The sequence below is a fragment of the Urtica dioica genome, chromosome 6 (genome assembly GCF_054948205.1).
Source record: "Urtica dioica subsp. dioica isolate 48M chromosome 6, U.dioica_male_clone48M_v1_H2, whole genome shotgun sequence".
NCBI lineage: Eukaryota > Viridiplantae > Streptophyta > Magnoliopsida > Rosales > Urticaceae > Urtica > Urtica dioica.
In genome coordinates, this window is record NC_142761.1 from 37,863,498 (window position 1) to 37,935,586 (window position 72,089).

Consider the following 72,089-nt stretch of genomic DNA (forward strand, 5'->3'; position numbering starts at 1 on the left):
AAACGGTGTGTTAAATGGTTGTAATAGCCTACGTTTAATGCCTTTAAGGCTGGACGTTTTTGAACTTCAAACCGACGTAGCCTTGGCCTATATAAAGAGGCTTCAGCTCTCATTCAGAAGACACGAATTCCATTGTTTCCCCACTGTTCCCGAGCTCTCTCTTCCCCAGAAATTCTTTTCTTTTGCTTTGTCGTGGTGATAGTTTCGCACAGGTCCTAGTTCGCCGAGAGTCAAGTGTATTGGTGCTAAGCTTGCCTCTGCTAGTCGTTGTATCCTGGGAGGCTTTCGCTCAAGTATTCCAGCATCCGTGGGAGGGCGATAAAAAGCTTCAAGGAGACCGTCCAACGGGCCTCGACTAATTTTCCGATTTGTTTTTTCCGGTTCTAAGGTTTAGCCGGTTTATATGTAATTGTTTTTACATGAATTTTTCGTTCCATGCAATTTGTCTTTTTCCATCAATATTAATACAATATTGCTACCAGTCTAACATGGACTTCAAATAAAAAATAATAATCTAGTGGTTTCATTATAATCTAGTTTTTTTTTTTTATCAGAAACATAATCTAGTTTTTACTCTACGTTGTTTGTATTTTTGGTCATAAAACGAGTCGCACTGATACTTTTTGATCCTTTTTTTTCTTTTTGAGTTTGCAATGGTGGTGGTTTTGTGTATGGATTTTAGACTTGCTGTCTTTTATGACTTCTACAATTTTTTGCGTTTTTTTAGGTTTTACATTTTTATTTTTTTTTTTGGCTTTTTATTTTATAACCATCTCCAAGTAATTATTGATCTTTCACAAAATTTTGATTTTCGTCTTCAAGTAATTAATGATCTTTCACAAAAAATTTATTTTCACTTTATTTTCTCAAAAACTTTTCTTTTCCTTGGCTCAAAACTCAAATTATTAATTTTTTTTATTTATCTAAAATCTATCCACACCATCACCAACAATCATTAACATTAAATATGCACCTCTACTTTCTTAAAATTACAAATGAGTTTATGTATTCGAATATATTTCCCTTAAAAAAAAGTTTAAATCTTCTTATATGGAAATTATTGTCTTCTTTAATAGGAGTTATTGTCTCTGTTAATGGGAGTTATTGTCTCTCTAAATGGGAGTTTAGCTTCCTTGGTGGTTTCATCATATGATTGTCCACATCTTTGGCACCGAAAAGGTAACTAATATTTTGTTTCATTTCCTTATTTGAGTTTTTTTTTTTTTTTTTTTTTAAACTACTAGACTATAATCTTATGTTGTTTGTATTTTTTTTCCTTTTAAGATGAGTTTTATTTATTGATAAAATTTCAATCTTTATTTTATTATGTGAGTATGCAATGGTGTTGATTTTGGATGTGGATTTTAGACATGCCATTGATGGCATCTTAAAAAACTATATTGATGTTAGTTTTCAGGTTTTTATTTTTATTTGGACTATTTTTTTTATTGTCTTTTAAATAATATATATTCTTGTCACAACATAACCACCAAAAAAAAGAAGAAGAAAACAGCTCATTGGTGGAAATCTTTGTTTATTTGAAAATTACAGATTTTTGGAAACTCACTCCAAATCACAAAACACTCATATTTTAAGCAATTTCCCAAAAAAAAATTATTATTTTGATGAATTTCTTACTTTTTGCATTTTGTACTCAAAACAGTCCTATTCAGGTCCAATTCTAACTTATCTGTTTGGAGATATTCCACATATATCTTATTTGAAGATTGTGATTCTCTAAATACCTCACATTTTAAAGATGTTATACATACTTGTTTTATTATATATATATATATATATATATATATATATATATAATCAAATGATTTTTCCACTGTTATAAATTATGACAAAGTTCATGAAACGGTAAGCAGAAAATAAGTAATGTAAAATGGTAAACAAGAAGGGAAAAAATTATAAAATAAAGTATTCTTGAAATTAAATAAAATGTTATAAGAATAAGATAGAGAAGAAATATATTCTCAGAAAGAGTATCTAAAATGAAGTAGCCTAGGTAATTTTCATAAAACCTCTTCCGCAGCTCTAGATCAAGGCCCAAGTAGCTCTCGGGTTGATAGGAATTAGGAATTACATTATAACCAATAGTTTTTTTTTAATACCGAAATTCATTAATTGCATTTTATGCCAAAACTATGACTATAAGAGATAGAAAATATTTAATTACCAAAATACCATTTATGAATAATAATTTTATTTTCTTTCATTTACTTTTATAATCATTTAATTTTAAATTTTTTATTTGATATTTTAATTAACACATTTAATATTTTAGCCAATACATTTAACCATTTCCTCTTTTTTTTTTCTTTTTTTTTTCCATCATCTATTTCCTTCCATGACAGATTTTTTTTCTCAACAAATGTTAGATTTTTTTGTCCTTTTTTTAGTATTAATTTAGGGTTTTCATTAAATATATATTTTTTATGTTAAATAAAAGGGTATTTTAAGTTAAAATATAATTTTTAGGGGATTGTTTAAGTTTTTTGGAATATGAAAAAAAAATAATTTTTTGAAGATTTATTGACATGTTTGACAATAAATATCTGGATGTTAATATATTTTCTAAGGATTTGAGAATTTATTTGAAGATTTATTGACATCCATAATTTATCGACATACATTTTAATATATCTTCAAAAAAAATTCAGATCGTTTAATTTTTTGATATATTTGTCAATAAATTTTTGGATGTTATTCTCATTTTTTTTTTTAAGATTTATTGATATTTAAATATCTATTGACAAATATGTCAACCAAAAAAATGATCGAGATGAGGATTCGGCCACTAGCTCGCCTCTTCGAAGACGTCTCCACATAGAAGCTGAATAACAACACACAAAAAACAAAAGAAACAAAAAGAAATCGTATTCATACTATATAACATCAATTAATTAGCTAAATAGCCAATTTCATCGTTGAGAATTGTTAAATAGCCAACGTTTTGTAAATCTTAGGTAAGTAGCCACTGCTTTTTATTTACAGACATAAATAGATGAATATACCCAAAAAAATCTCCCGCCCAAAACTTATTACGTTCTGATTTTAATTTTAAAAAAATTACAATAAATCGGGCAATTTATATTCCGCATATAAAGGAACTAAAGAGGAATAAATCAATAATCACACACAAGATTCACATAGACTTCATTTGCATTTCCTGTAGAAAAAATGTTCTTCTCTCTCGCAAGGAGAAGAAGTAGCGGAGCTTTGGGGATCTTCGAGAGACTCCGCCACTGGACCCACCGAGGCTGCTCCGTCGCCTCCGATTCCGCCGTTGCCGGTGGCGGTGATGCAGATGGCGGCGGTGGAAGAAGAGAAGATTAAAAGACACGTCGCGAAAGCTATCGGTCGCGATCAGGACCGTTACCGCCGCGGAGGCAGCAGCTGTTTCGGAGGAGGACCCTGCGACGGTTATGATTCAATCCGTGTTCAGACAATCGTCCTTGCCCCGCTCATCCAGACCGCCGACTACCTGCTCGCCACCCACGCCGTCCTCCGCCGCCGCAATTGTTGGAATCATCACCGCCCTCGTCAACTACCTCTAGCGTGGTCCGGCGCCTCACGTCGTCCACGACGGTGACGATCATCGCGTCGTAATTCGTCTTCACGATAGCGTTCGCGCTCCTCCTCGTCCGCTACCGTCTCACGCTCTTCTCCAACGTCATCGTCGGCGCCTCAGTAACGTTCTTAAAAAGCTAACTCAGAAGCAAAATCTCGTCGATCGCGAACACCGCCATCGGGATCTTTATTTGAGATTTGTAAATTAATTACTTGAAAATAACTGTTAATGTGTGTAAATAATTTTGAATGTTTTGTAAACATATGTTAATATATATGTAAATTTGAACTACGATTGTATCAGCACAAAATAATAAAAATAACTGTTGCGTTTATTTTTGGGCATTAATATGATTCAGCAATTCACATAGTTATGTAGAAAATAATTATTTACTATATTTTTTAAAATAATGACTCTTAACATGATTAAATCAACTAAATAATTAATTTCTAAATTTAAACACATAACACAATTCAAATTTAAATAAATAACTGCAAAAAATATTCAAATAAAAAAGTAGAATAAATGTGTTAATATCTGTTAATATGTGTCAATATCTGTAAATGTTTGTAAATACGTATAAATGTGAACTACGATTTTAAAGAACACAAAATCAGAAAAATAATTGTTGCGTATATTTTGGGCATTGTTATATTATCAGGAATCCACGAAATAATGTAGACATAACTAATGCTATTTTTTTTTTGAAATATAAGAGATAATTTAAAATTCAAATTTAAAAAAATTTGCCTTACATAAACTGCCGAATTAATAATCAAAATTTAGATGAAAATTAATAAATAAAAAGAAGGGACAAACCTGGAAAACATAAAATTTTCTGATAGGGCCACGTCATCTTTGATGTATTTATCTAAGATTTACGAAATGTTGATTATTTAGCAATGTCAAACGTTTAAATTAGCTATTTTTCTAATTGACCCATATAATATGTTGTTCAACTGATATCTCATATATTGAATCAGTATATCTATGTCTCCAAAAAACTAATACTAAACTTTTTTCATCTAAGAAAAAAGGAGTTGGAAGAAATTTCTAAGTGAATGTTGACTTGCGTGTCGACATTTTTTAAAAATGACATATTTGAAATATTTTGAGCGCGAGAGGTTTGAAACCGTGATAAAAAAAATTAGTTTTATTAAATTATTGGGCATATTTTTTCCATAGAAGTGTACCTAACATTCTCGTCATTTATTAGCGGGGCACATCTTTCAGTTTCATTGTGTGATTCACATATATAAGGGAAATGGAAATTGCCCCATACAGCTTGGAGCTATATATGTACACATTGCGCTTCCTAGTTAATGTCCTCTCAATTTTTATTTTATTTTTTTTCTACTAACCTTAAATTATCTTAAAAGTTGTAAAATTGGTGGTTATTTTTAGTTAAAGCCAAGAAAGAAATCAATCACACTTCACATATATTGATTGTAACATAAACTGTTCCATACAATTGACACTTGTCATAAATGATACTTATCATAAATTGGGGTTTATTTTATGAAATTTGAATTAAAATGGTGTTTGTTAATAATATATATATATAACTCGTCAAATCATTTTCTAAAGATTAACTCACATCAAATTGAAATTTTATAATATAGAAAACTAGTTTTACATATGATTTAATTATTTTTTAGCATAAAGTTACATATATATATATATATTATACTTATTGTTAAAACGAGTTTGAGACTTGGAAAAATATTGTAGTTTCTAAAGTTAAACTCATTTCTTTATTACTATTCGAATATATGAGAATATTTAGCTAATTCCAACAGTGAATAACCCTTTTTTTTATTTTCTTTTTTTTTTTTTATTGATTTGTCCTTTAGATAACACTATATCTTTTTTAATAAGAAAACGATCTATATTTCGGTTGATAAGCTCTCTTTGCTTGAGCTCTTTTCTTATGGATTTTATTCCGTCAGATATCTTCTTCTCTTCTCATTCATTACTAGCATGTAATATCTCGCCACGCTTGATGCTATGTGTTCCTATCGTATTGATTTATCGTATCGAGGACTTGGCCGTTAGTAGATCATGGCTCATTAAACTTATTGAATTTTTTTATTTCAACTCAAATTAAATTTTATCTTATAAGAAATCATGCTCTGATATTTTACCATTTAATTTCACACATCGAAAATCTCAATTCAGACATGAGCCAGCAAATTGATCCCTAACAGAATCAGAGATTGAGAGAGAGAGAGAGAGAGAGAGAGAGAGAGAGAGAGAGAGAGAGAGAGAGAGAGAGAGAGAGAGAGAGAGAGAGAGAGAGATTGACTGAATGATTGATTTGATTCAACAACTGACTGAACGATTTACAACTGTTTGTATAAATACCTAAGACAAGACTAGATCACCACCGCATAACAGACTTAATCTAACGGTGTGAACTAATTCTTGCTTAACCAACTTTAACTATCTACATTCTAATACACCCGCTCAAACTAAGCCAGGTTCACTAGGCCTAGCTTGCAAGTAAACAAACTGTGGAATATGCAGAGCTTTTGTGAAGACATCTGCGATCTGATCTGCACTGGGCACATGACGGACTTCAACTTCCTTGGCAGCTACTTTTTCCCGGATGAAATGCACATCAACTTCAGCATGTTTGGTTCTGGCATGAAAGACTGGGTTGTAAGCCAGTGCTGTAGCACCAATGTTGTCGCACCAGATGACTGAGGGATGAGACTCAAGTGTAATGCCAAGTTCGACAAATAGGGACTTGAGCCAAACGAGTTCCACAGTGGCTAAGGCCAGAGCTCTGTACTCAGACTCAGTGGAGCTTCGCGACACGACATTCTGCTTCTTCGAGGACCAGGTGATCAAACTGTTGCCGAGGTAGACACAAAGTCATATAGTTGACCGTCTAGTGTCAGGATTCCCAGCCCAATCTGCATCCGCATAGGCTATTAGAGTCATATGCTTTGCCACCGAGAAGAGAGCACCTTGAGTTGTCGTGCCCGCCAAGTATCCCAGAATGCGTTTGCACGCTCCCCAGTGATTAACTGTGGGTTCTTGGACAAACTGACTAAGCTTGTTGACGGAGTAGGCAATGTCAGGACATGACATTGTGAGATATTGAAGCGAGCCGATCGTGCTTCGATAGAGCGTTGGGTTGTCGAAGCTTTCACTGTCATCTTTGGAGAGCTTGGAGTTGGGACACATTGGAGTTGGTGCTGCTTTTGCTCCACTCATGTTGGTTTTGAGGAGTAGCTCACGCAAGAATTTCTGTTGAGTGAGTTTGATGCCGGACTCATCACGTGTAGCTTCAAAACCCAGAAAGTAGGTGATTGACCCCAGGCTTTTTAGTGAAAAGGCTTTGTTGAGGTCCTCGATGGCCTTAGAGATAAGCTCATGTCATTCCCCGTTACCAAGATGCCATCCACATAGACAAGAAGAAACAAGCAGCTGCCATTCTTCTTGTAGATGAACAGTGAAGAGTCTGAGATTGAGTTGACAAAACCCCAGGTTAGCAGTGCTTTGCTCAGTTCCTCATACCATGCCCTAGGAGCTTGTTTGAGGCCATACATGCCCTTGTGAAGTTTACAAACATGGGTTGGCTTTGACTTGCCAACATGACCCTTCGGTTGTGCCATATAAACGAGCTCATTTAGCGTGCCATTCAAGAAGACATTATTGATGTCTATCTGCTGAATATCCCACTTGTAAGTCACTGCAATGGTGAAGATGACCTTGATAGTTGATGGTTTGATGACCGGACTGAAGGTTTCAAAGAAGTCAACACCGGCTGTTTGTTGAAACCCTTTGGCCACCAACCTTGCTTTGTACTTGTCAAGTGAGCCATCTGCCTTGAGATTCGTTCGAAAAACCCATTTGTTCTGCACCACAGGCATATCATCTTCATATGGCACTAGAGACCAGGTGCCATTTTTGGTTAGTGCCTCTATTTCTGCTGCCATGGCACTCCTCCACTCTGTCTTTGCTAAAGCTGCATCAACTGTTAGTGGCTCTTCCAAACATATAGGCAAAGATTCAACATTAAAGAGCTTAGGCTTGGTGATACTAGCCTTGGCTCGAGTAACCATGGGGTGAGCATTAGTTGGAAACAAATGTGAGTGTGGAGGGATATATGGGACAATTTGAGTACATGTGACATTTGTACGGTCAATTTATGGAGCATTGAATCATAAAGAGAGACTTCATAAGGATGAGTTTGGTTTGTGTGTGGACTATCATGTAAAAGACTAGCCGGTTCACTTGGGGGACTGTGCACAGTAGAGGTACATGGTGTGTTTGGTATGCTTTGTGAAGTGACAAGACAAGGCAAAGGTAGGATAGGGGGACCACATTGAGGTGTAGTAGCTGGAGGTTGAAAGAGCCTTGTGTAACGAAAGGTATCCTCATCAAACAGGACAGATCGAGCAATAAAGATTCTACCAGATTTTGAGAGGCACCTATATCCTTTGTGTGCTAGGCTGTACCCTAGGAAGACACATGGCTCTGATTTGAATTGAAACTTTTGTGTGTTGTATGGTCTCGGATGAGGGAAACACAAGCAACCAAAGACCTTGAAGAACTTGTAATCTGGGGTTCTGTTGAAGAGAAGTTGATATGGTGACTTGTGATTTAAGGTACTAGAAGGCAACCTATTTATAGTAAAGATGGCTGACACAAAGGCATCCCACCAATAGGTGTGTGGCAACTTTGACTGAGCTAACAAGGTGAGGCCAAGGTCAGTAATATGTTGATGTTTCCTTTCAGCCCTACCATGTTGTTGGTGTGTGTGAGGGCAGGGATGTCTAAACACTATTCCAAGGTTGGCCAAGATTGGTTTTAAAGGTTTGTACTCGCCCCCCCAGTCTGATTGGATGCATTTGATTTTTGTGGTGAATTGTCTTTCAACATAGCTATTGAACCTATGAAAAACAGATGAGGTTTCAGCTTTTGTCCTAAGAGGAAACACCCAAGTGAACCGTGTAAAGTCATCTACAAAGTGTACATAATACCGATAACCATCCAAAGAGAGACTAGGAGCAGGACCCCACAAGTCAGAACAATATCAAAAGGAGCTGACGTGTGAGTGACAGTTTTAGGAAAGTTAAAGGCATGCATTTTACCTTGAGCACAATCAGAACAGAATTTCAATTTCTTCACAGAAATGGGAATTTTTATTGATTTCAAGACAGAATCAAGCACCTCTTTTGAAGGGTGACCAAGGCGTTTATGTCACACATTTACATCACAAGTACCTGAATTGTTTGAGGTGACTTTACATGCAAAAACTTTTGACTCATTTGAGAAGAAAGGAGAAATAGACTCTAACTCAATTTGTTTACACACAGACAAATTACAAGAACTATTTTGTGACTCAGTTTTTCTAGTTTTACAAACAGAAAACAATTGACCATTGAGAGTGGCTAACAAGGCCTGAAATTTTGTCTTGAAGTGACATGCTAGCTTGGAGAGGTCTAATTGGTATAGTCCATCTTTAAGAGCTGCTACCAGCAATACCCTCCGAGTAGCCGTGTCCTTGATAAGGCATTGGTCATGAAAAAATTCTATCAAAACATTGTTGTCTTTTGTAAAACTGAGAAATACTAACAAGATTTTTCGTGATTGAAGGCACATGAAGGATGTTTTTAAGTATCAAACTTCCATGGTTACAATTTAGTGATGAATTGCCTATATGAAGGATAGGGAGATATGAGCCATTACCAACAGTCAATTTGTCATTTCCTTTGTAGTCAGACTGGATGGACATGTTCTGCAAGTCAGAGGTAACGTGATTCGGTTCTCCGCTGTCAAGATACCACTCCTGGTTGTCCTGTTGATCACCGTTGCTGGCGATGTAGGCATGAGCAGAGTGTTGTGCTCGAGGCTGACCTTGACTTGGACTTGCAGCAGAATTGGTTTGATCTGCACTGGCTCCATGATATGTTACATCAAATCGATGGAAATATTTCATCGCAACGTGACCAGGTCGGCCACAGAGTTGACAAATTGGACGACTGCTTCCATTTCTTCCACCGGAGCGACCACCGCGACCACGTCCTCGAGAAGATCCACGGCTGCCATTGTGACGACCCCCTCTGGTTGCTACATTTTCCATTGGAGTGGAGTGACTGTCATTGTTGATGGAGTTCTGCGTTTCGATGCGCATTTCTTGAGACTGGAGTGCAAATTACACTTCCTGAAGCGAGAGAGGATCAGATCTGCTTGTGAGATTGACCACGACGGACTCAAATTCTGGTCCGAGTCCTCCATGCACATACATGATAAGATCATCATCAGAGATCTCAGATCCTGCAAAGCTAAGGCTTTCAGCGATGCTCTTCATCTTCAGTATGAACTCATCCACGCTCAAGTTTCCTTTCTTCATTGTTTGCAAGGAGAATCGGAGTTGAAGCACTCGAGCTTTTGATGTGGTGGTGAAGATTTGACCTAGAATTTTCAGGCCTCGGCAGAGCTCGCACAACGATTCACATGTCCTAACATGGAATCCGAGATGGAGGAGAAAAGCCAGCTCAATAAGAACTGATCATGGAGAATCCATAGGACATACTTAGGATTCGGAACTTGACTGGTTGTGCCATCACTGTTCGCAGACTGGATTGACATCGACGGTGCCAGAATTGTGCCAAGAAGAAAGCCTTCAAGGCTGTGAGCTCGTGCGGTAGCAAGAACTTGAGAGCTCCAAAATATGTAGTTGTAGCGATCCAAACGAAGACTCAGGGGATTCAGATGAGGAGAAAAATTCTGATAGAGCTGTGTTTGTGCGGAAGTGTATCGTGTGGTTGGATCGGAAGTGATCGGAGAAGAAATGTTTGAACTCGCCATTGATGAGTTGAGAAATCAATCTAGGTTTTAGGAAATGAGCTCTGATACCATAACAGAATCAGAGATTGAAAGGGAAGAGAGAGAGAGAGAGAGAGAGAGAGAGATTGACTGAATGATTGATTTGATTCAACAACTGACTGAACGATTTACAACTGTTTGTATAAATACCTAAGACAAGATTAGATCACCACCGTTGACATATAACAGACTTAATCTAACGGTGTGAACTAATTCTTGCTTAACCAACTTTAACTGTCTACATTCTAATACTAATCAATTTCGTAACTTATTATGCCAACAACACTGTTTGCTTTATTAATCAAGCTTTTAAAGTGCAAGATATATGGACATAATCTTAGACGACTTTTTTTTTTGGGGGACAAGTAATCTCAGACGATTTAAAAGATTATACGTTGTATATATATTATATGTATATTATATTCAAGTGTAGCGAAGTAATAGACAGTTGGGCTCCAGATCATTAAATAAAAAACTTCTTCTATTTCTTCTCTCTCCGTCTTTATTTCTATCCCATCACTATAGTGCAACACGGCTTAAAAAGAGAAATTCGACCGTTTGATCATCTTGGAGGTTGATTTGAGACTGTTGATCAAACCTTGGTTGAACTTGGACTCAATAATTGTGAAATGAACATTCCAGCAGCTTTTTTTCTTAAGTTTGTAATATATAAATTGCAGTTTGCATGGAAATAAACCAAAAATAAAATAAAATGAATGGACACTATTCACTCAATCTTGCCCACATGATTGATTACAACTTCAAACCAATCTTTGAAATTTCGAAAGTCACATTGAATTTTTTTTTCTTTCATTAAGCTTGCTTATATACTATAATTCAGTGTATTTCATTAACACATATTATCTAAGTAAAGTTTAAGTTCCATGTTTCTTTATGAACAGATATACGTTTTTATAATTAGATATTCTATTATTGGTGTAAATGCAAATAATAATAATGAAGAAGAGTTAGACATATGGGTTATTAAGACCATGGCGTTAAAATTAATGAATTCTAGCATAGTTATTATATATATATATATATATATATATATATATATATATATATTATTATTAGCTTTTATTGAGCATTGCTATATGGACCATTAGAAGAATTTTAATACGAAGTGAGAGTTGGACATAGAAGAATCAAAATCATTAATATTGGTGTGACTCTAATTAAGACTAGTTTGCCACACTTATTCGATCAACAAAGCAACAATAAGGGCATGCGCCAGTGTCTCCACCATGGCCCCGTAGATTATAGATTCTCGTGCGTCATAATAATATCATCAGGGCCGGCCCAAACTCACCGGGGACTCTACGTGATTCAATATTTTGGGACCCTATAATACTAATAGAAATTTAAATTTTCAGGATATAAAATGTAAATTTTTTTAGAAAATGTGCCAAAAGTGTAAATTTTTAAGGTAAAAAAATGTAAATTTTCTTAAAAATAAACAAAAAGTGTAAAATAATTTTTTTTTGGGCCCAACCTAATTGGAGGCCCAAGGCACAAGCCTTGCCCGCTTTAGATCAGGGCCGGCCCTGAATATCATTATAAGAGCTCTCCGAATAAAATACGGATCTTTGGAGAAAATATTATAAGATTCCTGATTTTACTTCACTTGTCTTGGTTAATACTCATGTTTGAACTTCCGGGTAAAAATGAGTTTTGTATTGTCAAAAGATATATACTCTTCACCATACACATGCCTTTAAATCGTCGTTCCGAACCCACCCCCAATCCCATGCTCCCTAAACCCTATTGACTCCTCTTTTTTTCTCCGAACCCGCACTCAAACCTCCTCAAAGCTATATTATATAATCTCTCTCACTCTATTTACAATTTATGTTAAATCAAACAACGTTTGATCTCCAATCAAAAACTTTATTATCTTTAACACACACAAAAAAAAAAAAATCTTCCTTATTTATCTATTATTTTAATACTTTTTCAAACATCATATTCTAACCACAAATACTCAACATATAACCAATCATATTGTTTTATTTCTTATTCCTTCTACATAAATTAAATTTTTTTTTGTAGAATCACAAATAAATGTAAACTCGCATAAAAAACATATGAGGTAAACACACATTAAATACAACATTTAAACATTACATATCCAACTAATAAAAAATAAAAAAATTAAAATAAAAATCGGACAACCAAGGTAAGACATACCTGAATATTGTATGTTGTTCATCCATATTATATATTTTGCATTTTAACTTATTTGTATGATTTTATATGCAAGACCATTTATGTTTTTGGTTTTATATACATACATATATATATATATATATATATATGTGTGTGTGTGTGTGTGTATATTTATTTCATGGATTTTTTTTTGGATTTTATATATGTGTATATATATATATATATATATATATATATATTAATTTCATGGATTTTTATTTTGTGTGTAATGGAGATTCATATATTTTTTTAAATTTATTTTGTGTTATTGTCAAAATCATATTGAAATAAATTTTTTTTTCCAGAAATTCTAACTATAATAATATTAAAAAAAAAGTGTTTACGAGTGTTAAATTTTTTTTTATTTTTATAAATAGTATAATTATAGATAAAATATATAAATTATAATAATTGTGAAGTTGTGTTAATATTAATATAAATAATTATATCCACTTTATTGTAAAGAGAATGAATTAGTAAAACTCTAAACATAGAGTTTTACTATTTAAAATTTTAGAATAAATTAGTAAATAGAGCTGAATTGAAATAACATAATTCTATTTTGTCCTCTGAAGCAACAAAGAGTGTATTGTTTCTGTCACAATTCAGTCATATAATTTGGACGTCGAACATAAATAAGAAAGTGTGAACAAAGTACAAATTGCAAACTTTATACAACCAACTGATGAGTTAGTAAGATCTGTGTTTGCCAGTATAGCAATTTAATACCAATATAAATAAAAACAAAAACTCAAATGACCATAAAGAATTTGGGCAATTTAGCAAAATAATCAAAATGAAACTATGAAATTTGTTTTTAACCTACGTTTCACAACTTTTAAGGAAATAATCAACAGATTTATGTGGCAATAATTAAGATCTAGTTTGCTTTTATTTGTTAACAAATTCGTCATTTTCTCTCTCCTACTTTTTTCCTAAATTTTTTTTTTTACATAAAAACTTCAAAAAACCATATCTATCTCATATGAATTCGAAATTGAGTGATTCCAAATCCTACGGATTCGTGACGCCGAGATCTTCAAAAATAGATCCATTGTGTATGATGAAAAATCATGTTTAATACCATAGATATAGAAAAATTACGTTATTACCTTAAATATGAAAATAACTGAATTTTTTTGAAATTATCAAAAAAATAAATGGAAACGTAAATATGATATATTAAACATAATTTTTCATCAAACACAATGGGTCTATTTTTGAAGATCTCGACGTCACGAATTTGTAGGATCTGAAATCACTCAATTTCAAGTCCGTATGAGAAAAATACGAATTTTTGAAGTTTTGATGCAAAAAAAATTATTTGAAAAAAAATAGGAGAGAGAAAGTGACTAATTATTTCAGACCTTAATTATTGACACAAAAGTCATTTGGCTATATCCCTAAAAATTATCAAACGTAGGCTAGATCCAAAATCACATGTTTAAAATGACTTAATTAGTTACAAATCCCAAAGAATTTTTATATTAATAAAACAAAGACTTTACAGCACAATATTAATAAATTCCCGCGTCTTCTCCCTTATTTTTTGGATAGAGAAATAAGCAAGACATATATATCTTTCCTTTTTAAGCTGTCAAAGACTCCAAGCTTTATAAAATTCATCATTGTCTCCGATGATAGTTTTTTTAAAATAATTTGTCATCCGGGGCCAGAATTTAAGATGATTCCATTTTGTGGCCAATTGTGTCCGGCTTGATTTTTATTTATTTTCTCTAGGAAATATATACGTGTGTAGATTTGAAAGTGTGTAGCATTATTTAATTTTTAAGGACACGAGTCAATGTCTAATAAGCTAGAATATTATATTTAATGAAAAACTTATTCACCAAGTTTTTCTTTTTCTCTCTCTCTTTTCTCTTATTTTCTTTGTCAAATCTTTCATATTACTTCAACCGTTCTTCTCATATAAATATTGGGCCTCAAACGCCAAATCACATTAATTTGCTCTCTCTCTCTCTCTCTCTCTCTCTCTCACATACAAATTACAAACCAGTTCTCTTAGCTTTGATATCTCATAACAAAACTAAAGCGTGAAAATATGGGAGTTTTGGACAGACTTTCAGATTACTTGACGATCGATAGGCCCAGGAAAAAGAAGAAAGCAATGCAGGTATGTTTTTATTTCTATACTTTTTTCATTTTCTGTTCAAGTACTCACTCTTATTTAATTTGTACATAAATTATGTCTTGTTTTGGACTCGCAGACCGTCGAAATAAAGGTAAAAATGGACTGCGATGGCTGTGAAAGGAGAGTTCGACATGCTGTTACCTCCATGAAAGGTTCTTTTCTCAGACTGATCATCATATATATAAATATTTATTTTATATGTATATATATATATATATCATATATGGTTACTCAAATACACACATATATATATATATATATATATATATATATATATACACACACTACAAATAAATACAGGTGTGAGACTACTAGTTTCACGGTCATTTTAATACTTGAATTTATTAAATCATATTTAAGAAAGACGAAGAGGCCGTTAAAGGAGTTTCGTAGTTATTGAAGATAATGAAAATATTCAAATGAATATATTTGAATCAGTTATGGAATTGAAGTCAAAGTAGAAGGGAGTTTCCCGGCCATCAGGGCAGGGAAAATGGTTTCATAATAAATATATGTCAGAAGCAAATTGACTGACTTTGGTTTTATGTATGAATTTAATGCATAAAAAATGTTCTTTTTGTTTTGTATACAATTCAAGTTATTATTTTCATCCATATGTGAGATTACTTAGCACTTTACCCGCACGACATCAAATTTCCTATGAAACTTCTGTCTTGTATACCTTTTCACGCTTTCTTTTTTAATAACAATAATAATAATAATAACCGAATAAAGCTGCGCACGCTAAAATCAAAACAAACAACTTTAGGTTTGATGTAGTAACTACAACAAAATTACCATTGTTATTGAACTGCACAGCAGTACCATGCATAATATATTATATATTATATATTATATATACATATATATATATATATATATATATATATATATATATTAAAGCAATTAATATGTCACAAATCACAATAAATGAATAACTTTCTCAATCTGCCATTATTCCTATACATATTTACTATTTTAAATTTTCTTTTAGGACATCAAAGTACGTATTTTACTCATTTGAAAATTAATTTTTTAGAAAAAAGAAGCATAACATCAAATTTGACTATTCAATCAACATTTAATGACTTACTATGGAATAATTAATTTGAAATTTAAAAAAAAAAATTGTCCAACACAAATATTTTACAATACTTATCCATATGCGCGATTTTCATAATGCGTGATTAATTTCAGGAGCAAGAACGGTGGATGTGAACAGGAAGCAGAGCAAGGTGACAGTGACGGGGTTTGTGGAGCCGGCGAAAGTTCTGAAGAAGGTGAAGAGCACGGGAAAGAAGGCAGAGATGTGGCCGTACGTGCCTTACAACTTGGTCGCATATCCGTACGTTTCTCAAGCTTACGACAAGAAAGCTCCGTCTGGTTATGTCAAGAACGTCATTCAAGCCCGTCCCGACCCTAATGCCACTGACGAGAAACTAGCTCATATGTTCAGCGACGACAACCCCAACGCTTGTTCCATCATGTGATTAATTAGTTATATAAATAATATACACTTAGTATATATGCTTACTTAATTATTACTTACTTGTACTTGTGGTATATATATGTGTGTGCGTGTATAATATATGGTACTTTTGAGAGGATTATATGAATATTTATGTTATCTTTTGAGCTTAAGCCAGAATTTCACTAATTAAATTGTTGAACTTTTGATTTCCCTTATGATTTTTAAAAGGATAAGGATGTGGATGACCTACAATTTGAGCAGTAGACTTTTGTAGCCTATTTCTAGTTTGCTTTCAGAACTATACTCCTTTTAGAGCTAAATTACATGTAAATATATATATATATATATATATATATATATATATATATATATATATATATATATATATGAGATATTGCTAGGAAAAAAAATGCAAGGGGTATAAAATCTACCATCATAAAATAAATGGAAATTAACGCTATTTTTCTATAAAATAATAATAAAGGTAATAGTTTTCTCAAATAATTTTAACAATTATCTTGAGTTATCCAGAGAAGACAAGCTTATACCGGTTTTTTTTTTTATCATCATTTATTTATTTTTATGTTACTTCTAATACAATTTTTGTATGATTTTGCGCATGAGTGATCACTGAATTTTTTTTTTTTTTTTTAAAATTTAAAAACTACTAAGAAGATTCATTTATTAATTTTTACGCTTTGCTAAAGTTATCGGCTCATTTTCATTGCCTACTTGGACGTTTAAGTTATTTTAAGTAGAAACAAATACTCAAATCTGGTCCCAACGAAATACATACAAAAAGCCATCAATAGGGGATATAAAATAAAATAAATTCAACAAGTAAATGACAAGGACAATAAACATGCATCAATAATTGATGCAAAAGTAAAGGCACGTAATATATCTTATGGTCTTCTTTCCAGTAATTAAGGGAAAAGTAACAATTTATTAGCGGGGAAATTTAATAATGATTTTTTTAGTTTTACACACACATAGTGAATTATTGGCCTCCACTTAAGTTTTTTGCGGCTGTAATTGGTTAATCCATCAAATCAATGTTTCAAGATTCAACAATTTAGGGATTATATTGTACGAAGGAAAATAAAAAGTTAGTGATGCCAAAGACTCAGAACATGGAGAATAGTTGTAGTTTAAAAGACAAATTAGAGATTTTATTGGATAGAAGCTTCTTCCACTATAGTAAATATGATTATTCTCTTATCCTTCTATTAATTTGTTTTATGTATTTTTTTTTTTTTGTTCTTTCTAATTTCATAAAAACGACACTCATATTATTATGTCTTTTTTTTTAAGTGTGTCTCGTAAATTTTACGGGCGTGTGACGTACGTGACATTAATTTTCTTAGAATAAAATTGTCTGTTTATTTGCAATAAATAACTTGAATATTCAGTAAAATAAGTTGATGAAGGAAAAAAGATCATGGGTGTCAAATTTTCAAAGGTTGATGTCTAGTGATGCTAGAGTTTTAAAAAAAAAAAAAAGACTAAATACAAATTTACCACAATCTTGTAAAGTTAAAACCATGTTGAAAAAAGCCATTAATTTAAGAGAATGTAACACCATTTATTTTCACTACATCTAGGCTTCAGTAATAGACTTGAGGAAAAAACCTTCTTTATCTTTTTTTTTTCTTCTTTTCTTTAATCGACAAACCATCTATGATTGAATATACTCAATGAATTAGCTATATATTGACTATGTCATAGGGAGGGATTCCAAAGGTGTATATATGGAATTCGAATTGTCATAAAATCAGTATATGGTTCATGCACATTTGATGAATTATGTACTAAAATAATGCAAAGTTCCTTCTTTGAGTGATTTTTGTCTTATGGTCACGATTGTGGGGACCGTTATAATTTTCACCCAATTATTTTAGAGATCAATTTTCCAATTGTTCTACTTTCCTTAAAATAATCTAAATTTTACTACTACTTAATAACCACAATAGCTAGATCTTTTCATCCTAGAGTTTTTTTTAATCTGTTTTTATTCATACAAAATATATAAAAACATTAGTTGATTGAATCAATAATGGAATTGGATTCGGAGATAAGCTTCGTGTAGCTCTCTCTCTCTCTCTCTCTCTCTCTCTCTCTCTCTCACACACACACACACACACACACACACACACACACACAAATGGCTGCCAAATATGTAGGCACTATAATAAGGTATAGCAATGACCCCACACACTAGGTATTGTCACATATTTGATACATATCTTCAAAATGGTGACGATTATTAATTCCATATATTAGTACTAAAGATATACATATGAATATTAAATAAGTATTCTAGTCCGAAATGGTAAGCTCAGAAAAGCCTTACTTGTCAAGAAACTACATGCTTTAGCCATTTGTGTGAGTTCATCAATTTGGAAGATCTAACAGATTCGTAACCCAAATAAATATTATTATGTTCCTAAATTATTCGTATTCCTATGGTTAGGTTAGGTGTGATTGTTTCATTTAAGAAGTATAAACGTGGCTTGTTTATTTGGCAACTGAGAATTCAAATTATAGAAAGATACAATAGTACATATACTTGTGGACAATTTGTGATATATATGACAATACTTCGTGTTTATATTAGGTTAATATAACTGCTCTATGCACTACTTGTTACATATATATTGCAGATTTGCATATAAAATAACTAAGGTAGATTCAAAGGTTGAATATTATTTAAGTTATCAACATAATGGTCAAACTTTACGTCAATCACATATTGCCATTTGATGATCTTCATGAACACGGCAAGTTTGATAACGGTCTAATTATTTTATAAGCAGACCATGAGGTCACAATATCATTCTAATTGTATCATCAAAAGATTCATTCGACACTTTTCCTTCAAGAGATTTGTTAAAAAAAAAAATCTATATCCTTGGACTATAAGATATAAGTTTGTTTCTCCTTCCATTATCTGTTTGGGCCTTTTTTATAACCGCGTCGAATTTTTTCTTTGTGTTCACTAGATAACCCGATTATAATCTATTTAAGTTTGTATGTGTGAACTACATAAAATTTAACAAGTCTGTGTTAAATGATAAAAATTTAAAAATTATATGATGTTTACATAAACATATAAAATAAGAATTATCATCAACTCATAACAGACCACTAAAATAAAAATTAATGAACTCCTTATTAGATGAAAGCACACCGGCGAGCACGTGGGTCAAACTTCGTCCTTCCAGCCTTTAGCGTAGAAGCATATGCCAGGCAACCAAAAACCCTGAGCATGGAGTAATCCACTGACTACTGAAACAAGCATTCAAACGGTGACTTGCCACCCAAGACATGTGACGGGGTGCGATTGATGAGGAACGTTGCAGTCAAGACACACGCTGACCAGAACTTGATTGGCACACGGGATTGGAAGTACAATGCTCTAGCTACATTGAGAAGATGTTGATTGCATTGTCAGTGAAGAACAAGTTAGGATTCGTTGATAGATCCATTGTGAAACCTGATGGATCTGATCCTCAACTGTTGAACGCATGGCGACGCAACAACCACATTGTCATTTCGTGGCTGATGAACTCAGTTTCGAAAGAAATTTCCTCGAGCATTCTGTTTGGCGAATCAGCAGCTGAGATCTGGACAGATCTAAATGAGAGGTTCCAGCAATCGAATGGCCCAAAGATTTTCCAACTGAAGCGCGAGTTGACTAATCTGACTCAAGATCAGAGGTCTGTTGGTATGTACTTCACCAGATTGAAGACGATCTGGGAGGAGCTGAACAATTTCCAGCCAAATTGCACATGTGGAACGTGCAAATGTGGAGGAGTAAAGAAGCTCAACGACTTCTTCCAGAATGAGTATGTTATGAGCGTGAGGAGTCAGGTTCTGTTGATGGATCCAATTCCACCTATCAACACGGTGTTTGCCTTAATTACGCAAGAAGAAAAGCAAAGAAGTGTTGGAAATGAGCACGGAACAGTGGAGCAAACCAGCACCATGGCGATGGCGGTGAAGGATGACGTGCAGAAGAAGACATTCAGGAAGGACAAGGACAAGCCTGTATGTGCACACTGCAAAATTCCAGGACACACCATTGACAAGTGCTACAAACTTCATGGATATCCGCCGGGGCACAAGAAGCCTAAGGCACAAGCTAACTGCACTGAAGCCAAAGAGCAGCCTCCGAAGTCAGATGAGCACAACCAGATGACAACCTCTCAGCTCTTTGATCAGTGCAACCAGTTGATGACCATGCTCTCTACTCATATGAGTACTCTCACCGCCTCAAGCTCCAACTCCGACGCCAACATAGCCACCACATATGTCTCAGGTGCTTGTTACTATGCTAATTCTTGCAGTTTTACTTCGAATGTTCATACAGTGTGGCTTCTAGATTCTGGAGCTTCAAAGCACATATGTGCTCGTAGCTCTCAGTTCAAGAACCTTAAGCCCATTTCTGGAGCTACTGTGACACTGCCGAATCACACAGTGATTACTGTGAGTCTGTTTGGTGATGTGGCTATCAGTGATGAATTGATCTTGAGGGATGTCTTGTATGTCCCTGGATTCAAGTTCAATTTACTATCAGTGAGTGCCATCACAGAAAAGAGTGGTGTGAAGGTCACTTTTACAGACAATGGTTTCGTGATTCAGGATACTCGGCGAAGGACAACGATTGGCAAGGGTGATAAACGAAACGATCTCTACATCATTGAAGGACCGAAGTGCTCAGACGTGCAAGTGAATCAAACATCTTCTCAGATTTGGCATGACAGGTTGGGACATCTATCCTTCAAGAAACTGGAGCCATTGAAGAAGATTTTGAATTTCTTGCCCTTGTAATGTTTGTCCGTTGGCCAAGCAAAGACGATTGCTGTTTGTATCTTCTAATAGACAGTCTGAGAACACTTTTGATTTAGTCCACTGTGATGTATGGGGTCCTTATCATATCCAAGACTATTCTGGCTATCGATTTTTTCTCACACTGGTTGATGATTGCTCTCGATTCTGTTGGGTTTTTCTGATGAGATCGAAGTCGGATGTGCATGCTTTAATTCCCAGATTTTGTGCTTTAATTCTCACCCAGTTTGGCAAAGTAATTAAGCAGTTCAGGTCCGATAATGCCAGGGAACTGGTATTCGCTGATTTCTTTTCCAAGCAGGGAATAATGCATCAGTTTTCGTGTGTCGAAACGCCTCAACAGAATTTTGTGGTCGAAAGGAAACATCAACATCTTCTCAGTGTAGCTAGAGCATTGTACTTCCAATCCCGTGTGCCAATCACGTTCTGGTCAGCGTGTGTCTTGACTGCAACGTTCCTCATCAATCGCACCCCGTCACATGTCTTGGGTGGCAAGTCACCGTTTGAATGCTTGTTTCAGCAGTCAGTGGATTACTCCATGCTCAGGGTTTTTGGTTGCCTGGCATATGCTTCTACGCTAAAGGCTGGAAGGACGAAGTTTGACCCACGTGCTCGCCGGTGTGCTTTCATCGGATACCCGCCGGAATCAAAGGATATCGTTTGTTTGATCTAGACAAGCAGGAGTTTTTTATTTCTCGAGATGTGGTGTTTCACGAGCAAGTTTTTCCATTTGCCACCATGATGAATCTTGATGATCCTGTTGATCCTTTTGCGGATTTAGCACTCCCTTCACCACAACCAGTTCAGGTTGCAGTCTATGACGAGCCATTGAGAGGCTGTGTTGAGCCACTCGACCCTGTCCCTGCTCCTGACTTTATTGAATATACTCCGGCACCTTCAGCGGCTAGTGATTCTGTCCCAGCTGCTTCATCAACCGAGATACTTGAACCTGTTGTTGATGAGACACAGATCGTTTCTCCCACTGTCACTGCTCCGACATTCAGATGCTCCACACGTCATGTCTCTGCGCCATTACGCTTGAGAGATTACCACTGCTACTTAGCTGACGTGGATGCTCATTCCACGACAGTTTCTCCTACCCCACATGGCTTGGATTCTGTGCTTGGCTACACTCATTTGTCCCATGCATACAGGACATTTTCCTTGGTTGTATCTATTCATTCAGAACCTCAGTTTTATCATCAGGCTGCTCGCCATGAGCATTGGCGGCTTGCAATGGCTGAGGAAATAGATGCCATGCTTCAGAATCACACCTGGTCTGTGGTTGAATTACCAGCTCATAAGTCTGCGATTGGTTGTCGCTGGCTCTTCAAAAACAAGTTTGGCGCGGATGGCCAATTGACTCGGCACAAGGCTCGTTTAGTGGCCAAGGGATACAGTCAACTTGAAGGGATTGACTATGTGGAGACGTTCTCTCCTGTGGCTAAGCTGGTTAGTGTTAAGCTGCTACTTGCCATTGCCGCCACACAACAGTGGCATCTCGTCCAACTAGATGTCAATAATGCGTTTCTTAATGGAGATTTGTTTGAAGAGGTTTACATGGATTTGCCTCCCGGGTATTTGACTCATGCCGAGCGATCCAAGTTCAATGGAAAACCAGTTTGTAAGCTTCACAAGTCCATTTATGGCTTGAAACAGGCCTCTCGGCAATGGAACATTAAGTTCACCACTGCTGTTTGTGAGCTTGGGTTTGTGCAGTCACAGGCTGATCATTCGCTATTCACACGTGGCACTGGCTCTCAGTTTGTGGCCGTGCTTCTTTATGTGGATGACATTATCCTCTCTGGTCCCTGCATGACAGCCATTCAGTCAGTTAAGTTGGCCCTCAGTTCCCAATTCAAGCTCAAAGACCTTGGTGATCTGAAATACTTCCTTGGTTTGGAGATTGCTCCATCTTCTGAAGGTATTGTGGTTTCGCAGCGCCAATACGCTCTGCAGTTGCTTGAGGATTTTGATTTCTTGTCAGCGCGACCGGTTCACACTCCTATGGCAGCCAGGGTCACCCTGAAAAATTCTGATGGGGCACTACTCAGTGATCCTGGTCACTACAGGACGTTGGTCGGGAAACTTCTTTACCTGACCATCACACGCAGTGACATTGCGTTCAGTGTTTACACGCTCAGCCAGTTCATCTCTGCTCCTCGCGAGCCCCACCTGCGAGCTGCTCATCATTTACTGCGCTATATCAAGTCTCAACCAGGCTTGGGTCTTCTGTATCCTTCGTCTTCAGCCATGCAACTCAAAGCCTTCTCTGACGCGGACTGGGCTACCTGCTCCGACTCGCGGCGATCTGTCACTGGCTTCTGTGTCTTTCTGGGAGATTCTCTCATTTCCTGAAAATCTAAGAAGCAAACAGCAGTCTCAAGATCGTCAGCTGAGTCCGAGTATCGTGCTATTGCTGCTGCGAAGAGTGAAATCCTTTGGCTGCAACAGCTCCTGGTTGACTTCGGCATCACGCAATCTTCTAGAGCGGTTCTGTTTTGTGACAATAGGGCGGCTATTCACATTGCTTCCCATCCAGCATTCCACGAGCGCACGAAGCACATCGAGGTTGACTGCCATTTTGTCAGACATCACCTCCAACGAGGCGCGTTGAAACTTCTTCCGGTTAGATCTCGTCAACAAATTGCTGACTTGTTCACGAAGCCACTTCCCGCGCTCAGCCTGCGTTTTCTCATGGGCAAGATGTCCTTTTACAATATGTATCGTCCACCTTGAGGGGGCGTATTAGATAGATAAAACGTGGTCGTTTTAGATTAGTGATAGATCATTCTTTATTCTTTGTACAACACATGTGTCGAGCCATCATAGGCTTGGACCGTTACGTCTGTTACTCGATGTATATATATCAGATACTGTACAGATTCACGTTTAATGAGAATTCTTCAATCTCTCTCTAATTGAGTAGAGATCCAATTCTCCCAAACACTCTCTATTGATCGTAATACTCCTTCTTATACAAAATAAAACTATTTTTATGGAGACAAACTTGGAAAATGGGTTCAATCAGTGACATATATCTTTGGTGGAAGAGAGATGTAGTGATGGATATTTGGAAGATGTCTAGAAATTTTATTTTGGCTATCGCTCAAGGATATACGAGAGATATAGAGATTATGAACTTTTCAGAGTCTATGGACCTCCTTTCAAGAGAGAATATCAAGCATTTTGATTATCTATGCATTTTGAGTATCTATCCTTTCAAGATGCAACTTAAGGAATGACAATCAAGGCATTAGAGATGAGTTCAAAATCATGTTAAGAAGTGCGAAGTGGAATTCATCATGGTAAAAAAAAAGCGATGAATTAAGATGAGAATCTCTCGCGGGAAGTAGAGCTTAGTACCAAGATTTTGGAGGGGCATGATAAGGTCGAGAGAGTGTGGTAACAAAAATTAAGGAAAGCTTGGCTACGTGAAAGAGATGCCTATATTAGTTTCTTTTGCACGACCACAGTGGTTGTAAAAAAAAATTATTGGTGCTTAAAAGGCGGAGAATGAGTCGTGGATAGAGTACGGGATTCGGATTAGGTCGTATTTGGAGGAGTGAACCTTTTCAAATCCATCCATCCAAAGTCCTTGAATGATCTCAAGGGGTTAATTTCTTTGAGTTTTGTGGATGGTAACAATGTGGAGTTGGAGTCTATTCCTACAACAGAGTGCATCAAGAAAATGTGTGAGAGATGCATGACTTTAACACTCCGGGAAGGGCCTCACCGCATTGGCTAAATCACCCCCACGTCGGGGGTTAGAACAATCTTGATCCCCTACTACGGATGGTTCGACTTGGGTTAGGCATCATAAAATTACCTACTGCCCCCTCGACAGTAAGGAAGCCCTTTACCAAACATGACTTTAAAACTCCGGGACCAAATGAGTTGCAAGATTTAGCTTACAAGAAATATTGAGAGGTTATGAAAATGTCTCTCATTAAGTGCATCCAAGGTTTTTGTTGCGACTTGAAAGCTTGATCTGGGTCTTAGCTTCGCACATGTGGTCCTTATCTCAAAGACCGATGGAGCAAATTTTTCTAATAAATTCCGTTCGATTAATCTTTCTAACTTTAGATTCAAGGTGATCATTCGAATTATCACGGGGTGAGTTCAGAGGTTATTCTTTAGAATAATTATCGCCCTATCAATTAATGTTTTTCCTAAGAAGATGGATCACTGAAAATTCCATTCTAGTTCGGGAAGTGCTGTATTTTCCACCTTGATGTTTGTGGATGACACATGAGCCAACGCGAGGGAGGTGACCACGGTTTCAAAAGCGTGTGGCTAAGTATCTTGCTTGGTCCGACCTAGTGGTGAATCTTCAAATATTTGGTGTGACTTTCTGAAAAAGTTGTTTCGTGGACGGAGCCAGAAATGTAAATTAGGTGGGGCTAAAGTGTAAGAAAAATTTCAGGAGGGTTAATTTGTAAAATTTTAAGGTAAAATAAAAAGGGAAAATTTTAAAAATGGTAAAAAAGAATTAAAAAAAAAAAATTGAGACATTGTTTAAAAATGAAAAAAAAAAAAAAAAAGAAGCGCGAGACTTGATGCTACACTAGTAACGACTTGTCGTTTTGCGTTCTCCTCCTACTTCACTCGGATAGACTCAGAGCCAAAGCTCTGGCGGGGAAAATGGCGGTCAATCTCAGCCGTCCAGTCCTGGTAAGCAATCCGGTCATCCAGAAATGCAGGCCGTCGATTCGCAATACCAGCGCAAACCTCTGTTTGAACGCTCGGTTTAGGAGAGACTACACGAGCGTGATGATAGTCCCCACCGGCGTCGGAGCTTCCATCGGCGGCTTCGCCGGCGACGCCCTTCCGGTGGCTCGCGCCATCTCCTCCGTCGTTGATTGCCTTATTTCCCACCCAAACGTGATTTTCCCTCTCTCTGTCTCTACAATTTCTCGCTGCACCTAGGGTTAGGGTCACGTTTTCACCGGAGAATCGGAAACCGCGCAGGTTTTGAACGCCGCGATGCTGTATTGGCCGATTCCGAACGCGCTGTACGTCGAAGGTTATGCTCTGGATCGATTCGCCGAAGGCTTGTGGGCTCTTCAACCTGTTCATCAAAATCGGGTCAGTGTTGTGATTTTTCTTTTTCTTTTTATACATTTTTACTTCATAGCTGTGTTTGTTTAAGGGTTGAATTGTTTCCTCAATCAGGTTGGACTGGTTTTCGATGCCGGAATAGAGGACGAGCTTCTGATTCGCCATCTGCAAGTGGCCGATGCCACTAGGGCTTCCCTCGGCTTGCCCGTCCTGGATTACGTCGTCACCGATTCTCCATTACAGGTGAGCTGAGTCGGTTCTTCGAGCTCAGTCAGTACTGTTTGTTTTGTTACAAATCAACCAAAAAAAAAAAACCGAATCTTGGAATGGTAATGCAGGTGGAAATGTGGGCGGACCCGATGAGCGGGAAATCGAGCGGGCGGATCAAAAGGCCCGATTCGTTACTGAGAGCCGTGGCGGACATGGTGGCTCGATCACAAGTCGATGCCGTGGCAGTTGTCTGTCGTTTTCCTGATGAGGATCTCCAAGAAACGGACGATTATCGACAAGGCTTGGTATGTCGAGCAACTCTTTACATAATCGAAAAACATTGACCTGATTTCGACTAAATAAATATGCTTATACACACCAGCGCTCGCTTAAGTAACATAGGGTTTTATTGGACAACAAAACGAGTAATGCACGACATTATGAACCTTGTTAAGTCCATCATTGATCATCGAGATAATTCTCGAGCCACTTTAGTTTTTTTTTTTTCTTGGTTTAAGGGAGTTGATATTTTGGCGGGAGTGGAGGCAGTTATAAGCCATCTTGTGGTGAAAGAGTTCCGAATCCCATGTGCACACGCGCCCGCTCTATCACCTCCTCCTCTATGCCGCTCTCTTTCCCCGAAATCGGCCGCCGAAGAGGTCGGTGATCTTTGAACGCAATAATATATAATAATGAGTGTTTATTCGTACCCGGTTTGTTCAACTCTCTCGCCTCATTTTTTTTTAAACAGTTAGGGTACACATTCTTACCGTGCGTGCTTGCTGGGCTAAGTAACGCGCCTCAGTACGTCGACATGAGATCTTCGTCATCGAAATCGGGTTGTATTTTGGGTAGTGACGTCGATAGTGTCATTCTACCGGTAGACGCTTGTGGTGGAGAAGGTACTCTTGCTTTTGCACGAAGCGGAAGTAAAAAAAAGGTAAGAAATTACATTTTTTTTTTTATCAGTATGTAGATTTTGTTTTCTAACAGTATCATTAACTGGTCATTTTCATTGCAGCCGTTGATTATTGTGGTGGAGGAAAACGAAACGGTTCTCGACGATACACCCGATAAGCTTGGGATTGAAGCGGTATGAATGTACTCTTCATATTCTATATATCTCCATGCTCAACCATCTCGAAGAAGAGTTTAACTGTCGAATTATAATGAGGGTCCAGTGACTATCTAACCATATGAAACGTTATAAATTTTGAAATAGCCAACGTTTCGTTAATTTTTTGTATATAGCCACGTAAATCTATTTATGCTATCAAAATAATAAAAAATGCGGAGTAAATATATAATAAATATAACTATTTACGAAATATTTACAATAGTTTTTTGCTATTTACGAAAAATTTACAAAACGTTGGCTAAAACGCAAACGTTTATGTTTATGTGGCTTATATCGCTAAATTTTTGTTATATTGCTGATCATGGACCAATCACCTCTTGCCGGAACACCCTTTTCGTTTTTTTTTTTTCGTTTTTTTGTCTGTCTAAAAAGCTAGCAGTGTTTTGCAACTTGAAAATGAGTCAGAGACTGAGAGGTCTTGATTCAGTCAATATGCCCTACAGTTCACCTTTTTTATCTTTGCTTACATAATATAGTTGATATTTCCCCTTTTTTAGTATTTATTATATGTATATTTTGTTATTAATAAAAAAAAAAAATAGAAATTGATCTTTCTAAATACATATAAAAGATATTTTTTAAATCATTTTAATTTCAATTATTTCCCTACTGAATTTTACGTTGTAATTTTGTTCATCAAATTTTAGATTTGAACATATTTTTGTCTGTAGAGGCTATTTTTAGTTGGTTTTTGCAAGCAATTAAGTAATGAAATCTTATAGAAAGTGCGTTTTAAAGAGTTAAAATTAGTTTTCGATTTCATCTCAGTACTATCCTTGTATATAGTTTTTTGAGGTCATGAGTTCCAGGATTTGAAAATTTCATCGTAGCGTACATAAATTAGAATACACATTTGATTAATCAATTTAACATTCCATGCAGATTAAAGTTTCTAATTATTGGGAAGCGATCGGCGTTATTGCGTCTCACAAGGCTGGCGTGGACCCATATTCACTCCGACGAGACAGGATTGCTAATCTGCAGGGTCATAATACCTTCATCCCCGCTAATAATGGTTATGCTGTCTCATTGTTGCAGAATTGAGGACATGTGATATTGTTTTATTCTTCTCGGTATATAACTCAAAATCATGAACTCATTTATCCTCCAATTTATCAAACACCAAGTCAATAATTTCAGGATGATATTGGTAATTTTTCACTCTGGTTGAAAGAAGATATTGTGATGATGATTTTTAAACGGATCGGTTGACTTTTGAGCGTGTGTACTTACTCCTTTGAGTAAAAAAAAATATACGAGAGATTGGAATACAAGCATCAATCAGGGCTTCAAATGCATCTATCAGGTTTGTCTAATTCTTATATTTTATCTATTTAGTTTATGAGTTTCAGTTTGGTGTATAAATGGATGATGAAAGTTTGATGGAACATAAACCAACTAGTCAAGGCAGTAAAATAACAAGGTTGGTTATTTAATTCTTTCTCTTTGTCCTCATCTCTTTTTTACCTCTTCTTTTAAAATGGGCTAGTTTGAGCTTTTATTCTACTTTGCATTTTCTTAGTAGTAAGAAAAAAGAAAGGTAAATTTTTTGTTGAAAGAAACTTAATGAGTTGAATATGAATTCAGTTTAGTCATATTTTTCCTTGATTCGATTAGGTCCGTTTCCTACCAACTTTGTGTTTAAAAAATAGGAAAAAGGGTGCCTGAGTTTTCGGACACAAAATATTCCAATATTAGGAAGGATTTCTTGTGCAAAAAAAAAAAAACACTAAATTAGAGATTAAATATTTTATGCTTGAATATATATAATATTTTAGAGAAATATATTACAAGTGGGGGACTGTATCTACGTAAATGCATGCAATATTAAATTGCAATATTGCTAGTTACTAAAGGTATTGTTCTACTACAAAGATTGTTGAGTAGTACCACGGTAACAAAAGTATTGACGATCGTATTTAGCAAGTAAAATCGATTATGTGAGAAAGTATTACAGGAATTGGGTGTTTGATTTTCAAAGTGACTTTTTTTAATTATAATAATTAGTATTATTTATCATAGAAGAAATGAGTAATTTTTCCTATTCACCACTCAATTACACCCTTTTTGTAATCGCTGATCTGTTTCGATTTTCGATTTTTTTTTTCTTTTCTAAACTGGGATGAGCGTTGTATTGAACAGAAGAAAACTGGTCCAGACCAAGTTACAACCTCATTGAAGTGTTAAGCATTTTACATTCTCTGGTGACAGTGATTGGATGATGACTTTCAGCGCTAATCAGACCCCTCATATGATCGCAGTGGCTTCGGCGATCTGAAGTTCAAGATTTCGGTTGACCGCTAATATTTGCCGTGACAATCGTACCTTCACTTTGCCTGAAATGTCCCAAAACTATTTTGATTTCCGGTTAAGTTCCGCAGAAGGGACACATCGGGCAATCAGCTGCTCTAAATGGACCATTAAGTAAGTTAATTGGCGAGTTAATCTACTATTCCACGGAGTAAAAAGAAAGAAGTAAAAGAAGTTATGATATGAAATCAGTTGATGATTTAGCCTATGAATTTGTTTGGATGTAGTTGGTAGAATCCTATACAAAGTGTTTTAGAACACATATGAGAGACAAACAGGATTGCAATGTGAAAAATACACTAAACCATCTTTCCTTTCTCTCTTTATATATCATTAAAAAAAATCATGGTGATGTATTATCTTTCTCGGACTCTCACAATCACTCCAGTTTATCGTTACGAATTTTATATTAAATAAGTGAATAATTAGGGTCTTATTATATAACTTTATGTATGGTTTTCGGGATCGGTCTATTAGATTGTAAACCTTAATCTATTTAAGATAGATTAAGTTAATGAGAAAAATAATCTCCAACGAAATAACTTAATCTCTCTTTTAGGTAGAACTTTTTCTTATTATGAATTATTGTTTACCGAAATTAGATTTACAAAACTACCATCATGGGATCTAAATCCCGAGCCTATGACTCTTCAATTTTTAAAAATCAAGTCTCCATGTAAAATAATGATATTAACGTGACACCAAATACTGGAAAATTTTATGAATGCTAGTTTTGATTTGGTCTCAAACTGATATAAATGTTCCACATCCGCAAATTTGGGTTCTTTTTAAATCAACTATAACGGGGAACAAAATATTTAGGAAGATTTATGCCACGTGATGGTGTACTATTTATGCATTAATGGAATTTTAGTGCTCAGTGCTGGTAAAGTGTGGTGCAAGCAAAATTAGTCCCGAGTGCAGGATCTTATTGTGCCGTTAATCATGTATTTCTTTATTAATATTTTTAATTGGAATATACACTTTGCGTCAAAAGCTATATTGGCATCTCCACTTTGGCATCTTAGTTCTCTCTCTCTCTTTCTTTCCTTCCCAAGTTCTCTCTAGTCTTTCCATGGCCTTCTCTCATATCCACAAGAAAAAATAAAAGAGCTAGTTTCACCATGAAGTCCTTCACCGGTGAGTCTAATCTCTGCTCTCTCCTTTTTTTTATACGTATATACAAAAAAGATTGTTAATTCGAACTAGGGTTTTAAGTGAATCCATGACTTCTTGTATCTGTGTGTTCGTCTTTCAATTTTTTTGTTTTGGTAAATTGTAATACATTTTGATTGTATAAGCCCTTGAATAACAGCTGAGACATTTCTGGAGTTATATGGGTTCAAACCTCAAAAGGCTTTTAATGGCCTAACAAGAACTAGTTTAAAGAAATTGAAAAACTTTTATTTGGGCATTAGGTTTTAGCATTTTGTGTAATAGGAAACAATTTTCAATCTTTGAGACGTGGCTTTGATTTTGAATAAAAGGCTCGGCGGCGTCTCTGAAATCGCTGTCGAACAGAGTGGGAGAAATGTTCTGCGTTTGTGGGTCTGCGACAAAGTACAAGAAACTCGACACGAAGCTCGAGAGGAAACTAATCGAAGTGAAGAAGAAAGGCTCGCAAGGGCTCGCCAACAACATCAAGTCCATCGACAGCATAATTTTGAGGTTCCCTCGCTTCAAAACCGAGCTCAAAAAGATCAGAAGCGTGTTTGATCATTACGGTAAAAAAAAAACCTAAACAACCAAATCTTTGGAAGTTAGACAAATTTTGAGTCACCGTGTTTGAAGCTTTGTTTGGATTTTTAGTAAATTGAAATGACAGCTTTAGTTATACGCTTTTTAAACTCGAATTTTTCGTTAATTTTCTCTCTTTTTCCTCAATCCAAGCAAGAAAAAAGATTCTAGCTTTTTCCCTCTCAGAATTTCTAGGCTTCAAATACATCCATTTGAGTTTCTTCGACAGCATTTCCGAGTTTTTATGTCTTTTTGTTGCTGTTGCAGACGAAGATTCGAACGGGACGATCGATCTGGACGAGCTGAGGAACAGCCTGCAACAGCTTCAGCTCTGTCTCACGGAGGACGAGATCGAGGATCTCTTCAGCTCGTGCGATATCGATGGCATCGAGGGAATTCAGTTCAACGAGTTCATCGTTCTTCTCTGCCTCATCCATCTCCTCAACGACCAGCATTCTCAGCCCCACAACGTCTGTTGCTCTTTTTTTTTATATAAAAAAAAAAACTAAAAAAATCTGGTTTCATTCCGTGTTCTGTTTCTCATTTTGCTTTTTGATGCTCGCTCCGTCTCAGGCGGCGAAGATGGGTCCGCCGGAGCTCAAAGCCACATTCGACACTATAATCCAAGTGTTCTTGTTCCTTGACAAGAACGGCGATGGGAAGCTCAACAAGAAAGATATGGTCGACGCGCTGAACAACGACTCCGCTGCTTCGGAGCGATCTCCGTCCCATATCACCAGAACCCGATTCAGTAATCTCTCTTTGCCACTTAATTGCTCTGATACCATGTTAGAAATCACAAGAACACATTGATGTTTATTACAAAATTCTCAAGGATGATATGGTTTTTTTTTTACAGGAGAAATGGATTGGGATCGGAACGGCCACGTCAGCTTCAGAGAGTTCCTATTTGCGTTCGTCCACTGGGTCGGAATCGACGCCGAAGAAGACATTCCTATAGCCTAGATTTTTCAAATGCGTGTAACTGTAGTAATCGCGACAATAAATTCCGGTGTGTGACACGACATTCGGTCGGAAATAAAAAAAAAAGTAAAAATATCTAAAGCAACCATGAAAACACTCTTTTTTTTTCCCTTTCTCATTGAAGCCCGAGGGCTTGTACTCGGTTGACGATCGAGAGAGAAGAGGCGTTGGCTTGCTTCCACTGCTCCACGCTCTCCTTCTTCCTCTCCTTGTCGACGAACCACGCTTCGTTCCCGTCCAGAATTCGGATTATCTCCAACATGGTCGGCCTCGACCCGGGATCGGACGCCGTGCAAGCGACCCCGAGCCTCACCAGCCTTGCCGCCTCCTTCGGGTCCCACTCGCCCTCCAACCTCGCGTCCGCAAGCCCTTCCACCGACCGCTTCCGCGCCAGAAACCCCCGCACCCTCGCCGGAAGCAGCGCCTCCGGCCGCCGGAAATCCACCGCCGACTCCCCCGTCACCACCTCGAGCACCACGACTCCGAACCCGTAAACGTCCGCCGCCGCCGTGGCCTCGCCGGAGTCGAGATACTCCGGCGCCATGTACCCGAAAATCCCCCTCGCGGGCTTGGCGTCCTCGGCCACGTGATGGCCGTGCGCGGCGTTCCGCGTGAGAAACTCGGCGAGCGCGAACGAGCCGAGCCGCGGGGAATCGGAGCCCGGGTCGAGGACCACCGCGGAGGACGTTATGTTCCGGTGGACCACCGTCTCTTCCCACTCCTCGTGGAGGTACCGGACCGCCGAGGCGAGGGATTTCGCCACCTCGTAGCGGGCCCGCCAGCTCAGCGTCGGGAGCGCTATGGCGAGGATGCGGCTCGGGGAGTAGTCGTAGACGACGAGCATCTCGCCGCGCTCGGTGCACCACCCGCGAAGCTGCACGAGGTTCCGGTGCCGGAGCCGGCCGAGGTTCTGAAGCTCGGCGGAGAATCGGACGCGGAGAGCCGGGCACGTCTTCATCCCGAGCCGCTTGATTAGGACCTCGGGTCCGGATCCCCCGGCGAGGACTCCGCGGTAAGCCGACCCGAAGTCGAGCTCGGCGACTCTCCGCGAGTCGGAGAATCCGTTCGTGGCTTCCTCGATTTCGGCGTAGGAGATTTCCCTCGGCGTCTGGACCGTCGGAAAGATCCGCCGGACGCTCCCCATCCGGGAAGATCCGGCGGCGGCGGAGGAGGAATCGTCGACCGCGGTGGCGTAAAGAGTCTCTTCCACGGCGGTGACGTAACCCGACGATGTCACCGACGAGAAAGTCGCGGCGGTGGTCGCGGCGGAGGAGACGGCGATGTATTTCGGGTAGGGCTTGAATGACGGGAGCGGAGGAAGGCCGCCGGAGAGGCTCCCGGAGAGAGCCTCGGCCGCCCATTTCATGGTCGGGCGGGAAACCGGGGAGTGTAGCGTGCAGAGCAAGGCAACGTGGATGAGCCTCTCGATCTCGTCCCGCGGGACCGCCGTCCCGACGAGCCTCGGATCGGCGGCTCGGAGGACATTCCCGTTGTCGGAAAGATTTCGGAGCCAGTCGAGCAAAACGATCTCGTCGTCGGGGCAAGAAAGCTCGACGGCTCGCCGCCCCGCCGCCACCTCCAACGCCACGATCCCGAAGCTGAACACGTCGGACTTCGCCGTCGCCGCCGTGGCACTACTATTCTTCCGCCGGAAAGCTTCCGGCGGAAGGTACCCGATAGTCCCTCCGACCCGGCTCGTCTCGGACAGCCGAAAAGTAGTGCTTCCGCTGCTCATCTCGGACTCGCTCATCGTGGCCGTCGAGTCCGGGTCGTGCTCGAGCCACCTGGCGAGCCCGAAATCCCCGAGGCGAGCGTTGTACCCAGAATCGAGCATGACATTGCTGGCCTTGACGTCCCGGTGGACGATCTGAGTCTCGAGGTTGTCGTGGAGGTAGTGCAACGCGGCGGCTAAACCCTCGACGATTCTCTTCCTCCGCCGCCAGCCCATGGGAGGCTCGGCGCGACGGAAGAGCGCGCGATCGAGGCTCCGATTCGGCATGTAGTCGTAGACGAGCAAGAGGTTGGACTGGTCGGCGCACCAGCCTCGGAGGCGGACGAGGTTCCGGTGCCTCAGGTGGGCCACGGCGAGAAGCTCGGCGGCGAAGGACTTTTCGAACCTCTCGCCTTCCTCGGCCACGCATTTCACGGCCACGGTGGTTCCGTCGCTCGGGAGGATCGCTTTGTAGACTCGGCCGAATCCGCCGCTGCCGAGGAGCTCGGTCTCGCTGAAGCCGTTCGTGCCGATATAGAGCTCCGAGTACGTGAAGATCCGAGCGTTCTCCGAACCCGTCACTTCTTTTTCCCTCAGACCCGTCCCGTCCGTGTCGTGGAACGAAGCGCCGCCGCGTTTTCTTCGCTGTCGCTGTCGCTGCTGATGATGATTCTTCGGTCGCCTTTGGCCGCAGAAATCAGAGAGAGACGACTTTATGAAGTCGACGATCTGAGCTCCGCAGCCTCTTTCGTGATGAGCCCGGCTCGGTTTCTCGGCTTTCTTGACGGATTCGTTGCAGTCGAAATCGGCGGGAACGATTAGGCGAAGCTTGTTCAGCTCCATGGCTGAGTCTATGAAGAGCTCAGCCCAGAAAGAAGAAGAAGAAGAAAAAAAAACAAAGCTTTGTTTATTTGTGTGTCAACATGTGTTATGTGTTGTTTATATAGTGGTTGCGTATCTTTGATTTGTATTCCGGTATAAAATGAAATGTGTTCCTTTGTTTGTTTTTTGTTTTGTTTTTGGTTTTTGGTTACTTTGTTCAACGCGGTTAGGTTTTTGCATGGGTTGAATAATACAAGTTCAAATTGTAACTAATTTTCTAATAATAATTATCAGGAGTACGAATTATTAAAGAAAAGAACAGTTGAACTTCTTTGGAATAATCCTGAAATTACCTGTTGTTTCTTACTAATCTTTCTCTGTCTCTTCAGAATTTCAATACAAAATATCTTTGAGAAACCCTGTATTTTAGTGAAATAGCGAGTTTAACTTCTGATTTTCAAAAATATCGTGTTCATACTCTCTGTTTAATTAAAATGACGAAATTATACATTAAAATAGATAACAGTGTCACAAATCTCCCTTTAATTGATATTAATTCTTATATAAGAAAAAATGAATCAAATCCAAACCAGTATCCAAACTTCTAAATTCTCAATTTTGAAATAAAAATAGTCTTAAATTAAAATTAAATAATAAATTCATATTTCACAATAGATGATTTCATTCCGTGTTCGAATAACAACTTTGAATCCTGAATTATCTATTCGAATATGTGATTTTAATGACTACTGTCGATTTTTATCTATTTGCCTCTTTGTGTATTTTTCACGATAGATCTCTGTTTATTTTTTAGTTTTCAAATAAATTACATATAGCGAATGAATATTGGTATTTGCATATAAATATTACAGTCAACGTCAATGAAAATTCAATAAAGATTCAATAAAAAGAAGATTTGTAGCACTGTTGTCTATTTCAGAATATAATTTGATCATTTTAATTAAACAGAGTGTATGAACTCGATACTTTTGAAAATCAAATATTAAACTCGATATTTTACTAAAAATACAAAGTATATAATTATATATATGTCATTTTCCCAATATGTTTTTTGTGTTGTAATCTCTTTTTGTTCTCATGTTTATTATTATTATTATTTTTTTAGTTACCAGTTCTCATTGCACACCAAAAAAGAAAATATAAAGGTCATTGACCTCGCCAGCCGACCTGTCACATTTCTTCGTCTCTTGAGAATATCATAAATACCCCTATATTTTCCTTTATTTTCATGAATAGTTAGTAAAACCTTTTCTTGATCTTTAAATCTCAAAATGGTGTTCTCATAAGAGAGGACCAACGCAATATATCCTTTGGTTCCTTGACTCAGCAGAATTAGGGAAGAAAAAAAATCAAAATAATACCACATCACTAACACGCATAGAAAACAAAATTGTAGATATATATTTTATTTCTTCTATTCTTTTCAGCCCCAAGCTACTATACAGCTGGCATATTATCCACAGCTACACATATATAGTGCCCAAATCTACAAAATCATTTAATGCAGATCCATTCTTTCACACAACGCTCAACAAATTCAGTTGTGTAATTATTGTAATTGTTATGGAAAACAGTTGGTCAAGCGTGACTAATATTAGAAGCAAAAATACTCAGAAATAGAGATGTGGAAGATGATCGAACTGTTGGTCAAAGTGTGACTAATATTAGTAAAGAGAATAGAGTTCTTATCTCTCTATCTATACATAGAGACCCACCTTTGAAAAGTTATGTGTGTGTTTGTAGTCTTTATTACACAGCATCAAAGTTTAAATTTAGAGAGTTATGCACCTTTATGTCGCGTGACATTTTCTAATATATTTTTAATGCATTTTATTATTATTTTAACAAGCTAATTTCGGAGATATCCGTGTGAGAGATGTGTGGGGTTTTGATAATAATTGGGATAATTACGTACTTTTCACTGAAGTCTTTATTTGACTCAACGATGAAAATAATAGTTGCAGAAATATTGTCATAAGATAGGTGGAAAAAAGAAGAAGAAAAAATAGATGTGAAATGGAAATTCAGTTGAGATTGGGAAACATGTGTGAGAAAAAAAAATGTGGAAAAGCATAAATAAAGGCACAAATCAATGTGGATTTACACGCATGCCATTATCTTCCAAAAGTTAGGACAAGTTCGGTGAGTCCCCCGGAACCAAAAATTAAAAATATTGATACATATATTGATATTAATATGGGTAATTTAGCAAAATAGTCAATTTAAACGTTGAGAATTGTTAAAGAGTCAAAGTTTGATAAATATTAAGTAAATAGTTAATTTTATATATTTACAAACGTAAAAATTAAGTAAATAGCCACTGCCATATTAAGCTACGTCATCATTTATGACTATTTATCTAATATTTATCAAATATTGACTATTTAACAATATCAACGTTTAAGTTGGTTATTTTCTAATTTTTTGTATTAATATTGAGATTAAGGCTCTTATAAATTAACGACGACGATGAATGTATCGATTAGTATCTTATAAACATATTAGTACTAATTGTCAATTTTATTAATAGTATTTTATTAATGTATCACTTACGGATGAATATAGTGATGAGCAATGCTATTCGGCACGGCTCACGACATCTGACGATCCACTCAGAAGTCGACACGTGGATGTTTAATACTTTTGGGTGGCCACGTGTCAACTTCTGAGTGGATCGTCAGAAGTCGTGAGCCGTGCCAAAAATCATTCCCGATATAGTGATTGATATTTTAAAACAAAATACAATTTAAAAAAAAAAATCTAATATATATCTCCAAGTTAAATGATATGCAAATAATAAACACGTCAATTGACATAACTCTTTTGGTATTTAAACATTGGTAATTATTGGATATTTTGAACATTGGTTGCAACGAGTGAATATTTTGATGCTTGAAAAAAAAAGTTTTACGCAAATATCAAGTACACATTGTCCAATAAATTAGTGAAAATACTCAATCTCACATAAATTTCTTACATCAAATTTACAAGATCAGAACACTATGTAAAGGTGAGAGTGAAATCATTTTTCTTCCACAAACATACATGCAGGGTCGGCTCAAGCTCTAATAGCTTTTATGTGACCTTAAACAAGAGTAAAAAAATTAGGATTTTTTAAAGATATAATAAAAAAATTAAATATAGTAGTTTATTTTTAAAAAAATTAAGGCTTTTTTTCTTAAATTGTGAAGCTTTTTTTAGGTTTTTTTCACAAAAAAATTTAGGGACTTAAACCATTGTTTAAGTGGCTTAAACCTCGGATCCACCATGCCTTATATTTTTGTGGGTTTGGTGTATTGGAGACCATAAAACAAAAAAATAACGATAGTAACTGGTAAATAGGAGGTTATATTGGTTGTTTATCGACCGTTGGTATTTTAATAAAAAATTCTCGGAACATAGAATGTCTTATGATTAGTTAAAAAAAAGTTCGAAAAATATCTTATAATTATTTAAATTTTGCATTTATATCATGAGAGACATAGTAGTGCATAGATGGGGTAGTTTGGGTTTGGTGATTGGGTGGCCTACTTCTATTTTTTTCTTTCGCTTCTCCAATCGTATCATATATATTTTAATGACTTTTGTTTTGCTTCATCTTAATTAAAAAAATATGATATATCATAGTAATTAGAATAAAATACTTGGACTTTCTTTCTTAATGTCACCTTTCTGTTGAATTTGCACACCAACTCCACCAGTTATATATATATATCAAGTATTTCAATCCTCTTCAAAACTAATATGTCATCATAAGCTACGCAACTTTATTATATTTTTACTTAACATGTTAGAGGATCAAATAAACAACTCTTAATGCGCATACATACTAAACATATATATATATATATACACACTCGCGGTCTCTCTCAACGAGGTCAAATGTAAGGCGTTTTAGGTTGCACCAAACAAGCACTAATTGCATTTTAACTTTTAGTATCATTCTTTGTCAGGACAGATTAAGTAGAAAATAAGGTATCAGTGAGACATCAACTCAGTGTGAAAAATACGTTTTTCCTATACTTAACATATCTTCTTCTTTACATAGACACTGAAGTGTAGTAAACCAATCTATTCCAATCCAATAGATTCCGCTCCGAAATAGACGGATATGATCCGCAAGCCGGGTTTTTTTTTTTTTTTTTTTATAAAATTATTAAGAAAATGGCCATTGTCTTAGAAAAAATATATGAGAAGCTTTCTTAATTTGAGCTGTTGTATCTAAAAAAAGTCAGGTAATCCAAGAACTAAAATTAAGAACAGAAAATAAAAATTTGGATTTAGATGGATAATGGACGGAGCAAAGAATCAGATATATTCCCTTCCTCTGCAAAACTGTACGGAATAAACCTTGGAGTTTATTTTTATTTTTATTTTTATTTTTAAATTTAAGGTACTTTGATAAAAGGTCGCTGACCACCTTGGTGTTTTTTTTTTCTTAATTAATGTACACAAATTCAAAGAGGAAATGAGCCATTTATTTATGTACCTTTATTGACCTTTTTAAAATGATTTCATGTCTTTACATAAGCTAAATTATTAACACGTTGAATTAGTGAATGACTCACCAAGCTTGCACAATTCCTTGAACTGAATACGAAACCCATATATAATATTTGGCCTAGTTTGGTGATTTCTGACGAACTCAGAAGAATTGTGCAAAACTGTTTGAAAACGGAGAACTTTATTAAGTTGAGATTTTTTGAGTTTTTTTTCTTTAAGTGTGAATTGATTGCCTTCTTGGGAACAAAGGTCAAATAATTCCAATACTCCACCAGTGTATATGTATAGTCTCGTAATTCAAAAGTGATTTAAGTTTATAGTTTATTTATGCTGCGCAATAGAGATATAGAAAGAAGTTGCTAAGTTGTCCCTATCTAAGTTGAAAATTATGTTATCTAAATTAAGTTTTCTTCCATGTCATGTCACTGCCAAAAATTTTCTTTTGACGGCATTTTTGGTGACAGATCATTAACAAGAAATATAGTATTCGTGTAATTTTTGTTTGGTTATCCGTAATCTATGCATTTTGTTCTCCAGCCAATAATACACATTGGGGCATTTTCAATGGATCTCTAAATTTTATCTAAACATCACATCTTTCATTAGCTAATAATGTTTTTTTAAAAGGACAAATGCATTAGAACACCATTTCTATAGGCATTGGAGAACACTATTAATTTATTATGCAAATAATGGCTGCGTTTGGTTTGGTTGAGATTAAAAAGCTATGTTTTTGTTTTTAGAATAAACTAAACTGTTTATCTGGTATTTGGCAAAAAAAAATTTATAAAAAACTTCAAAAGCGATTTTAGATTTTGTACATGATTTAGAAAAGCTACGATTCCTAGCTTTTAGAAAAAGTGTTTTTAATTTTACTACACAAATTACTGTAATATCTTCGTACATGAGACAGAAGAGAGTTTTTTTTAAGAACATGTTTATTTTAGTCTTTTTACTATAATATATTTATTTTACCAAACGTTAAATCAATTTTTGTTACCCGCAACAACTGTTTTATAATGAGTTTATCAAACACCTGTCAGTATTAAAAGCACTTAAAAAAAACAAAACTATGTCAAACGATGCCTATATAGAGAATATATTTTCTAATGGAGAAGTATTGGAGCACCGTCTTTATATGCATCATATCTATTTAATACTTAGAAGTCACAATGACAGTTTACTGTTCATTTACTGTTCATAAGAGAAGCCAATTATAATCTTCCATGTCATTATTTTGTCCAATCAAAATGATTCACCTAGGCCCAGCTCCCTGGCCCACACGCAAAAAATCCCTGAAGCCTTAGCTCTAACACGCGCGTAATTCCTCTTCTGCGCGCGTATGAGACGAGCTGACGAACTGAGACGAGCTGACGAACTGAGGGTGAGACGAGCTGACGAACTGGAGGTCGAGCTCGCCTGGGGGGTCGAGACTGGCTGGGGGGCGAGCCTCGCATGGAGGTCGAGCTCGCCCCGGGGGTCGAGATCGCCCAGGGGTCGAGATCGCTTGGGGGTCGAGATCGTCGGGGGGTCGAGATCGCTCGGAAGTCGAGATCGCCTGGAGGTCGAGCTCGCCCGGGGGTTGAGCTCGCCTGGGGGGTCGAGCCTGGCTGGAGGGCGAGCCTGGCCTGGAGGTCGAGATCGCTTGGAGGTCGAGCTCGCCTTGGGGGTCGAGTTCGCCTGGGGGTCGAGCTTGCCTGGGGGGGTCGAGCTCCCTGGAGGTCGAGCTCGCCTGGAGGTTAACCCTGCCTGGGAGGTCGAGCTCGCCTGGGGGGTCGATCTCGGGTCGAGCCTGGCCTGGAAGGCGAGCCTGGCTGGAGATCGAGCCTTTCTGGAGGTCGAGCTCGCCTGGAGGTCGAGATCGCCTGGAGGTCGAGCTCGCCTGGGGGGTCGAGTTCGCCTGGGGGTCGAGCTCGCCTCGGGGGTCGAGTTCGCCTGGGGGGTCGAGCTTGCCTGGGGGGGTCGAGCTCCCTGGAGGTTGAGCTCGCCTGGAGGTCGGGCCTTCATGGAGGTCGAGCTCGCCTGGAGGTCGAGCTTGCGACGTGTCTCACCTGGTTTTTATGATTTGGCGGAGTATATTGGTCTCGAGCCTGCCTGGAGGTCGAGCTCGCCTGGGGGTAGAGCTCCCTGGAGGTCGAGTTCGCCTGGAGGCCGAGCCTGCATGGAGGTCAAGCTCGCCTAGGGGGTCGAGCTCCCTGGAGGTCGAGCTTGTCTAGGAGGTTGAGCTCGTCGGGGGGTAGAGCTCCCTGGAGGTCGAGCTCGCCTGGGGGTCGAGCTTGCGACGTGTCTCGCCTGGATTTTATGATTTGGCGGAGTATATTGGTCTCGAGCCTGCCTGGAGGGTCGAGCTCGCCTGGAGGTTAACCCTGCCTGGGGGTCAAGCTTGCCTGGGGGGGTCGAGCTCCCTGGAGGTCGAGCTCGCCTGGAGGTTAACCTTGCCTGGGGGTCGAGCTTGCCTGGGGGGGTCGAGCTCCCTGGAGGTCGAGCTCGCCTGGCCTGGAAGGCGAGCCTGGCTGGAGATCGAGTCTTCCTGGAAGTCGAGCTCGCCTGGAGGTCGAGCTCGCCTGGGGGGTCGAGTTCGCCTGGGGGTAGAGCTCCCTGGAGGTCGAGCTCGTTTAGGGGGGTCGAGCTCGCTGCCTGGAGGGTCGAGCTCCCCAGGAGGTCGAGCTCGCCTGGAGGTTAACCCTGCCTGGGGGTCAAGCTTGCCTGGGGGGGTCGAGCTCCCTGGAGGTCGAGCTCGCCTGGAGGTTAACCTTGCCTGGGGGTCGAGCTTGCCTGGGGGGGTCGAGCTCCCTGGAGGTCGAGCTCGCCTGGCCTGGAAGGCGAGCCTGGCTGGAGATCGAGTCTTCCTGGAAGTCGAGCTCGCCTGGAGGTCGAGCTCACCTGGGGGGTCGAGTTCGCCTGGGGGTAGAGCTCCCTGGAGGTCGAGCTCGTTTAGGGGGGTCGAGCTCGCCTGAGGGGGTCGAGCTCGCCTGGAGGTTAACCCTGCCTGGGAGGTCGAGATCGCCTGGAGGTCGAGCTCGCCTGGGGGTCGATCTCGGGTCGAGCCTGGCCTGGAGGGCGAGCCTGGGCTGAGATCGAGCCTTCCTGGAAGTCGACCTCGCCTGGAGGTTGAGCTCGCCTGGGGGTAGAGCTCCCTGGAGGTCGAGCTCGCCTGCGGGGTCGAGCTTGCGACGTGTCTCGCATGGTTTTTATGATTTGGCGGAGTATATTGGTCTCGAGCCTGCCTGGAGGTCGAGCTGGCCTGGAGGGTCGAGCTCGCCTAGGGGGGTCGAGCTCGCCTGGAGGGTCGAGCTGGCCTGGAGGTCGAGCTCGCCTGAGGTCGAGCTCGCCTGGAGGTTAACCCTGCCTGGGAGGTCGAGATCGCTTTGAGGTCGATCTCGGGTCTAGCCTAGCCTGGAGGGCGAGCCTGGCTGGAGATCGAGCCTTCTTGGAAGTCGAGATCGCCTGGAGGTCGAGTTCGCCTGGGGGGTCGAGCTTGCCTGGGGGGTCGATCTTGCCTAGGGGGTCGAGCATGCCTGGGGGGTCGAGTTCGCCTGGGGGGTCATGCTTTCCTGGGGGGTCGATCTCGCCTGAGGTCGAGCTCGCCTGGAGGGTCGAGCTCGCCTGAGGGGTCGATCTCGCCTGGGAGGTCGAGCTCGCCTGGGGGGTCGATCTCGGGTCGAGCCTGGCCTGGAAGGCGAGCTTGGTTGGAGATCGAGCCTTCCTGGAAGTCGAGCCTTCCTGGAAGTCGAGATCGCCTGGAGGTCGAGTTCGCCAGGGGGGTCGAGCTTGCCTGGGGGGTCGAGTTCGCCTGGAGGCCGAGCCTGCCTGGAGGTCGAGCTCGCCTAAGGGGTCGAGCTCCTTGGAGGTCGAGCTTGCCTAGGAGGTTGAGCTCGCCGGGGGGTAGAGCTCCCTGGAGGTCGAGCTCGCCTGGGGGGTCGAGCTTGCGATGTGTCTCTCCTGGTTTTTATGATTTGGCGGAGTATATTGGTCTCGAGCCTGCCTGGAAGGTCGAGCTCGCCTGGGGGGTCGAGCTCGCCTGGGGGGACGAGCTTGCCTGGGGGGTCGAACTCCTTGGAGGTCGAGCTCGCCTGGAGGTTAACCCTGCTTGGGAGGTCGAGCTCGCCTGGGGGGTCGATCTCAGGTCGAGCCTGGCCTGGAAGGCGAGCCTGGCTGGAGATCGAGCCTTCCTGGAGGTCGAGATCGCCTGGGGGGGTCGAGCTCGCCTGGGGGTCGAGCCGAGCTCCCAGGAGGTCGAGCTTGCCTGGAGGTCGAGCTCGCCTGGAGGTTGAGCTTGCCTGGGGGTAGAGCTCCCTGGAGGTCGAGCTCGCCTGGGGGGTCGAACTTGCGACGTGTCTCGCCTGGTTTTTATGATTTGGCGGAGTATATTGGTCTCGAGCTTGCCTGGAGGTCGAGCTGGCCTGGAGGGTCGAGCTCGCCTGGGGGTAGTGCTCCCTGGAGGTCGAGCTTGCCTGGAGGTCGAGCTCGCCTGGAGGTTGAGCTCGCCTGGGGGTAGAGCTCCCTGGAGGTTGAGCTCGCCTGGGGGGTCGAGCTTGCGACGTGTCTCGCCTGGTTTTTATGATTTTGCGGAGTATATTGGTGTCGAGCCTGCCTGGAGGTCGAGCTCGCCTGGAGGTCGAGCTCTCCCGGGGGGTCGAGCTCGCCTGGAGGTCGAGCTCGCCCCGGGGGGTCGAGGTCGCCTGGAGGTCGAGCTCGCCCCGGGGGGTCGAGCTCGCCTGTCGAGGTCGCCTGGAGGTTAACCCTGCCTGGGAGGTCTAGCTCGCCTGGAGGGTCGAGCTCGCCTGGACTTCGAGCACGCCTGGGGGGGTCGAGCTCGCCTGGGGGGTCGAGCTCGCCTGGGGGGTCGAGCTCGCGTGGAGGTCGAGCTCGCCTGGGGGTCGATCTCGGGTCGAGCCTGGGCTCGAAGGCGAGCCTGGCTGGAGATCGAGCCTTCCTGGAGGTCGAGATCGCCTGGGTGGTCGAGCTCGCCTGGGGGTCGAGCTTGCCTGGGGGGTCGAGCTCCCTGGAGGTTGAGCTCGCCTGGAGGTCGAGCTCCCTGGAAGTTGAGCTCGCCTGGAGGTCGAACCTTGATGGAGGTCGAGCTCGCCTGGAGGTTGAGCTCGCCTGGGGGTCGAGCTTGTCTGGAGGTCGAGCTCGCCTGGAGATTGAGCTCGCCTGGGGGTAGAGCTACCTGGAGGTCGAGCTCGCCTGGGGGGTCGAGCTTGCGACGTGTCTCGCCTGGTTTTTATGATTTGGCGGAGTATATTGGTCTCGAGCTCGCCTGGAGGTTAACCTTGCCTGGGAGGTCGAGATCGGGTCGAGCCTGGCCTGGAGGGCGAGTCTGGCTGGAAATCGAGCCTTCCTGGAAGTCGAGCTCGCCTAGGGGGTCGAGTTCTCCTGGGGGGTCGAGCTCCCTGGAGGTCGAGCTCGCCTGGAGGTTAACCCTGCCTGGGAGGTCGAGCTCGCCTGGGGGTCGATCTCGGGTCGAGCCTGGCCTGGAAGGCGAGCCTGGCTTGAGATCTAGCCTTCCTGTAGGTCGAGATCGCCTGGGGGGGGTCGAGTTCGCCTAGGGGGTCGAGCTCCCTGGAGGTTGAGCTCGCCTAGAGGTCGAGCCTTCATGGAGGTCGAGCTCGCCTGTAGGTTGAGCTCGCCTGGGGGTAGAGCTCCCTGGAGGTCGAGCTCGCCTGGAGGCCGAGCCTGCCTGGAGGTCGAGCTCGCCTAGGGGGTCGAGCTCCCTAGAGGTCGAGCTTGCTTGGAGGTCGAGCTCGCCTGGAGGTTGAGCTCGCCTGGGGGTAGAGCTCCCTGGAGGTCGAGCTCGCCTGGGGGGCGAGCTTGCGACGTGTCTCGCCTGGTGTTTATGATTTGGCGGAGTATATTGGTGTCGAGCCTGCCTGGAGGTCGAGCTCGCCCGGGGGAGTCGAGCTCGCCTGGAGGGTCGAGATCGCCCGGAGGGTCGAGCTTGCCTGCCGAGCTCGTCTGGAGATTAACCCTGCCTGGGAGGTTGAGCTCGCCTAGAGGTCGAGCTCGCCTGAAGGGTCGAGCTCGCCTGGAGGGTCGAGATCGCCTGGAGGTCGAGCTGGACTGGAGGTCGATCTCGGATCGAGCCTGGCCTAGAGGTCGATCTCGGGTCGAGCCTGCCCTGGAGGTTAACCATTAATACTTAGTTAAACACGTGCGTTAGCACGTGGTACAATCTAGTATATATATATATATATATATATATATATATATAGAGAGAGAGAGAGAGAGAGAGAGAGAGAGAAACTTTTTGTTTGAAATGGATGCTATTGATGAATAAAATGTATATTTATAAATATTATTGCAAAGAATAAATAAGCATAAATAATAAAGTTTAATAATATGGAAAATGATTTCACAATAGTAATGGCCAAATTATTAGAATATAACCTTTGATATTTAGTTCCAAAATTAGAAATAATCTTGAATAAATACAACGAAAACAAGCTTTATTTGTCGTATCTTGTGTATAGTTTTTTGGTTTCTTTTAAGCTTTATTTGTCGTATCTTGAAATATGAGCTTGATCCCTTTGCCGAATGTGTCAAATTTTTAATACATGGAAGAGAAGCCAAGAGATTCTTATTGGGTGTATGTATTTGGACCTTGTGTTAATGACTAAAAAAATCCATTTCTACTCAAAAACAGTCTGCGAATATTGATGATTAAGATCGATCAAACCGCGTCTGTCTGATGATTATAAAGCACTCTATCCAGATTCGTTTCGGGGCTCTATCACTCAAGGGCAAAATCCCATGAATTTTCTCGCTCAAATTGAGCAATACTTTGATTTTTATGAGGTATAAAAGGCAATGTGAACATAAAGTATTGCTCCATGAAGATTTGTAATTTCTCTGGAAAAGCGAAGGCACTAAACCTTGAGATAAATGCAAATTTGGTCGTGCATATGATCTTAATTGTCTTCCTGTACATTTCATTCAAATTAAGATATAATGTATTGAGAAGGAAAATGGGTTGTTGATGAGCTTAGATCTCAGTGTGTGTGCAATAGAGAGCTATAATCCTATCTTGCTCTTGCACACACTGAGAGACAAGCTCGCAAATACTTCATTTTTTTTTCTTTTGAATATTATAGCTTATTTTAAACTGAATATCGTGCATGAAGTGAGATAAGAACAAAAAATACAAGTAAATTTGCGTTTATCTCATGGTATGAGCTTTTGAGTGATCTGATTACTCGAGGCCCATGTCTTATATATTTAGCATGGGCTTAATGAGTAGAAACTCAATACTAGTTAATTAGGATCTAATGGGAGCCCTAATCAGATTAGTAGATATATACAAGACGGATTATGGTCTCCAATGCACCAAAACCACAAACACACTGTTGTTACATGGAGTTTGACATTTTGGTTCAGGCAATCCTCTTGTCCCTCTTGTTGTTCATCACATCACACATGACATCTTTTATTTATCTATGTCAAGATGCGACGTGGCTTCGTTGACAACTTTTTATCTGGCCACAATGGATGTGCGTCATCTGTCTCTGTTTCGGACAATAGGAGATTCTCCTTGGTTGTCTCTTATATAAGAGAATGTTTCTCTGGTGTGTAGGGTTATACATTCTTATTACGCCGAAACCTAAGACAAAGAAAATGTGTGTCTTTTGTCATCTACTGTTTGTGTCTTTCCGACGAGAACAAACCTAGCCTTTTATAGTGGTGACTGTTGGTTCATATACATTGATACACTGAGAGAGTGTTAGAGTGAAAAGTGAGGGAAACTCAAGTCTAGGGAACCTAGATTAGTGACTATCTAGAATAGTTTGGAGTTAGAAATAGTGAAAGATTATCATCCATGTGTATTCTGGTTCTGTACTTATACTATTGACTAGTGAAGTTCCCTTTTCACTGAGATTCATATCCCCCCAGAGTAGGCAGTTGAAGCCGAACTGGGTTACCATTCTTGTTGTCTCTTACTTTATTTGTTTAATTGCTTTTGTTGCTTATTGTCTTTGTTGTTGTTATTACACCTCTTAACAACACTTAACATGTTAACTCTTCAGATAGATTTAGACTTTCACACACAATCTCCGTCAATCTCATCTTAAGTGTGAGACTCATTGCGTGTATCCGGAGATTTGGTTGAGGAATACCATCGCACACCGTATAACCTCTCGTTGAAGACGAAATATTATACTTGGATCTCGGTATAATTATTCAGTCTTAATAATCTAGTATGAATGATCTTGGTGTTAAACTATTATACATAGATTTAAGATTTTATAGCTTACACTTTTACATACGTGGTAAGCCTAGATACAAGATATCTAGCACAAGTTAGTTTCTAGCTTTTGGTAGAAACACTAATTCTAAATGATACTCTCAACGTAGTAATAATTACAGTATTGACAATAAACTCTAACAAATAATAGCATTTTCTAACCGACTATTATTTACAGCAGAATACCTTATAATTGTCACACACTCGTTACTACACGTATATTTATTCCTCGGCCAAATAGTTACCTTTCTTTCGGCCGATAGTTATCCGTGTGATTCAATAAACACACCTCTTATATAAGAAATGGAATTAATCTAGATTAGCTACATTGTAATTTGTAACATTTTATTTAAATTAGTTTAGCCTAATACACAAGACACAACATTATAATAAAATATAGAATCTTAAATATTAATCATATTTTTGTGACTACGAGTATGGAAGGAGAACAATCAAAATTTAATTTGTTAAAGTCAATAAAAAAAAATTCCAGAAATTTTGAAACATTTATATGCCTCTATGAATTTGGTCAATATTGAATCCACCTAAAAAGCTAACCGAAGTCTGATATACACATTTATTTTCATTTCAAAGAGTTTCCAATAAACTGAATTCGTTATTTGTCTTAATGAAATTAATGTGTACTATATAAGTTAAAACACTTTCCCAGAACATTATCATTGAAATTAAAAAAAAAAAAAAAAAAAATCAATATTAATGACATGAATCGTGCAATAATCACCAACAGAGGCAATTATGACACTGATTTGCTAAGAAACATGTGAACATTCACAATACGCATAGACACTAGATGAATATTAACTATTCACAACGATGATTCAAACAAGATTATAGAACAATCGGACGGGACAATTGTAATGGACTAACGCTGATCCATAATCCAAAAAAGTGGCCCCAAATTCCAAAATAATAAGAGTTAATTTCACTATTACCCCTGAACTATGACATCTTTAACAATTTGCCCATGATATTTTGATTTGTGGCAGCTGTTTACCTTGAACTATTATTTTGTATCAAAAGTACTCATTCCGTCTATTTTTGCCCCTTTCTGTTAGGAACTCGACCTACTGTTTTAAGCAAACCATGAGGAGTTTGTTCATGCAAATCTATATTTGACTCTTCATTTGTTGTTAGGTTTGTTTAAGGAGTAAAGACTATAGTTTATCATAAAGCTTCAAACAGACAAGGAAGAATGAATGAACGTTTCAACTTTTATTAATTATTCACAAGTTACAAGCAAGAGTCTTCGTGAGACTTTGTTACATCAGATGTACATAAGTAATGACTACTACTCTTCTTGTGGGCACCATTGACAACAATATAGGGTCCCTCACAAATTCTCAATATCACTGGAGTTCGATGGTTTCTCCTATTGGTTGACGACCACGCTAGACTAAGTTGATATACTTGATGAAATAAAAATTAGAAATAGCCGAACTATTCAAAATTTTCCACAAAATGGTCCAAACACAGTTCAACACCTCTATCCAAATCGTCCATACTGACAATGCTCGAGATTACTACAACTCTGAGCTCAGCAGTTTCTTTAAAAACCATGAAATAATGCACTCCAGCTTATGCGTTCACACCTCGCAACAAAATGAGATAGCCGAGCGGAAAAATCGGCATATTCTCGAGGTTGCCCGAGCAATCATGTTCTCCTCCAATGTCCTATCCCACTTCTGGGGAGAAGCAGTCCTCACAGCCATCTACCTCATAAACAGAATGCCATCTCGCATCCTTGGTTACAAAATCCCAACTCAAGTTCTTCTCGAGACATACCATCATTCTCGTCTCATTTCAACATTATCTGCAAAGGTATTCAGATGCTCCGTCTTCACCCATTCATATAACCAAGATAAACTAGAACCGAAGTCCCTTAAGTGTATCTTCCTTGGTTATTCAGCAACTCAGAAAGGCTATAAATGTTATGAACACCCCGGTTACGAAAGTTCATAGTCTCTGTAGATGTCTCATTTCATGAGCTGAGTCCTTACTTCGCGAATTCAACTCGTCAGGGGGAGAATGCTGAGAATGACTTCCCAAATTGGCTCATCATAAATCCAGAAATCAACTCACCTCAAATTCCTCCCAGCTCGATACTTCTCCCAAACATAGTCACCTTGCCACCCATCCCAAATTCGACATCGTCTCCGAGTCCGACCTCGACTTTGAGCTCGCCACTTATCCCAACTTTGACCTCGTCTCCGAGTCCGAGCCCACCACGCAGTTCGACCTCGACAAGTTCACTCTCTATACCCAGCGTCACAAACTCCCATCACTAGTTCGCCAAATACTGAACCATAAGACTCCGGCCCACTGCGCCCTTACGAACTGACCCAGAGTCCGATACAAGCTCGCGACCATTAAATCCCTCCAGACCTGAATCTCGACACCAATGAGCAAGGTAACACCTCATTTCCTGACTTACCCATTGCCTTGAGAAAAGGATCTCTTTCTTGTCGACCATACAGGATTGAGGATTTTGTGTACTATGGGAATCTCTCCACGAGCTATCAAGCCTATGTCGCGAAGTTGGATGAGGAAAAGGTACCGCAGTCAATCGAGGAAGCTCTCCAGATCCCAGCATGGCGAGATGCTATTCATGCCGAGATTCAAGCCCTCTAATAGAATGAAACGTTGGACATCACCGAACTACCACCAAGTAAGCAAACTGTGGGATGCAGATGGCTCTTCACCATCAAACACAATCCAGACGGCACAATGGAGAGGTTCAAATCTTGTCTTGTCGCAAAAGGATACAATCAAGCATATGGCATCAATGCAACTCACACCATCAGAATCATTCTTTCACTTGAAGCCAACTTAGATTGGTAACTCATTCAGCTCGATGTGAAGAATGCCTTCCTGAATGGAGAACTGGAAGAGCAAGTCTACATGCTACTCCCACCAGGATTCGACAATGATCAAGGTGCCAACAAAGTTTGCAAACTCAAAAAGTCACTACACGGACTAAAGCAGTCTCCTCGGGCGTGGTTCGGAAAATTCACCAACGTGCTCAGGCGATGTGACTACAAGCAGAGTTAAGCAGACCTGACGCTCTTCTCAAAGATCTCCACGCACGGCAAGCACACTATCCTTAATGTGTATGTGGATGACATAGTCATCAGTGGAGACACTAGGACAAAAAACGTCATCCGGTGCGACGATTGTCGCACCAAATACCTCATATGTTGCACCTAATAGTTTATTAGGTGCGACATTAGGTGCGACAATGTCGCATCTAAAAGTCCGTCGCTAAAGGCATTAGGTGCGACATGTCGCACATAATAACCATACCTTTAGGTGCGACACTTTGCCCAACCTATTTTCCTGCCAAATTTATAAAAATTGGCGGTTTATTCATATCGGGTGCGACATTGTCGCACCTAATAACATTCCCGCCATTATATTTGGTGCGACAATGTCGCACCGAATATGTTTTTTTAATTAAAAAAAATTAAAAAATTAGAAAATTAAATCAAAATTCATTTAGAATTAAATAAAAATTAATTAACAAAATTCTAAATTAATAAGAAATAATATTCTGAAAATAGAATTCTTAATTAAAAATACAAATTCATTCTAAAAAAGCGAAAAAATGAATTCCTAATTTTTTTTCCTATAAAACTTATCGATAGTAGAATTCCCTCTACCGAATAAGTTGCCAGAACTTTGGGAACCGCTTCCGCGTCCTTGTAATGTTGTCAATGGTGCCCACAAGAAGAGTTGTAATCTTTATATTTTACATTTGATGTAATAAAGTCTCATGAAGACTCTTGTTTGTCATTGCTTATTCATTAATAAAAGTTGAAACGTTCATTCATTCTTCCGTGTCTGTTTGAAGCTTTGTGATAAAACATTAGTCTTTAGTCCATAAACAAACTAAACAACTTACAAATAGACAAATGTAGATTTGCATGAACAAACTCTTCGTAGTTTGCTTAAAACGATATATTCGCAATCTAAGGGTCAAAGGACTATTGACCTCAGTACGATTGTTAGGAGAATCTATAATGTCTGGTTATGGGGCATTGAGAGTTGGAGACTCTATAGTTCTTCTAGGTATCTTCCGAATGTACTGAATTGACCAGTGCACTTCTAGAGACAAGATAAGAACAAACCATTTAACCTCTTATGTCTCGAAGTCACTACGTATGAATTGCATCGTGTTTACCTTAATCCTGAAATGAGACATGCCATTTCACACCTTACGTATTCTCATTTGAGAAAGTCAGAGTTCGGACTCACTATGTGATTCCGGACAAGGCCTAATGGTGAATTATACTAAGTTGTGAGAATGTCATGAGTAACTTTGTGAAGTTCTCATAGATATGGAATTCATGTACAAGATTGCTGAAATGCAATGTATATCACCTCATGCTTTGTTCCTTGGAGTGTGAATAAATGAACTGGTCAGTGTCCAAATTGAGTCTTGACTTTTTTGGATGAAACAATGTGACTTGTTAGCTCTTCGTCAATACATTGTTTCTAACTTATTCACAAGCGACAAAGGAGTTGAGGAAATAACACCTAGAAGGGTAAAATGGTAATTTTGTAAATCTCGACTAGCTGATGATATTCATGAAGGGTAAACACTGATAATATTATGTGGATCCGCTCATTACAATTAGGTTGAATTCTTGAGTAGAAAATAAATTCATTTGAACCGAGAGATTTTCAGTGTCAACTCTTTAGTGGAGTCAGTTGACATTAAGCTAAACTTTGAAAAGGTTTGTGAACTTTTGAGTCCAAGTACTTTATCTCAAGCTTTGTTCATTTGGATCCATGAGGTCACTGTCACGAATCACATCGAGTAGGAATAGTTAAACAGGAAGCTAAGTCAAAACAAGAACGAAAATTGTCAAAAGGGTATTTTTGTCTTTTGAGACATAGGATGAAATGAATGTAAATAAATTTTTTGACAAGGTCATTTGATGACTTGATATCACTCGGCCAAGTTAGTTCAATTGGGCCTTGTGGATTAATTTCATTTCATAAGAATTTTAATGAAAATTCTTAATGGGCATTTTTCATGTTGTCATGAACAAATGGAAAAGCTGCTAGAAGCCCTTTCTAGAAGGCTATAGGCGCCCAACATACCCAAAGAAAGAGAGAATATTTTGTGCATGAATGTATCAAGATACTTGCCAAAAGAAAAAGAGGAAACAAATTTCCTATACAAGGTAATAGGAATTTCGGCCAAGTAGAGTCAAGGCAAGGCAAGGAACAAAAAAGGAAACAAATCCAAGCCTTCTAGAAGGCTGCCTTGGTCGTGTGACTTGTGAGAGAGTAAGGCAATATTTGCTCATGAATATGTGATATTCTATAGAAGAGGAAACTACCTTATTGAAGGTGAGACCTCTCCTATAAATAGGAGCCTCATTCCACACATTTAATTCATCCAAAGTTTTAGAGATTGAGAGCTTCTCTCTCTAGACTTGGCCGCCCCTCTCCTCTCTCTCTCTATTCAATTTCGTTTTTATTGTTTTGGCACCTAGATCCTCATTTGACCTAGTGTTTAGCTCTGCGACTTCAAGACTCGTTCTTAAGTCATAGTGTTTAAAAGTGCCCACACACTAATTCCTTTCATTTCGAGTGATTTAGTGATAGAAAATTTCGTGGTTGCTCGAGTTGCCGAGGAAAGAAAGAGAGACGTGCTGCGAGGGAAACGAACGTTTTCAACCTTCTGAAGGCTCATCAACGTTCAAGCTTCCAAGATGTTAGTAAATTTATTATGCTCATATTAGTTTTATTTACATGTGCTTGCATTTTGTCTAGGTTAGTAAAAACTGTTTTACTTGAAAAAGAAAATTTTTAAAATTCCGCCGCTTAACGAAGCGTTAAACTTTATCTTAAACCCTAGGTCAATTCCAACATGTCCACCGCTGTCTGACGCGCTGCCGCTCGCTCCGCCACTTCCGTAAGGACGGTCTCGCAAGAAATCCATAGAATCATGCGTAGAACCCGGCGTGGAACTTGGCGTCTGCTGATCAGTCCCACCTGGTTGCAGTGCAGGCGGAGGTTGGCGAGTCGTGGGAGGCTGGTTGTGCATCTGTTTGAGGAAGGCGATCTGTTGCCGCATCTCCTGCAGTTCGGCTTGTTGGGCATCCATCTAAGCTCGCATCTCGGCAACCAATGGATCGGTCTGAGATGACGAACTTGACGAGCCTCTATCTAGCGTTTGGGCAACACCCAGCGATGACCTTGGGATTGAAGGCCCTAAACCGACTTCCCAGTCTCTGCGTACTCCCAAAACGTCGTGCATCGCGTACATCTCTGCATCTTCTTGGGAGATCACGGCGTTTCGCTCCTCCACTTGCCGCAAAATATCTATCGTCTTGGCGGTGATTTGATCATTCACAAAAAAAAACAAAAACTTATCAGATAAGAATAATTTAAAATATAGTAAATAAAAACAAATAACTTACGAATTGCGACTTCGCGAAGTCCGTTGTCCACGATCCCTTAGCGTCATATGGAGTTTTTTTTACCATATCGCTAAAGCCGAGCCTATACTCCCATCTTCCATTCGCTGTAATTTTTCAACATTAAAATATGAATCACATATATATTGCATATTAATATTAAGCGACTTACGTTCCTCGAGCGATGACCAAAAAGACTAAGCGACCCTTGTCTCGCCTTCGTCTTCTTCATCTTCGAATTTTCCCAGTTACGGACAGACTTCGCCTGCGAGACATAAATTCGTTAAGTTCAATATTAAGAAATTTAAATAACTATCGGAAGTTCAACTCATACCTTATGCTCCGGCGAGTGGAACGTCCCTATTGCTTTCAACCAGACTTCCTGGTTATAGCCTTCGGGAGTTTCGTTTTTAGCGAGATCCTTACTCTCGCAAAATGTCTTGAAGAAGAGCTGCGACAACCTCGACTTCTGGCCACGGCGCATCCTCTTCGCATCGCGAATGATACCCATATCAATCTCGTTGCGAATAGGATCTGTAAGCACAAGCTCGCCAGTGTCGGGATGAGCGTAAACGAAGCGATACTCGTTATGAATCGAGTTCATAAGAGCCGCCACACTCTGCGCAGGCACATGATTCCAGTCTGGGAGGTCGACTGGAATGGTAATCTTGATCAGGTTTCCTAATCGGTTTTGGAACGTCCCGATCAACGGATTTTGCTCCTTGACGTCTTGGTAGAACGCCTGCGCAGTCTGATCGTAGCGAACTATGTTCGCTCCAGGGGTCCCAACACCAGCTCTCGCAGAAACGAGGCCAGTCGTTGGTCCCCGCTTCTTCCTCGCCAGCTGCGGGGGGTCACGCTCTCCTCCTGATGGGTCCTGACCTGAAGTAGACATCCTGTAAAATGAATTGTAGTTAGTATTTTTACTATTTAATTAGTATTCGACAACTATGTTTATTACATGGTCCCGAGAAGATTCTCGCACACTTTCTTCTCTATATGCATGACGTTCATGTTGTGCTTCAACTCCAATTCTGACCAGTAAGTCAACTTATAGAAGATGCTCTTTTTGGTCCAATTCAATTCGCACTCAGCACGTTTTCGTTTACCAACATTTTTACAAGTTGTCATGGAAGAAACACTAGCCAACTGATCGAGTATGTCTTGCGCAGTCAACTTCACAGGTTTACGGCGCTTCTCGTGACGATTTACGTAGTGATCAATGTTTTTCTTCAATCGGTGAGGCGTAGGCAAGAATCGACGATGGTCATAGTAGACAATCTTGTTTCTAACTTTCATAGATGGCGTCTCAATGTTGCACGTGGGGCATGCAAGATACCCTTGGCCACTCTGCCCGACAAATATGATTGAGCCGGAAAGTCGTTTATCGTCCATAGAAGTGTGGCACGCAACCGAAACACTTCATCGTTCTCCCCATCTCGCACTTGGAACCCAGTATCCCACAATTCTTTCAGTTCTTCATCTAGTGGTTCTAAAAACACGTTCATGTCTTTTCCAGGTGAGCTCGGTCCACGTATCAAAAGCGTCAGCATCAAGTACTATTTTTTCATGCACAACCAGGTGGCAAGTTCTACGCAGTTAGTACCACGGGCCACATACTATACGCTAGACTCATTTCCCCAAACGGGTTGAACCCATCAGAAGCTAGTCCCAGACGTACGTTACAAGGCTCTACAGCAAAATTTGGGTATCTCTCATCTAGATTCTTCCACGTCGAACCATCCGCAAGATGTCGCAAAACGCCTTCTTCTTTGACGCAATCTCGTTCGTGCCACTGCATCTCAAGCGACGTCTGTCGAGAAGCGTACAATCGCTTCAATCAATCTTTCAAGGGAAAGTATCGTAATATCTTTTGTGATACATTCTTCCCGGTTGGCTTCCATCTGCTCTCATTGCAAATTGGGTACACTTCAGCTTTTTCGAGATCTTTTCGAAATAACACACAATCGTTGATGCACGCGTCGATCATATCGTATCCCATGCCGAAATGCTTCAGCTTCGCCTTTGCCTCGTAGTGTTTTTCCGAAATTCGGTTACCAATTGGATGAGACTTCCTCAAGAGCTGCAACAATTCTGTAAACGACTTGTTCGTCCAATGGTTCGTGACTTTGATGTGCATCAACGAAACCAAGAACGACAAAGACGAAAACTCTTTGTATCCAGGGTACAATTCTGCTTCCAACTCGACGAACAAGTCTTCCACTCTTACTCATCTGCACGCACTTCACTCGGAGTCGGATCTGTAAAATCGTCAAAGTCCTCGTGATCCATTATATCATGGAGAGCATCGTGCAATCCACCGACTCCTCTCTGGTTAGTCTCGCTAGCATCTTCTACTTGGGTAAGCACATGACGTTCGTCGTGATGATACCATTCGGTGTACCCCGGGGTAAACCCTTTGTTTAAAAGGTGATTCTTTACGACCCCAATGTCCAGTCATCTCACGTTATTGCAAGACTTACAAGGACAACGATAATGACCGCTTTAGTTCGGGAGTTTGCTTGCAAGGCGGATAAACTTGTTAACCCCTGTTTTATATTGCAAACTCAACTGATTGTTCTCGGTAATCCAAACTCTACTTGGATTTGACATTCTGCTGAATGACACGGGAAATTGAGAGATAAAAATGAATCGTTAGAATTCATTTTGTAAGAGTGAATTATTAGGAAATTGAGAGGTAAAATTGAGAGTGAATCGTTAATATTTGAAATTTAGAGTGAATTGTTATGAATTTGAGAGTGAATCGTTAATATAAATTCACTTCACTACTGATTTCATTAAAGAGTTAACCAATTTCGATAAATTAGTTAATTCGTTAAAATATACTGTCGAAAGAGTTAATTTTTCTGACAAATATGTTTTATTCTACCAGAAATTCGGCAGAGTTTCCCCTATAATATTGACTAACCAAAATCTGCAATTTAAAAAAAACCACATTGTTGTTACGTTATTTGTTGGCTTTATTTTTTAGTGCAAGTTGTTTGGAAAGATGTCGTTCTTCATGCTCCTGCTTTTGGTGAGACATCCTTCCTTCTGTGTGCAGACAGTATTTCGGGCAAGTTTCCAGTATTGCCAGATTGCCTCGCTGGTGACTTTATTGCGAGATATTCGTGTAAGGCTGGGTAAGCAAACCCTAGATACACTTCCAGGCCTGTACATCTGCTATAAAAGCCATGCGCTTCCCATTAGCAGCCTCGACGTTTTTGACAAAATACTTAGAGCTCCTAGACGTGCAAGACCGGCAGATTGGGAGGCTTTGTGTTTTGTTAAGACCGGTGTATTCTCTCAAACACTATTCCAGAAAGATTGAGTGTCTGTGAGAGTTGGGTTATGTGTTCTCGTGATTGAAGGCTCACGATCGTTTGAAGACTGAAAGTCATCCGAGCATATGCGTTCGAAGAGTGGAATTGGGGAGGATCTCAAATCCAGGGGGAGTCCCTCGTTTAGGTATTCACTAGTGGTAATAGTCTATAGGTTTTATTGATTTGGTGATTGTAATCTATTTAAACCTTGCGTGTACTATTGACTACAAGATAGTGAAATCCTTTCCACTGGCAGAGTGCCCCCAGACATAGGTGTATTGCACCGAACTAGATAACCATATCGTGTGTATCTTCTTTATCGCACTGTAATTTGTTGTTTATCCATTATCTGTGTGCAAGCAAGTTATCGGACACATTGCCAACACTTTGTGTGCGACATCTTGTCTTTGTGACTAATCAGAATTTCACACATATATAACCAACCAAGACTATCCTATTCATATATATTACTAATTAATTAATTAATCAAATTTTCAACAAATTACAATCAAATTAAACAACCGATTCAACTCAACATATATCCAATAAACTAATTAGCCGTCGAAAAATAGTAACTTAACTTAACTAATTAAATCACATAAAAATTTAAATTTCAATTTAAATAATTACACGATAATATAAAACTAAACTAAATTAAACATTTCAATTCAACTTTACTAACGAAATTACTAAGTAACAATCACATAAACATTTCAATTTCAATTTCAATTCAAATAATTACGATAATCTAAAACAAAACTAAATTAAACATTTCAATTCAATTTCACATAAACGTAACGAACCTAACCAATCCAAAATCTCACTAATCCAAAATTTATAACCAAACTAATCACGTTAAAAAAAAATCAACGAGATGAACTAATACCTCCACGGTCGTGGGGTGGGCTTGTCGTCAAGGATGGAGCGGACTCGTCGAGGGCTCAGCTGAGGCGCACGTCTCGGGGCGGGAACCTGGTCAAGGCGGCGGGCGGGTTGGTCCGGTCGACGAGGCGGGCAAGGCTGGTCCGGGCGGCGGGGCGGACAAGGCAGGTCCGGGCGGCCGGGCGGGCGAGGCTGGTCACGGTCGGTGGGACTGGAAGAAAGAGAGACGGAGTGAGATTGAGAGACGGTGAGACAGAGAAAAAGATAGAGAGGGGGGACGTACCTGAGAGCGTTTGGTCGGACGGCTCGGAGGGGCGGCGCGGGTGAAGGGAGAGCGGGGAGTGGAGAGGGACGGCGGAGATAGCAGATTTGAAGGAGAGCGTCGACGGCGACTTCGCGGCGGCGGTGAGAGAGAGGGTAGTGGAGAGTGAGGAGACTCGGGCGGCGAGAGAGAGAAGACTGAGAGTGATAGTGAGATTTGAACGAGTGAAAGAGAAGAAGAAGGCTCGGTGGGGTTATAACCCCTTTTCATATTGGGTGCGACAATGTCGCACCTAATATGAAATCCCAGATCCAAAAATATTCGGAGGGATTTCGCTGACAACTTTAATTTTAAAAAGCATTAGGTGCGACATTTGTCGCACCTAATACCACTAAACATTAGCAAAAATTTTAGTCATCGCCATCCGGATGAATATCCGGTGCAACATGTCGCACCTAATATTGGCTTAGGTACGACTTTTAGGTGCGATATGTCGCACCTAATACCATTCCGCACCCAATATGTGAATTTGTAGTAGTGAGACGATCTAGAAGAAATCAAGAGATTGAAGCAGACTTTTTCATCCGAGTTCGAAGTCAAGGACCTCGGCAGTCTGCGATACTTCCTAGGCTTGGAGGTCGCCCGATCTGAAAAATGTATCTCTATATCTCAGTGCAAGTACACTTTGGACCACCTCAAAGAAACTGGCATACTCGGCTGCAAACCAGTTGATACTCTGATGGATGTCGATGTGAAACTTCTAGCTCGCACCACCAAGGTCGCCACCGACAAAGAAAGATCCCAACAGCTAGTAGGAAAACTCATCTATCTCACTCACACGAGACCCGATATTGGATTTGCAGTAAGTATGGTTAGTAGATTCATGAGTAATCCTTCGAAAACTCACATGGACGCAGTTATGAGGATTCTCCAATACCTCAAAACTGCCCCATGAACTGGTCTCTCCTTCAAGAAAGACGAAGTCGTGGTATCGAAGTTTTCACTGATACGGACTGGACAGGATATATCCCAGATCAAAGATCGATGTCAGGCATGTACACCTATGTCTGAGGAAACTTTGTCACATGGCCAAGCAAGAAACAGTCTATTGTCTCGAGAAGTAGTGCTGAAGCCGAGCTCAGGTCTTTAGCCAGCGGAGTATGTGAAGGCATTTAGCTGAAGAGAGTTCTCGACAACCTCAAAATCAATGTAAAGGGTCCCCTCAAGCTCCTCTGTGATAATCAAGCCGCACTCAGTATAGCTAAAAATCCAGTTCACCACGACATGACTAAGCATATTGAGATCGATCGATACTTCATCATCGAAAAGATTGAAGGAAAAATCATCGACCTGGAGTACATTCCGACGGATCATCAGATCGCTGACATTCTCATCAAAGCCCTTCCTCGAGCAACATTCTCCGAGCTATGTAGCAAGCTTGACATTCTCAACATATACAGTAAAGCTTGATGGGGAGTGTTGAAAACATAAGTGGAGAAAACAATGTCCATGCATAGGTCCATCATCCTTGGAAATTGCAACACTCTATTTCCCAAGTATTTTTGTATAATTCCTAGATTAACTCTTCATTGTTTCCATGTAAAGTAATCATGTTTACTTATCTTCATTATGTGTATAAATAGAGGCTTTACCTCTCATAACAATATAATGAAATAAAAAATTCATTCTTCATATTTCTACACTGTATTGACGAAATCATTTATATATATATATAAAAAAAAATTAGGTAACTAGTCAACTAAAATGTTTGAAATTGCTATATAGTCAACGTTTTATAAATCTTAGGTAAATAACCACAACGATGACGTGACATTCTTGTTTTACCCTTTCATTGAAATAAAATGGTGGAGTATTTACGTCAATTTACATGTGTAAATGCATGGACTTGATTATTTACATAAGATTTACGAAATGTTGATTATTTACCTAAGATTTACGAAACGTTGGTTATACATGAACGTTGTTATTTACCTAATAGACCATTTATATAATAATCTGATTAGAGTAACCATTTAACCCTATTTAAGTAGTTTTAGATGCTACCCATTAAGCCCATGAATACTCATTATTGAAATTTTGGGCCTCAACTAATAACTAATAAGACCACTCAAGACTCGTACTAATTTATAACCATGACCATCGAAAACACATTTAAGCAAAATTCATTAATTGCTTCTTATATCTGAATTATGACCATAATATAGGAGAGAAAAATTTTAAGGTACAAAAATACTCCCTCTCTCTCTCTCTCTCTCTCTCTCTCTCTCTCTCTCTCTCTCTCTCTCTCTCTCTCTCTCTCTCTCTCTCTCTCTCTCTCTCTCTCTCTCTCTCTATATATATATATATATATATATATATATATATTAAGGAGAGGTGTACACAATTTACTATTCACATTAAGGTGTAATGACAAATTTGTATTTAATTTTAAGATATTGACAAAAATACTGATAGTCATCATTAATCTAAGTCTAACAACATCTAATCTTTCTAGATAATAGTACGAAGAATTTGTCACGACTAGCCAATTATTTATATTCGTTTAAGTTTCTAACTAAAGTTTCATTTTATTAAGAAAATAGTCTACCAGGTCGAATGAGCTATTTTCTTAATGAAATTAAATTAACATAATCAATTAATTAATTTACGTTGGCCTGGTGTGCTATTTTCTTAATAAAATGAAACTTTTAACTATTTTTTAAAAGCAATGTGTGCTATTGGGTTACTGGTTCTATGACATCATTAGTTATGGTCGCCTTTATATCTGAATACAAGTCTTTTTTTTATTTGAACTAGATACTTCTAGATAATAGTATAATTATCATTATTAGATAATAAAAAAAAATCTAGATATTTCTAGATGATTTTTATCTATATGTCTTTTATTTGACCTAGATACTTTTAGATAATAATATAATCATCATTATTGGACAACAATTAAAATTTTAAATCTAGATATTTCTAAATTATTTTCATCTACATGCCACTATAAATAGGCTCGTTTTTTTTTTCATCTATATGCCTTTTATTTGAACTAGATACTTCTAGATAATATTATAATCATCATTATTGGATAACAATTCAAAAAATTAAAATATAGATATTTTTAGATGATTTCATCTACATGCCACTATAAGTAGGCTTTTTTTTTTTGCGAAGTTTTAGATAACATAAAGCTCTTCATCATGTCGTTGTTTCTACCACTAGTCATTTCTTGCACCGAACTAAATAACCATTTTCATCATCCTCTTTTCTTATAGCATTCTTAAGTTTTTAATAAGTTATGTATGTCAATTTTAAACATGCGAGAAATTCATTATAAATTAGTTAATTTATTAGATACATGGATGTTGCTATATATATATATATATATATATATATATATATATATATATATATATATTTGCTAACTGAAATTTACTTATATTAGCTAACTGTAGGAGCCCAAGTAAATATTTTAAAGCCTGTTGTGAAAGGTATTTAAAAAAATGGAAATGATATCCCGTGTCTTCTTTTCTGACTTAGTATTAATCATTTATTTTGTTTTCCACAAATACATAATTTATGAATTTTTTTTTTCATTTAACTTTTTAACTGTTTATAATTTCATGGAACTTTTTCTTTGTTGTTTACATTATTATTTAAAATTAGAAGAAAAAAGTGAAATCGTGAATTCTTTGATAGTTCGAGATATTTAGGGAATTAGCATCTTTAAACAAGTTATTTGCATAATTTGAATATTTTAAAAGCCCATATTAGAGCCCATGGCAATGCACAAAAATGAAATGAGCAATACTTCTACAACTTCCACAGTATTCCCAATCATTTGAGAGAGAGAGAGAGAGAATATTGAACACACGAATATTTGTCAATAAGTAGCCAACTAATGAGGGATCTTTTAAAATAATAGCCAAGGTTTGTGTTTTATTAAGCAATTAGCCAAAAAAAATTAATGTGCCTAAAATACCCTTTAAAATTTGATTCCCTTGCCGATTCCAGGCCATCTTCGTCGCATTTGCCTCAAAAACTTCCGAAAACTCCGATGCCGAACTCGAATCTCAACTCCGATGATGAATCTCCGAGATCTCCTGTAGAGTCGCCGTCATCGGAGGCTCCGATCGAATCCTCTCCATTGATTTCGATTGTGACGACGAAGCGATCGACGAATTCTTGGAGTCTTTTCTTCGAGGCTTCGATGTGTTCACTGTTGTGGCGATGAACCAGCAAGCACTGCTCAAGCATCGAACGGTTTTTCTCTCTTCCTCCTCCTTCTGTCTCACCACTTTCTCTAGACTACTTGGATCGCGCATTGCAGGTCTTCTGCCGGAAAACCTCGATCTCTCCATCGTCAAGAGCGATTCCGGCAGATTTCGAGGCCTCTGACGGTGGCGATTTAGGACCGAGACCTCGGGCGGCAATCGGCGCCGGTGAATGTTCCGGCGATGGCGAGTCGAAGGAGAAGCTTCGAAATTGAAGACGAAGATGACGAGACGGTTCTTCAGCCAAATGAAATGGTGGCGAGAGGCTCCGGAGTTTCGCCGAGGACAACGTTCTCGGTGCTCGAATACAAGTAGGATCTGAGAAAAAAAAAACTCATCTGATTATTTCGTATAAATCGAAAGAAGTAAAAGTGGTAAATAATTGGGAATTAGAATAGTAATCTACTAATAGTCTCTCCCTGAAATTCATTGTCAGACTTACTTTTTTATTCACTGTCGATTATGTTATGGTATTGAAGCCATAGATTGATTTTGGTTTTTTTGGCCAATTTCATAGGATCCTTTTGGCGCGAGGGAGAGAAAGAACACCGGTGCGGCTTCAAGTGACTCCTCTTCCTCCAAGTGAAGCAAGGAAGAAGAAGAGAAGATGCAAGGAGGGAGAGAACTGATTTTGGAAATAAGATTTACTGTCGTATTTACTGTTAGATTAACTAATAAGTAAATCATATTTACTGTCGTATTTACTGTTTAGATTAACTAATAAGTAAATCATATTTACTATCGTATTTACTGTTAGATTAACTAATAAGTAAATTGTATTTACCGTTAGATTAACTAATTCTTAACTCTGATACTTTTCCTGTTATGGTAAATAAGATTTACTGTCGTTCTTCTTATGGTAAATAAGATTTACTTTTGTTCTTGTTACGGTAAAAAAGATTTACTTTTATTCTTGTTATGGTAAATAATATTTACTATTGTTCTTGTTACGGTAAATAAGATTTACTGTCGTTCTTGTTACAACAAATATTATTTACTGTAGTTTTTGTTATTGTTAATTAGATTTACTAATTTTTTTGTTATGGACGATATTATTTACTATGATAGTTAATAATATTAACCTAAGGGTACTATTGGAATATTAGAATGTTGTCATGATAAATTGGCTATTTTCCTAAATATGTTAATAGTTGGGCTATAATTTTAAAGTAGGGGTGTTGTTTTGGCTAGTTGCTTAGCCGGCCCTTATTTTAATCCATACATTGTACAACTTCTGTATTCTTTTTTCTTTTTTTTCTTATTATTATTAACATTTAACATTAAAATATATTAATGAATGACAAACTTAATTAAGTATTAATATTTTTAGTTTATCTTAATATTATTAATATATATTTATGTACATGTATGTATTTTTATGTTTATTGGATACCCTCTCGGTATGTTCGATATTTGTCAGTAACTCACATCGGTAACGGTCGGTACAGTTTACCCTTACCCTCACTCGATACCCCGGTAAACCATGAATATCTTCCGGTAATCCCACAAAATATGAGTCTCGATACGGAAACGATAACGGTATTTCGATCATTGGTCAAAACTCATCCATATTGACAAAAATTTGAAGATGTTCAGCACGACTTAGTCTATCAGAGTTGGCGGTTAACTTGGATTCCATGTCATTGTCTAGAAAATGTCTTTCAACTAACGTACGGCGACATTGTAACAAATGATTATGCATAAATGAGAAACTTCAAAGCGCAACGATATTCACTGTTCAACAATTTTCAATGGCCACAAATCAGAAGTACTTGGAGCTAGCTCGTACTAAAAAAATCGGATGAAAAATCAAGAAAATGTTATGAAAATTGCAGCGAAATCAATGAGCCGTTTTACTCTTAGAGAGTTGGAAGTTGGAAGAGAAATGGAGGATAGTTCTAGAGTGTAAAAAATAACTAGCGATAACTAATAGAATGGACTAAATAACTAGCCATAAAAACACACACATATATATATATATATATATATATATATATATATATATATATATATATATATATATATTTAAGTAACAAAATCATCAAAAGAAAAGTTTATTGAAAAAAACATTATGCTTGTAAAATTTAGATTGTTCATAACATGTTTTCAATACAAATTCATAACACAATAAGAGTATTAAAATATATACTTTAATGAAGATGTCATATAGGAGGAAGGAAAAAATAAATAAACTACGATTGTGAATTGATATCTGATCTAATCATAGAGATAATTGATTGTGAATTGATGTTGATCTAATCTCAGAGATAATTAAAACAACTGAAATGACATAATAATCGATCCAATTTAGAAAATAGTGTCATCTTAGGAGAAATTCGTAATATTTACTTTTTCACTAAGAGACAAGTAAATCTTAGGAAAATATATTTTATAATTGTACAAGTTGTTGGCACTTCTTTATTGGAGAATATATCCACAGATGTATTCTCAACCATCATAAGATCTATGATGATAGTTAGGCAACTTTTTTTCTTTTTTACTGTTTTTCATTCATATATTCATTGAAAAATTTCATAAAGTGAGCTCACGATTCCTTATTTTCAAAATATCTAAAAATAATTTTTGTCCCAACAAGTGAACAAAATTACTTTTCATACCAGATAAAAAAAAATCCTCTTTTTTTTTCCTCTCATTTTCACTCTCACTCCATCTCACTTACCTTATTTCATGAAGATTTCCGACGGATTTGACGTTCTCACGTAGATTTGAGCTCGTCTCCTTAAAATGCCGAAAAAGTAAGAATTTCTTGTTTATTTTATGTTTCATTGCTTATAGATGATCTGTAATGATTTGGATCGAATTCGGTAAAGTTAGGGTTTTGAATTTGGGAAAATTACGATGGAATATGATATTGTACGATAGTATACGATGAAATTCATATAGATTTACGATAGTGTACGATGAGATTCATACAAAATAGAAGAAATGATAAAATAAGAGAGAAATAATGATAAATAGGATGAAAGGGTATTTTTGTCCGATTGTTTGACAAAAGTCACGAGTAAAAGATTTACATGCTACTCAAACCTTGCTCCTGAGAATATCTCCAAAGTAAAGGTGTCATATTAAGTTGTTCTTATTGATGTAGAGCAAAAATCACAGGAGCTATAGTTTCCAATACTATCACTAGTGTGAGCAATTGGGGTCCATCAATATACTATGTGTCGGTGCCATACAGGATCACCGTTGCTCACCCCAATTTTATATAAAAAGTATAATAAAGAACAAAATATACCACAAAACTCATAAAATAAAAAACTAAAAACAAATAGTAGAGTGGGAACCTACTTCGAGCAATTGGTTTTTTAATAGAGTGAGGCATTCATTCATTCGAGTCGACCAGATCAACCAATACAACAAGTTCAATACTAGATGGACACTCTAAAACGAAACAAACATTATTGTGGAACTTAAAAGATTAGCGGGCGAAGGATGTGTCGCTTTATTCTTTTCTCGTAGGCTGAAGCGACAAGAGACTCCCCAATCGTTATGCTTTAATCTCCAGATGTCATCAAGTGGTAGTGATGTTAGTTGAGGGACAACGACTCTCCATGATATTGATGACTGTGTTTTTGTCGTTCTCCATGACCTCTTGTGACATCCTATGCATTATATAACAAAGTAGAGGTCCTCCCGCGCGGCTAGGAATTCAACAACAAAAGTGTCATATTGATTTTCCACCTTGCTGCATAACGCTAACTGCCACCACATCATCAACGCTGTACCAAATTACGCGATCAAAACCCGTGTTCGCGCCATTGAGAAGTGAAGAATCCACGTTCATCTTCAACTTGTCGGGACTATAAGAGATCCATCTTAAGAGTCGGTTCTTTGCCGCCTTGAATCTAGTCATTCTAGTCGTGTAAAACTCGTGAAGCCAAAACACCACCAACCTCTGGAACTTGCTCAGCCAGCAGACCCCTACCACCATGGAAGTGGTCATTTCGAGATTTTCACACCAAGAAACAGAGTATGTTGAAGCTTCCACAGTCCTCGTGTATGAACTGAGGCCAAACACGGAAGATGGTAGCGAGCATTCAATCATATGATCTTCCCTTGAGTCTAAACCCCACGACTTACTCACCATTTTGGCATCTCAACAAGTCTGGTCATTACACGGTCAAGACAGGCATCATGGGACTCTAGGGAAGCCACTCCAACAAATAGCAATGTCTTCATCATCGGGAGACGGGTTTTGGCCATCTACATGGAGCCTAAAAATACCAGTGAAGGTAAATATTTTTATGTGGAGATTAATGAGAGACTCCATCCTCCTTCCTTATCGCTAATCAAACAGAGGGTCATAAGTCCAATTACTTTCTAGTTCTCCGATACTCAAGAGGACATAGTTCACGCTCTTCCTCTTTCTTCAAAAGAATATGGCAAATGTTGCGTTGAACTACCTTCCATAGTTGGTTTGACCTACATCGTGCCCCGCTGATGATTACATGTTCATTAATAGCTCAGTAACTATTGTTGCTACTCACATTGGAGGGGTTTTTTTCGTAAGCTGTTAATAACTAATCTATATTAAGAAAAAAAAATTATGCTATATATTAAAACAAAGCATTAAAATATTGATACCAGTATCGATATCGAGGTTCTGATTTTACTTATACATAGGCTATCGACTAGTATATCGATTGATATTATTAAAATTTCAATACTGATTGCCGATTATACTAATAATATTTGACTGAATTATGGTTTACAAAATATATACGAACTCATATCATATAACGTAATATATACATATGTATAAAGTTTAACTCAAATAACTTATGTTGTTACGTATATGTTGGCTTTATTTTTTAGTGCAAGTTGTATGGAAAGATGTCGGTCTTCATGCTCCAGCTTCTGGTAAGACGTTCTTCCTTCTGTGCGCAACCAGTATTTCTAGCAAGTTTTCAGTTTTGCCAGATTGCCTCGCTGTTGACTTTATTGCGTGATATTCTTGCAAGAATGGGTAAGGAAACCCTAGATACACTTCCAGGTATTGTACAGCTGCTATAAAAGTCATGCGCTTCCCCCTTAGCAGTTTTGACGCTTTATCAAAATACTTAGAGCTCCTAGACGTGCAAGACCGGCAGATTGGGATGCTTTGTGTGTTGATAAGAGCGGTGTAATTCCTCAAACACTATTCCAGAAGATTGAGTGTTCGTGAGATTTGGGTTCTGTGTTGACGTGATTGAAGTTTCACGTGCGTTGAAGACTAAAGTCGACCGAGCATAGGCGTTTGCTCGAAGAGTTGAATTGAGAGGGGTCTCAAATTCATGGGGAGTCCCTGATCTAGGTATTCACTTGTGGTAATAGTTTCTAGGGCCTTGATTTTGTGTTGTAATCATATAAGACCTTGCTTGTACTATTGACTACTATATAGTGAAATCCTTTCCACTGGCAAAGTGCCCCCAGACGTAGGTGATGTTGCACCGAACTGGGTAACCATATTGTGCGTCTTTTATTTATTGCACCTTTGTTGTTTATCCATTATCTGTGTTTAAGCAAGTTGTCGGACACATTGTCAATACATTGTGTTCGACATCTTGTCTTCGTGACTAGACAGAATTTCAACTTCCTTTGATATACTTAAACAGGAGCTCGCGACATATAAATATCGTGATACATCATAGTAACTCAAAGATATTTTATAAAATGATAAGATTGTACACTTTTTACCGAGACATATGAGATTTTACAATGTTATTGACAATATACCATAATATACCAACAGTAGTTTAAACCTTAGTTAAAACATAGGTTTAAAATGTTGGGGTTCCCATCTGGTTCCCGTTCGAGAACCGGGTTCTGGAGGGTCTCTGGCACGGTTTAGTACAAAACCCTGTGATTCTTCGAGAATCGGTGGGTACCGGACGGGAACCGAACCAAATTTCGATTCACAAAAATCGACGTGGTTCAGTGTTTTTTTTATAAAAGAAAAGAAGAAAAAAAAGGCCAGGGTATAAAACTGAAACTCGAGCTCATTTTCTGATTCCACGCCAAAAATTAGACTTCTTTGCTCGTTGTTCTGCTGAAGGATCTTCACTACTTCTCGCCATTTCTAGCCAACTACGTTAGTTTTTCGGAGTCTGGAGTTGAATATTCACTGCTTACCAGCGAAACAGCTCGGGTAAGTGAAGAGTCTCGGCAGACCTAAGGAATAGTTGATATTTTGTTGTTGTTTTTTTTTTTAATTTGAATGTGAGTTTTTTATGTTCAAGTTTAATTTCTTTGATGTTCAGCCCCGAATGTGAAGTTTGTATCCGAATTTTATAATTTTTTTTTTGTTGTTAAATTTCAAATTATGGCTTCGAATTTGTAAGGGGTTTTTGTTTTTCAATTAAATTAGTTGTTGATTTTTAATTTTTATGTTTAATTACTTTGTTTTTAACATGATTATTCATTAGATTTTATTTTGTTGACAATGTTTTTTTTATTTTTTGATAAAATCCGAAATTGATATAATTTTAATTAAATGATGTTGATAATATTTTATTCTAGTGTTTGTACTCTGTATTTTTTCATGAGAAATTATATGCTGAAATTATGAATATGACAATATGTTATGTTGATAATATTTTAAGTAGATGTTGATAATTAAATGTTATGTGCATGAGAAATTAAAAGTTGATCTAGTTTGGTGTGGATATTGTGATTTGTGAAATTAAAATGTGTTATATGAAATTATGAATTATAACTTTATGTGTTATATGAAATTATGAATATTACAATATGTGTACATGTGTTATGTGGTATATGAGATATGTTTTTGTGACTTTATGTGTTATTTGTAGACTTGAATAATGACGCCACCCAACACAACAAGGAAGTACTGTACGTCCATTCCGGGAAAGGCGAGTATTCACACTTTTAATTTATGTGGTCATATAATGGGATGAGGGGGGATCACTAGAGTGAAAAATAACTTGGCACATTTGTACGCTCAATAGAACGTAAAAATGTGTGATAAAGTCCCTTCTGAGGTGATGGAGGAGATATGAGCCTTACTTGTTGGTAATGTTGATGAAAGGAAGAAGCAAAAAAATACCTTCGATGAAACAATTCGCAATACATTCAACAAATCCCTTCACAAGCGGCGGAATCTAAAAATTTTCTTTTAAACAAGTAAAACGATTTTACTAACCTAGACAAAGAGCAAGTACATATAAATTAAAACTATTAGAGAGCATTATTTATTTACTAACCTTTTGAGAAGCTTGAACATTGAGAAGTCTTAGGAAGGTTGAAACGTTCGTCTCCCCTCGCAGCGCGTCTCTCTTGTTTCCTCGGGAACTCGAGCAACCACGAAAGTTTCTATCACAATAATCACTCGAGAAAGAAAGAAATTAGTGTGTGGGCACCTTTAAACACGACGACTCAAGAACAAGTCTAAGAGTCGAAGAGCTAAAACACTAGGTCAAATATAGACCTAGGTGCCAAAACAAAAACGAAAAGAACTAGAGAGAGATAAAGGAGTTGGCGGCCACAAGGTCTAGAGAGAGAAGCTCTCAATCTCTAACTTATGTGGGATGAGAAACAATGAGAATGATGTGAAGTATTTATAAGAGGAGGATTACCTTCAAGAGGTAGTTTCCTCTTTTTTATAGAATATCACATATTCATGAGCAAATCTTATTTCCTCATTTCTACACCTCATGGACGTCCAACATAGTAGTCATGACACATTGGATTTGTTTCCTCATTTGTTTGATCCTTAGTTGGCCAAAAATTGGCTTTCCTTCTAGAGAAAATTTGTTTCCTCTTTTTCTTTTGGCAAGTATCTTCGTACATCAATGCACAAAATAAATTCTCTTTAACACCATGGCATGCACAAAATTCAGCCTCTCTTTTCCTTGGGTTGGACGTGCAAGGGTTCTAGAAGGAGCTTCTAGATGTGTCTTCATTTGTTCATGACAACATAAGAAAAGCCCATTAAGAATTTTCAAGTAAAATTCCATGAAATGAAATTAATCCTCAAGGCCCAAATAACTTATTATGGCCATGTGGATTAAATCATTTGTCATCCCATGACAATGTCAAAAAATTTATTGATATTCATTTCGTCCTATGTCAAAAAGACAATAATACCCTTTAGACAATTTTCGTAAAATTTGCATCGTTCTTGTTTTGACTTAGCTTCTAGTTTAACTATTCCTACTCGATATGATTTGTGACAGTGACCTCATGGATCCAAATGAACAAAACTTGAGCTAAACACTTGGACTCAAAAGTTCACAAACCTTTTCCAATTTTAGCTTAATGTCAACTGACTCCACTAAAGAGTTGACACTGAAAATCTCTCGGTTCAAATAAATTTATTTTCTACTCAAGAATTCAACCTAATTGTTATGAGCGGATCCACTGAATATTATCTATGTTTACCTTTCATGAATATCATCAGCTAGTCGGGATTTACAAAATTACCATTTTACCCTTCTAACTGTTATTTCCTCAACTCCTTTGTCGCTTGTGAATAAGTTAGAAACAATGTATTGACGATGAGCTAACAAGTCACATTGATTCATCCAAAAGAGTCATGACTCAATTTGGATACTGTCCAGTTTATTTATTCACATTCCAAGGAACAAAGCATGAGGCGATACACATTGCATTTCAGCAATCTTGTACATGAATTCCATATCTATGAGAACTTCACAAAGTTACTCATGACATCTTCATAACTTAGTACTTCACCAATAGGTCTTGTTAAGAATCACATAGTGAATCCGAACTCTGACTTTCTCAAATGAGAATACGTAAGTTATGAAATGGCATGTCTCATTTCAGGATTGAGGTAAGCATGATGCAATTCATACGTAGTGACCTCGAGACATAAGAGGTTATATGGTTTGTTCTTATCTTGTCTCTAGAAGTGCACTGGTCAATTCAGTACCTCCGGAAGATACCTGGAAGAACTACAGAGTCTCCAACTCTCAATGTCCCATAACTAGACATCATAGATTCTCCTAATAATCGTACTGAGATCAATAGTCCTTTGATCCTTAGATTGCGAATATATTGTTTTAAGAAA

At 38.7% G+C, this 72,089-nt stretch overlaps 4 protein-coding genes across 4 annotated transcripts; 3 read left to right on the plus strand and 1 right to left on the minus strand.

Annotated features, from left to right (window-relative positions):
* Positions 1-14,587: 14,587 nt before the first annotated feature.
* LOC149393925 (heavy metal-associated isoprenylated plant protein 22-like) lies at positions 14,588-16,445 on the plus strand. Its single transcript, XM_089617645.1, has 3 exons — positions 14,588-14,765; positions 14,860-14,935; positions 15,981-16,445. The coding sequence occupies exons 1-3, from the start codon at positions 14,694-14,696 to the stop codon at positions 16,271-16,273; spliced, it is 441 nt and encodes a 146-aa protein (XP_089473771.1). The 5' UTR covers positions 14,588-14,693; the 3' UTR covers positions 16,274-16,445.
* A 9,221-nt stretch (positions 16,446-25,666) lies between these two features.
* LOC149393926 (uncharacterized) lies at positions 25,667-28,714 on the plus strand. The gene is made up of 8 exons (XM_089616339.1): positions 25,667-25,989; positions 26,077-26,193; positions 26,281-26,409; positions 26,505-26,681; positions 26,895-27,035; positions 27,128-27,316; positions 27,398-27,469; positions 28,397-28,714. The coding sequence occupies exons 1-8, from the start codon at positions 25,750-25,752 to the stop codon at positions 28,556-28,558; spliced, it is 1,227 nt and encodes a 408-aa protein (XP_089472465.1). The 5' UTR covers positions 25,667-25,749; the 3' UTR covers positions 28,559-28,714.
* A 2,080-nt stretch (positions 28,715-30,794) lies between these two features.
* On the plus strand, positions 30,795-35,265 carry LOC149393927 (Calcium-binding EF-hand family protein). Its single transcript, XM_089616814.1, has 5 exons — positions 30,795-30,964; positions 31,312-31,548; positions 31,829-32,031; positions 32,135-32,312; positions 32,421-35,265. The coding sequence occupies exons 1-5, from the start codon at positions 30,949-30,951 to the stop codon at positions 32,525-32,527; spliced, it is 741 nt and encodes a 246-aa protein (XP_089472940.1). The 5' UTR covers positions 30,795-30,948; the 3' UTR covers positions 32,528-35,265.
* On the minus strand, positions 32,358-35,099 carry AP4.3A (protein kinase family protein). Its single transcript, XM_089616813.1, has one exon. It carries the CDS (start codon positions 35,097-35,099, stop codon positions 32,661-32,663), a length of 2,439 nt encoding a protein of 812 aa, XP_089472939.1. The 3' UTR covers positions 32,358-32,660.
* Positions 35,266-72,089: the final 36,824 nt, after the last annotated feature.

What these genes read in the sequence shown, in the direction of transcription:
- LOC149393925 (XM_089617645.1), top strand. Translation starts at nt 14,694, where the DNA reads ATGGGAGTTTTGGACAGACTTTCAGATTACTTGACGATCGATAGGCCC. An exon ending in AAAAGAAGAAAGCAATGCAG is followed by an intron (nt 14,766 to 14,859) that starts GTATGTTTTTAT and finishes TTGGACTCGCAG; the next exon opens with ACCGTCGAAATAAAGGTAAA. An exon ending in TGCTGTTACCTCCATGAAAG is followed by an intron (nt 14,936 to 15,980) that starts GTTCTTTTCTCA and finishes GATTAATTTCAG; the next exon opens with GAGCAAGAACGGTGGATGTG.
- LOC149393926 (XM_089616339.1), top strand. Translation starts at nt 25,750, where the DNA reads ATGGCGGTCAATCTCAGCCGTCCAGTCCTGGTAAGCAATCCGGTCATC. An exon ending in TCACCGATTCTCCATTACAG is followed by an intron (nt 26,410 to 26,504) that starts GTGAGCTGAGTC and finishes ATGGTAATGCAG; the next exon opens with GTGGAAATGTGGGCGGACCC. An exon ending in ACGATTATCGACAAGGCTTG is followed by an intron (nt 26,682 to 26,894) that starts GTATGTCGAGCA and finishes TCTTGGTTTAAG; the next exon opens with GGAGTTGATATTTTGGCGGG.
- LOC149393927 (XM_089616814.1), top strand. An exon ending in AGCATTCTCAGCCCCACAAC is followed by an intron (nt 32,032 to 32,134) that starts GTCTGTTGCTCT and finishes GCTCCGTCTCAG; the next exon opens with GCGGCGAAGATGGGTCCGCC. An exon ending in TATCACCAGAACCCGATTCA is followed by an intron (nt 32,313 to 32,420) that starts GTAATCTCTCTT and finishes TTTTTTTTACAG; the next exon opens with GAGAAATGGATTGGGATCGG.
- AP4.3A (XM_089616813.1), bottom strand. Translation starts at nt 35,099, where the DNA reads ATGGAGCTGAACAAGCTTCGCCTAATCGTTCCCGCCGATTTCGACTGC.